We start from the raw sequence: 60948 nt of genomic DNA, 5'->3' as shown, positions 1-60948 counted from the left end.
AAAATCGCGCGATTTTTGGCCGCTAGCGGCAAAAATCGCCTCATTTTTGGCCGCTAGCGGCGAAAATCGGTCGATTTTTGGTAGGTAGCGGCGAAATTCGCGCGATTTTTGCCCGCCAGCTGCAAAAATCGCATGGTTTCTGGCCGCTAGCGTCGAAAATAACGCGGTTTTCGGCCATTAGCGGCAAAAATCGCCCGACTTTTGGTCGCTAGCGGCGAAAATCGCACGGTTTTTGGCCGCTAGCGGCGAAAATCGCGCTATTTTTGGCCGGTAGCGGCGAAAATCGCGATTTTTGCCCGCCAGCTGCGAAAATTGCATTGTTTTTGGCCGCTAGAGGCGAAAATCGCGCGGTTTTTGGCCGGTAGCGGCGAAAATCGCGCTATTTTTGCATGCCAGCTGCAAAAATCGCATAGTTTCTGGCCGCTAGCGGCGAAAATCGCGCGATTTTTGGTCGCTAGCGGCGAAAATCGCATAGTTTTTGGCCGCTAGCGGCGAAAATCACGCGATTTTTGGCCGGTAGCGGCGAAATTCGCGCGATTTCTGCCCCCCAGCTGCAAAAATTGCATGGTTTTTGGCCGCTAGCGTCGAAAATAACGCGGTTTTCGGCCGTTAGCGGCAAAAATCGCCCGATGTTTGGCCGCTAGCGGCGAAAATCGCACGGTTTTTGGCCGCTAGCGGCGAAAATCGCGCTATTTTTGGCCGGTAGCGGCGTAAATCGCGATTTTTGCCCGCCAGGTGCGAAAATCGCATGGTTTTTGGCCGCTAGCGGCGAAAATCGCGCGGTTTTTGGCCGGTAGCGGCGAAAATCGCGCTATTTTTGCCCGCCAGCTGCAAAAATCGCATAGTTTCTGGCCGCTAGCGTCAAAAATCGCGCGACTTTTGGCCGCTAGCGGCGAAATTCGCACGATTTTTGGCAACTAGCGGCGAAATTTGCACGATTTTTGGCCGGTAGCGGCGAAAATCGCCCCGTTTTTGGCCGCTAGCGTCAAAAATCGCGCGACATTTGGCCGCTAGCGTCAAAAATCGCGCGACTTTTGGCCGCTAGCGGCGAAATTCGCACGATTTGTGGCCGCTAGCGGCGAAATTTGCACGATTTTTGGCCGCTAGCGGCGAAAATCGCCCCGTTTTTGGCCGCTAGCGGCGAAAATAGCCCCTTTTTTGGCCGCTAGCGGCGAAAATCGGTCGATTTTTGGCAGGTAGCGGGAAAATTCGCGCGATTTTTGCCCGCCAGCTGCAAAAATCGCATGGTTTCTGGCCGCTAGCGTCGAAAATAGCGCGGTTTTCGGCCATTAGCGGCAAAAATCGCCCGATTTTTGACCGCTAGCGGCGAAAATCGCACGGTTTTTGGCCGCTAGCGGCGAAAATCGCGCTATTTTTGGCCGGTAGCTGCGAAAATCGCGATTTTTGCCCGCCAGCTGCGAAAATCGCATGGTTTCTGGCCGCTAGCGTCAAAAATAGCGCGGTTTTCTGCCGTTAGCGGCAAAAATCGCCCGATTTTTGGCCGCTAGCGGCGAAAATCGCGCGGTTTTTGGCCGGTAGCGGCGAAAATTGCGCTATTTTTGCCCGCCAGCTGCAAAAATCGCATAGTTTCTGGCCGCTAGCGTCAAAAATCGCGCGACTTTTGGCCGCTAGCGGCGAAATTCGCACGATTTGTGGCCGCTAGCGGCGAAATTTGCACGATTTTTGGCCGCTAGCGGCGAAAATCGCCCCGTTTTTGGCCGCTAGCGGCGAAAATAGCCCCTTTTTTGGCCGCTAGCGGCGAAAATCGGTCGATTTTTGGCAGGTAGCGGCGAAATTCGCGCGATTTTTGCTCGCCAGCTGCAAAATTCGCATGGTTTCTGGCCGCTAGCGTCGAAAATAGCGCGGTTTTCTGCCGTTAGCGGCAAAAATCGCCCGATTTTTGGCCGCTAGCGGCGAAAATCGCACGGTTTTTGGGCGCTAGCGGCGAAAATCGCGCTATTTTTGGCCGGTAGCTGCGAAAATCGCGATTTTTGCCCGCAAGCTGCGAAAATCGCATAGTTTTTGGCCGCTAGCGGCGAAAATCGCGCGGTTTTTGGCCGGTAGCGGCGAAAATCGCGCAATTTTTGCCCGCCAGCTGAAAAATCGCATAGTTTCTGGCCGCTAGCGGCGAAAATCGCGCGATTTTTGGCCGCTAGCGGCGAAATTCGCACGATTTTTGGCCGCTAGCGGTGAAATTTGCACGTTTTTGGCCGCTAGCGGCAAAAATCGCCTCATTTTTGGCCGCTAGCGGCGAAAATAGGGTCTTTTTTGGCCGCTAGCGGCCAAAATCGGTCGATTTTTGGTAGGTAGCGGCGAAATTCGCGCGATTTTCGCCGCTAGCGGCCAGAAACTATGCGATTTTTCAGCTGGCGGGCAAAAATTGCGCGATTTTCGCCGCTACCGGCCAAAAACCGCGCGATTTTCGCCGCTAGCGGCCAAAAACTATGCGATTTTCGCAGCTTGCGGGCAAAAATTCACTACACCAAGAAATTCTTGCAACTTCTTTGGAGTAGATGGGCGCGGGAATTCCTTGATTGCCTCGATTTTCTTCTCTAGTGGTTGGACCCCTGCTGCTGACACACGGTGTTCCAAGAAATCCAGTCTGGAACATGGAAAATACACTTCTCGGAGTTGAGCTGCAAGCCGAAGTTGCGCAGACGGGTGAGAAGGAGTCGGAGGTGTAGCAGATGTTCTGTTGGTGATGTACTGGCCACCAGCAGATCGTCAATGTAGGCGTAGCAAAAAGGAAGGTCCTTAACTACTTGGTCGATGAAGCGTTGGAATGTCTGGGCTGCATTCCGTAGACCAAAAGGCATCCGGACGAATTCAAACAGTCCAAAAGGTGTTGTGATCGCTGTTTTCGGAATGTCTGCCGGTTCCACAGGGATCTGGTGAAATGCCCGCACAAGGTCAATTTTCGAAAAAACGGTTGCGTTGCTCAATCCCTGTGAGAAATCCTGGATGTGTGGTATTGGGTAGCGATCCGGCAGAGTGCGAACGTTGAGAGCCCTGTAGTCTCCGCAAGGGCGCCATTCCCCTGGGGCTGTTTTCGGGACCATATGGAGAGGTGAAGCCCATGGACTGTTCGAAGGGCGGATTATTCCCGCCTCCTGTAGCTTATTGAATTCAGCACGTGCTACCGCCAGTCGTTCCGGTGCCAGGCGGCGTGGTCTGGCGAAGGTAGGTGCTCCCGTTGTAGTAATGTGATGCGTAATCGTATGTTGCACCTCTGGTCGAGGGCTGGCGGGTTGGGTCACATCTTTGAATTCATCCAGGAGTGCTTGAAGTTCCGTAGATGCGACTGGGGTGGCGATGTTAACTTGTGTAGAGGTACTAGGAGAGGCTCGAAGTACTGCACCTGCGGGATCCACCATAAGTCGATGGTGTTGCAGGAAATCCCATCCAAGAATGGGTTGTTCCACATCCGCTATGAGGAAAGTCCACGCAAAGCGACCCAGAGAGGCGAACTCGAGAACCAGGGCGCGGGTCCCATATGTACGGACGGACGTACCATTGGTGGCTCGTAAGTCCAAACCAGGAGTACGGGTTGGTTTGACCAGTGGGGGAGGCAACACGCTAGTTGCTGCACCTGTGTCAACGAGGAAACGGCGTTTGGTTATGACGTCAGATATGTAGAGCAGTGTAGTGTTTGAAATGGCGGGGTCACTGGCCGTTAACAGTCCCCGCCGAAGTAGTTTCCCGACCAGGAACAAGGAGCCCTACAGTTGCGGGCTTGGTGTCCGAACTTCTGGTGGTAAGAACAAAGCTCTCCCCGACGTTCTCGCTGTTGCCTAGAGACTGATACTGGATTCGCATGGTACGTTTTCCCTGGGTGGAAGAAATGCCGGTTCTGGAGGACGTCGAGTTGTTGGGTGTCTGTAGTCTGCTGTGTATCACTGAGGTGGGACAGCGTAACGTTATCAGACGTTGTATGAAGCCGGTCTGCCAGTGTAGCCAGCTGGGCTAATGGGGTGTCGTCAGCCATACTGAATAGGGCCGGTTGAATGTGTTTTGGACAGAGTTGTATCCACAGTGATCTCACAATCTCGCTGGGGGCTGGGCCAGTTGCAGTATGCATCACATACTGAATATGCCGCAGAAGCTGAGCTGGTGTTTTGTCTGCTAATCTTTTGTCAGTGAGGAGTTGGTCCCTTTGTTGAATGCGGCGTTTCATTGCTGCCTTTAGAAGAGCGGCCTTCAATGCAGTCTACGTCCAGGTGTCCGGTGATGGCGCGGTGATGACAGCGGAGGCAGTGTGCATAGCCTCCGAGGGAAGTGTTGGCAGGGTACAGGCATATCGGGCTTTCTCAGTCGAAATTTCGTGAAGGTCGAAAATAGCCTCCATCTGCATGAACCAAAATTCTGGCTCATCTGCGTTGTATGCTGGAAACCTGGTAGATAAATCCATGTAGACCTATAGAAGAAGATCTAGTTTGTGACTAGGTGTTCTTTTTCACTCACTGGGTCAACAATGTAACGGTTCTATTGTTACGTAAAGTATGGTGACAAACACAGACACTAAGATACTATATATATATTTGGTCGAATATACAGAAGTACACAGGTGATACTTTGGTGTGAGTTGAGCGCACTGAGCGTCGGTACAGTATCTCGCAAGTGTCTGCTCTAGACCACACTTGAAAGTAGACTAGCCAATGTTCACTACTCCGCTGCTTTTTTTTTTTTTTTTTTTTTTTTTTTTTTTGAGATATATACAAGAGTTGTTACATTCTTGTACAGCCACTAGTACGCGTAGCGTTTCGGGCAAGTCCTTAATCCTACGGTCCCTGGAATACGATCCCCTGCCGCGAAGAATCGTTTTTTCATCCAAGTACACATTTTACTGTTGCGTTAAACAGAGGCTACAGTTAAGGAATTGCGCCCAGTAAATCCTCCCCGGCCAGGATACGAACCCATGACATAGCGCTCGCGGAACGCCAGGCGAGTGTCTTACCACTACACCACGGAGACTGCTTATATGCTCGGGCAACACCTCACCGTGTTGCCCGGGCAACGCCTCGCCTCATTCATCTCCAAAGGTTGACAGGAATATTAACAATGCATTTGGAGCAAGTATATTATTGGGATAATCTACTCGCTACAATGTTATGAAACAATCAGAAAAAACAAAAACCTTTTATTACATAAAACAGACCATACATTTTGTCACCATACCAAAGACTATCTATTGTACAAGGAGATTTTATCACAGGTATCTTAGAGAAATGTGTCTCTGATTGTCAGATCTTCACCATTAAAATATAGTTTGTAAATGATTTACAAAGTTGTGTGTAAAAAGACATTATGGAATTAATTGGAATATACATGGAATGCATGAAAGCTGTGACATTGGAGAAATTATGTTGACTAAACCACACACTAGAAAGTGAAGGGACAACGACGTTTCAGTCCGTCCTGGACCATTCTCTCAAGTCGATTGTGTATCGATCACACAATCGACCTGAGAATGGTCCAGGACGAACCGAAACGTCATCGTCCCTTCAATTTCTAGTGTGTGGTTTGGTCAATATATTTCAGCTATGTTATTGTGATTCCTCGTCTGCATTGGAGAAATTAAAAATAATATCAGTGCCTGTATTTAGAGAGAGCAACACATTACTTATTAAATAGCTGATAATTTCTTTCCTTTGGTGTTGATTTTACTATAAAACATATAGTATACAAGTGCAAAAGACTCAAATGCAATACTTATTCTATTTATTGAATGATGCTCAATATTGGTATATTCATTAATATGATAATGACTGTCCTTTTATTTGTACTACAGTATATCAAATTTTGACCTGAAATACTAAAGAGAAAAAGAAAAGATGTGTCAACTAATGCTTGGTGGCATATAGGGAAAGAAATTAAAAAAAATAAAAAGAAAATGAATGAGCGTTAGAAACTCGACTAAATAATGGAGATTATAATTTTTTTATTTTACAACTTAGTTAAGATAAAACAACAAATAAGAAATAAATATATATATATTATATGACAGTGTCAGACCACGGAAGAAGAATTGAAACAGGAATTTCCTTAAGTACTTTCGTATATTAATACATCTTCAGAAGGAGATATATTCCACTCCTTCTGAAAATGTATTAATATACGAAAGTACTTTAGGAAATTCCTGTTTCAATTCTTCCTCTGTGGTCTGACACTCACATTTTTAATCACACGTTGATTTTTCATGATTTACACACATTATTATATATATATTCTTGCTTATATAACTTTTTCACTTTAACCATCATAGTTGGCATAAGCTGAATAAGCAACAAAATTTAATATATGTATACTGTATATTTAACAAGTTTGGGCATGTAATTCAAATCAAACATGATCAGAATCGGGCAGACTTGCAAGAAATATCAAGCCAACTATTAAAAAAGAATCACTGTGTTTTAATAAATAGATTACCAGGTACCTACACTGTACAATAAAATAAATGCAATTTGTTAACAAGCCAATCACTTTAAACTAAACAATAAAGATTTTACCTATTTATGAAAATCACAACAATAACCATATGAAGTCACAATATATTGTAATATATTTGTATATACTATCATCATAGCATACAACCACCTTAGTTTAATTAATTCTCGGGAGCATTTGTGATACCTATAGAAGAAGGACCACCAAAGTATGCATTTATTTCTTCCAATGTCTTGCCCTTGGTCTCGGGCACAATGGTCACGCAGAACACGAGGTTGACAACACATATACTAGCATACAGCCAATACACTCCATAGGTCCCCAAGGCCGTCTGTGGGAAGAATAAGGCAAAACATCAATGCGAGTATGAATAATAATGTTTCATAGTATTTCCCATTGCCAAAATTAATTACTAACAATGACAATTTGATCGATTATTTTATTTTGTATTTACTTTACTACAAATATTTGGTACAGTACTACATATTTATGTATCAAGTATATCACCCTTAAATAAGTGTTTATCAAGCTTACTTGGAGTGGAACAAAGGTTAAGGTGACCACAAATGCTAAACTCCAGTTGAACATAGTAGCAAAACTTCCAGCAGCCTCCTTCACATTGGGTGAAAAGAGCTCACCTAGGAAAGATAACAAGAGATTTAATTGCATTGTGAATATATTATATTGCATATGCTGCATATACATTATACATTTTCAACATTCAGTAAGTGGTGAAAAAGTGAATAATTCAATTTTCAGCACAGTAATGAGCATGCTGTGTTAGATCCAACATTATTGAGAGAAAATGGTTTAAGAAATTCCAGAAACAAATAAAAATATATTGCACATTATATAAATTTCACTCACTTAAACATTCATTACACCAGGTAAAATAAACAAGTAAACAAAATAATAAATACACTGTAATTTTGTTATTTCCAATCATTTGTAAGTTTTAAGAATTTACATACATAAATTAACCATCTTTCATGAACATACTAACCTGTCAGTATTACTGTCCAATATGACAGAAACCTTAAATACCAGCATTGGAGAAAGAAACAACAATAAAGATTCAGTGTTGATGGAAAGCTCCTTACTGTGCAAGGCTTCCTAATGTTGCTCCCTAAAGATACAAAGTAAGGTTCACCCTCCAATACCTCCAAGTCTTGATGTCAACAAACTACAATAGTGGAGGACAACGACATCAAGAAGGTAGGACTGATGCAACCTGTTAAGCACCAGATCACCCCTATGTTACAAATGTCAGAAAAAAAAGAGGCATTAAAATTAGACTGTGAATAGGATACAGCATCAAAGATGCTTCAAACAGAAACCCAGGGACCTCATTACTCTAACATCTGTAGCAAAATTTCACTCTAAACTAGTGGTAAAACAAAGACGCTGCTAACAGGAGCCTCATATTCTTCCTGGGAAGAAAAGACCACTCCCCCAACTTCATAGCTGCAAGAGCAGATAGTTCCAATTTGTGCTCAGGATTTTCTAACAAATCCTCATCAAACAGTAAAAAAACATAGACTCAGTCTTCAAAATACCCATGGCAGTTCCTGGCCACCTAAGGGGTGACTGAGTACCCCAGAAGCATGGAACTACAAGCACCCTTTCTGTACAGAAACCGAGACTTGCAAGTTTACGAGAAAACACTACCAAATGCTATAAGTAAAAGAAGGGAGTCTGCAATGAGCCAAAATCAACCCAAAACTGTGACATTTAGCCCAATAACACTCAGATTAGCTGAAACAAAATAAGCATGCTGGTAAGACTGGGGGCTCAAGTTTATTCACAGACCATCTATACCTAATAAGATGGAATACACCTATGGATGGAAGAGACCCTTACCAGGAGGACTGCTGAAGGCAGCAAGAATTCCCTTCAGGTTTAAAAAATAAAACTGAACCAGTACTCTGTAAAACTGACCCATGCAAAATAATGTAAAACTCTGTACTGTATCAAGTTGCCATGGATAAAAACACAGGTAGGCAAATACTTAGTCATAACCAGTTAAGTTTAATCTCCATATATCATACCTGCGTTATACATGGAGGTAATTTTATGAGGTTGATCTTCATATTCCTGGGTATACATGGAGGTTATTGTTGAGGTTAGTCTTTACATACCTGTATATGCATGGAAGTCAGTGTAAAGGTCAGTCTACACATATATGTGTATGCATGAAGATCATTATCGAGGTTGTTATCAAAGTGCTAACATTTCATTCAAATTTAACAAGATTCACGTGCAAGACAGTTTACAAATCCAAAATTTACCTATCATGAGCCAGGGAATGGGGCCATAGCCAATTGAGAAAGCTGTAATGAAGATGATGAGTGAGGTGAGAGGCAACCAACCCAACTTGTTTACCGCCCATGTCTTGTCTTCCATCTTTTCATAGAAGAACTCTCCAAGCGCAACTGAAAAATATAAGTGACAAATAGCAGTCTCAACTTGATAGCAAAGAAGGACTATATGTTCTTTAAATAATTAATAGCTCAAGGCAGCATAGAGGATATAGGATAGCCAAGGTGGAAACTCTTTCATCTGCATAATGCAGCAATACTGCTAGAAATAGTTTACACCCACTCTCTCATTAACAAATATAATTCCTAATTAATAAATCATTGTGTCGGGGAACAGGAAGCCAGAGTGCACCTGTATTCATAAACCTTTTATCAAGGTCATTCCTCAAGGCCAAATTACTGACCCAGTCCAGGATAAAACCCCACAACAAGCTGACTAACTCCTGAGTATCTACTCAATGCTAGGTGAACAGAAGCATTAGGTGAAAGGAAATGTGCCCAATCATTTCTGTCTCGTGTCGGGAACGAACCCGACTGTACTACCAGGACCCTCAAACAGGCATCTCCATATTATATACCTATCCTCCCAGCATAATTAGGAAGTTTTTAATAATTTTCTATCCCACACAACCAGTCTTTGAAATGCTGATTACCTTAAAATAATATTTTCACACAAGTTTGACAATATGCAAGGTAAATTCATATTTTGTTCATCAGATACTGCTTTTAATTCTTTTTACTCTTCAAAGCTCTTGTCAGGCCAATCTCATAAAAAACCAGTAAACCAGTAAAAAAGTAAACAATCATGTTTACTTTTACACCTGCTTATTCATACTTAAATTACTTTTATTTAAATTTGTCTAGTACAGCATAACTCACCTGTGAAACAAATCTTATTTTTACCCCTTTGTAGTAGAGGGACAACACATACATTCCAAAATAAATGATTTGCATTTACATGGTGGTAAAAAACCTAACCAGTTCCAATGCCTGCCCATAGGCTTAAATGTCATCATATCACTCATTTGTTTCAGCATCAGATAATGTTAATTATTTTTATCCATATCTGTTCTCTGAACCATGCTACACAACACTGAGTATCAGCATCAGATAATGTTAATTATTTTTATCCATATCTGTTCTCTGAACCATGCTACACAACACTGAGTTGATTTTTTTCATTTTGATTTTCAATGGCTGTAACTCAGTTAGAATTAAGGTTTCATTTGTCTAAAACTAAAGAGGGGCAAAAATATCCTGGTATAAATAATTAAGTATATCATACCAAAGTTGTGAAGATAAGAGGAAGTCAAGAATAGGGAGACTGTATAACGGAAAATAATTGATAATGACGTGGAAGGGAGTGGAGACTCACAAACCAATGTGAAGTACAAGAGAATAAAAACAAATTGTTGAAGCAATGTAGAAATTATGATTCATTTTGCAGACTATGATTCATTTTGTTTCCCTTAAGATTAAGTTTACTATGACTATTACAACTACTGTATTTATATTAAAAAAGGAAAATTTAATCTGAATGTGCTAAAGGCCCAAAATGGGGTATGAACTGGATTTCTGTTTACAGTCAACAGACTATTTTTTCCACAATACCTTTGTAGTTGCTCAATCAAATTAAATTAAATTTGACATGATTATTATTAACAGTCTGGACTTGATTAGTGTAGGGTGAATTAAACTTGCATATTATCAAGTAATTTTCATAATTATTTTTTTATACAAATCCATATAAGGGGTACAAAAGTCTGTTTGGGTACTCAATAACACTTGTATTGTGAAGTTTCGTGTTCATATATCCAACAGGAATGGAACATGATTATTATGTGAAGTACAGTAGATAATAAAGTATGCAAAGTAATGTACACTGACCAAGAGAGAGTGCCATGAAGGATGCTGAAACAATCAGAAGCAACCTCCTGCCAGCCTTGTCCATGAGTACAGTAGCCAGGAAAGTTGAGGCCACTTGTACGACTCCAATGATGATGGAGCTCATGTTATCAGATATAGTAGATCCTGCATCCTGGTGAAGTTAACTTCATTATTATGGATTCAAAACTAGTGAGTAACAATAAATTTGAAGTACAAATTCCACATTAGATGCAAAATTATAACTTAGTCAATTTTATGATAATAATGTACCGTGAACTTAGAATTTAGTGATGGTTTTTTGGTCATAGGCCATGCACCAAAAGTGGTTAGTTACCAGATCTAAAACTTTCTTTAAAATAAAATCTGTATTTTCTAATAATATAGTATATACTACAAAAGGCATAAGAATACTAAACATTGTTACAAAATATGATATGAGGGTGTGGCTATGTCGTATCGATCTGGTGAATTGAAGTGGCATCGATTACGTAGACTCTTTGCTTCATGTGACTAAAGTTAGCTCCAATAACAAAAGATTTATAGCTTTCTAGGAGTTCTGTTTTATTGTATTAAACCCCAATGAGGCTCCATTGAACTACAAAGATACCTGGTGGGTAAATTTAAGTTAACTAAAAAGCAATAAGCATTTCATTTGCAAATGCTGTACCTCTGAAGGGGTCCCGGTAGTACAGTCGGCTTCATTTTCGACTCACAATCGAGAATTCTGGGTTCGAATCCCGGGCGGGACAGAAATGGCTGGGTGCATTTCCGATCACCTAATGCTCCTGTTTACCAAGCAGTAAATGGGTACCCAGGAGTTTGTCAGCTTGTTGTGGGGCTGCATCCTCGGAAAGGGTCAGTAATTCAACCCTGGGGAGGACCTCGATATAAGACTAACATGTACTGCATGTATTAACTGCCTGTCTGTTCCCTGACAATGAATTATTATTATTATAATTATTAAAACCTTGGTTGCAATAAGTATATGTATGGGGCACAAAAATTCAATAATGAATGGATTATATTCAATACATTATAAGCAAATTTCGAATCTAACTGATTTTTTACTGTTACATCCAAGTACATTTAAAATATAAAAAGATATTAATATACAGTGTATACTTATTACTTTAAGTATAATTTGATCCATATTTCAGAAACAAGTTACAAGGTGGAAAGCACCCTACCAATTCAACACGAATCCAGGAATTTGTTTAGACATTGTAGTCAAATATTTAACCTATCCTCCAGAGAATATGTCTGTCCCTATAGTGACTGTGGATAGAATGTATAAAATATGGACAACTGCAGCCCTAAAAAATCCACATTTTGTACTAATGTATTCATATACCTGTACAGTACTAAAGTGCAAAACAAACATTGCATTTAAACTTGCCTGTTTTAGGCCTAATAATCAATCCAACCTAAATATACATAATCTTAAGTCAAATTTAAAACACAAATATAGTACAATACTATATTAGGCCTAGGAAAGATTAGGCTTCTTTGTTACCCTCATTCTTGGACCCTCAACAAAATTAACGTGTGGTCCAATTCATGTAATGTTTGTGTGTGTAAGAGTTCGTATTTTGTACATTCAACCTATAACTATATAGGTACTATCATATCTGGAGGCTACGTTGTAATTATTTGGATAGCATAGAAGTTCTTAAAAAACTATTACATTTAATACATAACTCACACTAAATATGGTGGTCAAGTTGAAGAGAACAGAATTAACCCCAGAGAACTGCTGGAAGAACATAAGGGCAAGCGAGATCATGAGAGGCTTGAAGATGTAAGGCTTTGCGAGGTCCTTCAGTGTTGCCTTGTTAAGCCGAGCATCTTCTAAGGACTGCCGCATCAGGTCTAATTCTGTTTGAGCATTGCAATCCTTACCTGTGAGGTAAAAGCATTGGATATCATTGTAATGAACTGAATTATACATTTCTTCATTCTTCACTGCCAGTCTCCCAATTCCATGTGATGGGGAGGCATCAGCCCAGAGGAAATAGAAGAGCAAATGGGTAAAGAACATCAAAGATAACAAAAGAAATACCTCATTCAGTTACCTTATCTTCAACACTACATATTTCATCATCATGCGGAACCAGTACTGTCACATTCCAATAACGCACACAACACAGCAACCCACCGTAAACAATGTCGTGGGTTTTATTCTATCATGCAGCCTTAGCATTTATTCATAGAATCATCATAGTCTTGAGATTTCATTGTGCATTCATTTCATTCATAGTAGTAGAAGTAGGCCTCCTGCAGTCTCGGGAGACTATGGAGTTGGGCTCTGGTTGCCTAGGCAGGAGTGTCCTCTCCAGGGCACAAAGTCTGAGTAGGTTGATATGGAGGAGAAGCTGTTACCCATGCAGCAGGTCCCCCTCCCTCTCCACGTCACTGAAATTGTCCAATGGAAAGGCAACCACCAATACGCTTGGTTCCAGCGCCATCGCAGGAGCTGCCAGAACGAGGTCGAAGTCAACAACGAACTGCCATAGACACACCAGCTCTGGATTTTTCACAGAGGATGACTCCTGAAGCCCGTCCCAAAAGTGGGTATAGCCGTGAAGCAGTGGAGGTCAAATTGATTACATCTAGTCTTGTTTCCTATTACTTCCGATACACTGTTCAGACATATTCCCAACGTCTTCTCACAATCAGTCACCATGTGTGCACCACTCGGTCAGTGAATTAAATTCTGTTAAATCTGGCTAGTAACTAGTTAGGTGGCTGAGGGTGGCTAGGGAACCTTGATGAGCCCAACAGGCATACTGTCACCAACAATGGGGAAACAGTGCATGGGAATATAAAACACAATAATGCAGAGCATAGTTTCCATTACCTCTGAAGAACTGAAGAGCTGCTGCAGCTTGCTCTTCTTTTCCTTTAGAGAGAAGGAAATATGGAGACTCTTTTGCAAAGAGCATAAGTATACAATAGAGGGCAGAAGGAATTATACACAATCCTGCAAGAAGCTGCCAAGTTGAGACAAGTGCTCCAAATGCATAGGCGTACATCACACCAATTGTTATCATCAACTGGAACCCACTACCTGTGAGGGGAAAGAAAATAAGAAGACTAATTTAATAACTTCCATGGTTATTGTTTCAATGCTCTTCAACCTATGAATACAGTATTAAATTTACACATTAAAAACATTTATCGTAGGGTTTTCACCATTTAATGATACAAAATATCGGAATTATTTCATTAAAATGTTTCACAAACCCATGTGCTTTCGGTTAAGCAAGCACATGTGCTATTAGTCAAGCAAGAGCATACCAAAAATCTCAGTGTAGCAGCAACTGTTTAGCTATAAAAAGTAACACAATAAAACAGAAGAAAGTATAATATCTAGGACAAACATATGCTCTTGCTGTTGATGAGATAAAGTTGCAGAACACCTTGTTAATGGATGAATAATTAAAATACAGGATTTCAAATAAAAGAATATTAATTTGTATATCTAATGAATATGAGTGACCAGCTTGAGAAAAAAATACTGTACTCCTCAAAAGAACAAAGTAACTCACCTAGAGTCCCTCTTACATCAGCTGAAGCAAATTCTCCAATATATGTAGGAACAACGAGGGAAGTAATACCAGCACAAAGTCCTGTTACAATGCGTCCGGTCATCAGCATTCCGAAGTTTTGTGCAAATGCTGAGAATATACGGTGTAATTAATTACTGTTGAAATAAACAAAAACCCATTCAAAGGCCTAAGGCAAACTAAGTATGGTAAATGTAGAAAAGATCAACTATAGAGATATGTCAAGTACTGTAATTGAAATGGAGGAGAGTGGAAGTAGGCAATAAGGCTTACAGATTACATGATAGAATTTTTAAACTTATCACCATACTTTATTTTGTCAAGTTTAAAGATATCCATAAAATACACAAATTCTAAAACTATTACAATATTTAAAATCCAAATCAGAACTATAGTGGAACATGCAGCTGTAGTATGAGGCCCACAACTAATGTATGAGCAAAATAGAAACCTGTAAGGTAATTATCAAGAAAAACCGTAAGTAATATGAAGACAGAAAAAGAGCCGAGATATGAGGATGGAGTGAAGGAATAGTGCCCAAATTCTTATATCATTTGGGATTCAAGATCAATACTGTAAGAAGATCATCACATTACAATCAGTCAAAGTGGATGGATAAATCCAAAGACATGTAAAACAAAATAGATGCCAGAGCTATGAGGAAAGGCTGAAGACTTTTGAATATAAAAAAATATCATGGACCTCACACAAGTCTGCCAAAGAATATGAGAGAGAAGCTTTTGAAACATGACATTTGCAAACTATTGTATAAATGGCAAAGATAAGATAATGTATTTCTTCACTAGAGTGACTGATTTTTGGACTAAATTTCAGGAGATGGTAGTGTGTATTAAAACCATTGAAAGAAAAAAAATATTATAAAATATATAAATTATAGAAAGACAGTACACCACAACAACTGGCATTTTATAACTATAAATTACACCAGAAACCAGATTACACCAGAAATTAAATTACACCATAGTATGTACAATACAGAAAATACATGCATAATACAACTTATGCTCAATAGTTAAAGAAAGATACAGAGCATATAAGTCAACAGTTGCACGTACCAATAAGAAGCCATCCAGCGACAAAGGGTACCGTGGAAGCCAGCATTGTGCCTCGTCTACCTAAAACACCAAGACACAGGCCACCAACAGGACCCCCCATCAGAGCTCCCAAGTTCATTGATGATGAGAACCACATATTTTGTTCCGTGGTCAGATGCAGCGGTCCAGTGGTTGTATTAGACATTAATTTAGGACCAGCTGGAGATGAGTAGCCCAACACAGTCCCAGCAGCCAGGGCACCCATGGTAGCTAATGACAATGTTAGTGCAGTATTAGATGGACAAGCTGAGAAAGCAATCAATTCATGCATACAATTCCAATGATGTAAAATTTACTCAATTCATTAATTACTATAATCCATTTAATTTTGCAATCCAATAAGGCATAAAGACACCCATTTCTTTTATTCTTTCTTATTCATGCTCACTACATCTCCATCTTTTAGGGCTCTTTTCCACCTGGAAAAAAACAAGGCAAATGAGGGGACCTTTGACAAGCTGCCGACTTCCAGTCCTCGTCGAGGCCACTAGGGTTACTGGCCCTCAGGTAAATCAGGTAAATCTTTTTATATAATTCAATGATGCACTCATCAACATATCCTGTTTATAATCTTTTCATTGGAAGCAATTTAATAATATTCAACTATCTCACAACCAATGCTTTAGTACCTAGCATAACCACTGCCTACTGACTTGTAATGTTCCATTAATTTTATTTCATAGGAAGAGAGGTGCCAGATGATTAGATTAAGGCCACAAACTGCTACCACATAACCTTGTACCCTACTACATAATAGAAGGTGAAGGGACGACGACGTTTCGGTCCATTCTGGGCCATTCTCAAGTCGATTGTGAGAATGACTTGAGAATGGATCAGAACCGACCGAAACGTCGTCGTCCCTTCACCTTCTAGTGTGTGGTCTGGTCAACATACTTTAGCCACGTTATTGTGACTCATCGCCTGCCTACTACATACATTCTGTGCACTCTTCACACTTAATCCATGCTTACTTACACACTTAGTATGTCTACCTAACCACTTAAGAACATGAGAACATTGGAGGCCTGTTGATTAATGCACAGCAGATCCTATAAGAACATAGGAATGAAGGTAACTGCAGAAGGCCTATTGGCCCATACGAGGCAGCTCTTACTTATATCCACCCAATCTCTATATCCATATCTAGCAGGGACTAAAGTATTTGATAAGGGTCCCAATCAACCATGTCAGTGCATTATCTTTAAGCTTTTCATTTACCACAATTTGTACACCACATCTTTCCAGGATATTAATCGTTTACTTTATTCCCCAAACACCACAGATCTCAGATTGTCTATTTCTACTGCTCTAATTCTTGATTTTTCTCATTTCTGTCACAGTAGCATCTTGCATCCATTTGTACAGGTAGGAACTACTGCATTACTTCTTTATGCAGTCCACTAGCTGCATCTCTTTCTAAATGATCCTTTCTATCCGGCCACCAAATGTACAAATTATTAAATTTACCAAGGTCCTAATGCTTTCTGATGATTCTCATCCTAATATAGTTGCTCTTATTTCTGCTAGATGATGTGAAGGTGCTGTAATTGTTAAGTAAGGAGAAAAGTAACAAACTTTCTTTTCGTGCAAATGTAAGGAGAATACTTGTTATTTTAATAATTGAGAAGTTAAGATTAAACAATGATTTTGTAGAATATAAAAAATCACGTTCAGTACATTAATTTCCATCAAATCTCACCAGAAACTTCTCTTGCTGCTACCCATATCTCAAAGCTCTAATCATGTTCCAATCACCGAGTAACTAATCAAATAACACTTCATGTTTGTATGACCAACCTGCAAAGGCAGTGAGATACTGAGCAGCATGTCCCTTTGAATGCCTTGCTACAAGTGGTATTGTTGGCCTCGTGTCATCCATTCCGCTTGCCAAATTTCTCTGAAAAGAAAAAACAAACAGAAGCGAGTAAGTTTCTATGTATGTTTCACTAATTTTGGGTTAGGTTTTTACCTTTTTGTCTCAATTATATTTTTACTGTACATTTTCTCAATTCAATCCAAAACTAATTTGTATAAAATGTTATGAATAAATTCTGATGTATAATAATGCAGTACTGTAATTCATTTTGTTGGGGACAGGCAGCCTGTGTACATACATACATAGGTTTACATAACAGTTGAATTACTGACCCGTCCCAGGAACCAATCTAAAACAATTGACTGATTACTGGGTACCTGTTTACTGTTAGGTGAAGAGACATTAGGTGAAAGGAAATGTGCCCAACCATTTCTGTCCCACCCAGAACTTGAACCCAGAATTCCTGATTGTGAGTGAAGAACGAGCCCAGCTGTACTAATGTTCTAATATGGGACATATTCCAACGTAAGAATGTGGGATATATTCCAAAAATAGTTACCTGGTGGACTCACCTGTGATGGTGAAGCAGGTGTGCCAATCAGTGGTTGCGTTGCGTGCTCTTCCTCCTCAGCTCCCCAGGGGCTCCACTCCCCTTCACTCTCACTATCAACCATATCAGTGTTATAACAATGGACTTCAGTATCTTCTAATCTGCAAATAACAATGGAGATGTGAATTACAGCTCTGAAAAATACTTGGTATTAGATGTAATATCATTGACTAATATAAAATCTGATATTTTTCTCTTAGTTATTCATGATAACTTGTTGATCTGATATACCCAATGTTTAAGATAATACAGTATATAGTACAATACGAAATGTGACTCAGAGGAGTCTTTATTTCTTGCCACAAGAATTCTTCATGTACTATTTAAAATATAATGTAAACATCAATTTGAGAGAATAAAAACTTAATTGATGAATAAAACAATGAAAAGCAACAGTAGAAGACTAAGGTATTTGAGGAGGCAAGACCTTTCAGGATAATAGTTTCCCAAGATGCAAAGCACAACAGTTTTCTAACTTTTGGGGCCTGTTTATTGCTACAGTAGGTGAACTGATACAACAGGTGTATGAAAACATGCCCATATATCTTGTCTTGCCTGGTAATCACACCTAGGATCATTCAGATATGACCCGACTGCATAGGTGTAGGGTCCTACATAAAGGTAGGGTCATTATATGCTTAATTCATTTCACAATGAAATAACTACCTTCAGAAACTTGTGTAAGGAATCATTCAGAACCTTGTATACCTCATATGTCAGATCAATACAGGAATATGTGGCTCCAGCGTGGAGTTCACACTAGTCAATCACAAGACGAATTTAGAAAACGTTCAGGGGTATGCCACCACGCTAGTCACCGAGCTGACAGGAATGAGCTATGAGGAAAGATTAGGGAATTGAACCTCACAACACTGAAAGACAGAAGAGTTAGGGGAAGACATGATCACTACCTACAAAATTCTCGGTGGAATTGACAGGGTAGATAAAGATAAATTTTTAACACGGGTGGTATGCGAACAAGAGGACATAGGTGGAAACTGATTTTCCCAAAGTAGCCACAGGGACATTAAAAAGAACTTTTTCAGTGTCAGAGTAGTTAACAGATGGAATGCATTAGGCAGTGATGTGGTGGAGGCTGACTCCATACATAGCTTCAAATGTAACTATGATAGAGCCCAGTAGGCATAGAAATCTATACACCAGTTGATTGACAGTTGAGAGGCGGAACTAAAGTGCCAGAGCTGAACCCCGCAAGCTAAAGTAGGGGAGTACCATATCACAGACCAGTGTTAACACATACTATTATCACCTATACCAGTGTCAACCGAGATCAGTATCAGTATCAGTGTCACTGGGACCAGAATAGCAACAAGCACGAGCAACGTAACTAATGGCTATTTACAGCTAACGCCTTAAACATCAAAGTTGTTGTAGGCGTTGTTAAGGGCAACACGGGAACCAGCCAGTATTGTACCCTGCCACCTCAAGACGTCAACAAAAGGGGGGCGGCTAAATATTTACGTAGGGGATACGACCTCTTAACTACAAACCTAAACTCTTTTTAACCACTTGGATAGTCGCCCCTATGGTGGTGCAAATAATAAAACTGCAATAATTCATTGGATTATTTGCAACTAGACCGAAGATGCACACATTGATTTTTTGCCGTCAAATGTGGATAGTTCAATAGCATCCCCTATTCAACCAGTGAGAGGTAGTTTATTATCACCCCGAAGCCCGACTAGTTGTGTAAGCGGACCCCAACCAGTTTTGCAACTGCAAGACTAGCATGAACGAACCGAACAAACATCACCTGAAGCACAACCATGCACGAACCAAAGCCCAAGTGACACCCCCATAGCCCAAACAGTTATGTAACCAGAGCCCGACCAGTTCTGTAACTGGAACCCAACAAGTTGTGTAACTGAAGCCCCACCAGTTGTGTAAGTGGACCCCGACCAGTTCTATAACTGGACCCCGACCAGTTGTGTAACCGCAAGCCAAGCATGAACAAACCGAACAAACATCACCTGAAGCACAACCATGCACGAACCGAAGCCCGACCATGCACAACCCGAAGCTCCAGTGACACCCCCGGAGCCCTACCAGTTAAGTAACCGGAGCCCGACCAGTTATTTAACCGGAGCCCGACCAGTTATTTAACCGGAGCCCGACCAGTTATTTAACCGGAGCCCGACCAGTTGTGTAACTGAACCCCGACCAGTTGTGTAACCAGACGCCAACCTGTTGGGTAACCGCAAGCCTGGCATGAACGAACCGAACAAACAACATCTGAAGCACAACCATGCAGATACCGAAGCCCGACCATGCACAACCCGAATCCCAAGTGACACCCCCATACCCCAAACAGTTATGTAACCAGAGCCTGACCAGTTGTGTAACTGAACCCCGACCAGTTGTGTAACCGCAAGCCAAGCATGCACAAACCGAACAAACATCACCTGAAGCACAACCATGCAGGTATCGAAGCCCGACCATGCACAACCCGAATCCTAGGTGACATTCCCATACCACGAACAGTTATGTAACCGGAGCCCGACCAGTTCTGTAACTGGACCCCGACCAGTTGTGTAACCGCAAGCCATGCATGAACAAACCGAACAAACATCACCTGAATCACAACCATGCACGAACCGAAGCCCGACCATGCACAACCCGAAGCTCCAATGACACCCCCGGAGCCCGACCAGTTAAGTAACCGGAGCCCGACCAGTTAATTAAGTAACCGGAGCCCGACCAGTTAGTTAACCGGAGCCCGACCAGTTGTGTAACCAAAGCCCGACCAGTTGTGTAGCCAGACCCCGACCAGTTGTGTAACCCTAAGCCTAGCATGAACGAACCGAACAAACAACATCTGAAGCCCGACTATGCACAACCCGAAGCCCAAGTGACACCCCATTAGCCCAAACAGTTCTATAACCGGACCCCGACCAGTTGTGTACCCTCAAGCCTAGCAAGTATACATCTCATCCTACTCCCCCCAAGCTAAACAAACAGCCCCCAGAGCCCAACCAAACTCCATTCTTAGCTCTACCAAACAAACACTTAGTCCTACCAAAAACCCTCCACTTGTCCTAAAGTCCTAAAGTCCTTGAGATCTTGTCCTTAGTCCTACCGAAAACCAACTATGGAGCCATAGCAAACAAATTGAGCTCTGTACGAAAAGAGGAACCCGGATTTCTAGCAAACATACAACCCTGGAGGCCTAGCAAACAAACCTGGAGCACTAGTACACAACCATTGGTGCACAAACATGCACGAACCGAAGCCCGACCATGCACAACCCGAATCCCAGGTGACACCCCCATACCCCGAACAGTTATGTAACCGGAGCCCGACCAGTTGTGTAACTGGACCCCGACCAGTTGTGTAACCGCAAACCAAGCATGAACAAACCGAACAAACATCACCTGAAGCACAACCATGCACGAACCGAAGCCCGACTATGCACAACCCGAAGCTCCAGTGACACCCCCGGAGCCCGACCAGTTGAGTAACCGGAGCCCGACCAGTTGTGTAACTGGACCCCGACCAGTTCTGTAACTGGACCCCGACCAGTTCTGTAACCACAAGCCAAGCATGAACAAACCGAACAAACATCACCTGAAGCACAACCATGCAGGTATCGAAGCCCGACCATGCACAACCCGAATCCTAGGTGACATTCCCATACCACGAACAGTCATGTAACCGGAGCCCGACCAGTTCTGTAACTGGACCCCGACCAGTTGTGTAACCGCAAGCCATGCATGAACAAACCGAACAAACATCACCTGAATCACAACCATGCACGAACCGAAGCCCGACCATGCACAACCCGAAGCTCCAATGACACCCCCGGAGCCCGACCAGTTAATTAAGTAACCGGAGCCCGACCAGTTAGTTAACCGGAGCCCGACCAGTTGTGTAACCAAAGCCCGACCAGTTGTGTAGCCAGACCCCGACCAGTTGTGTAACCCTAAGCCTAGCATGAACGAACCGAACAAACATCTGAAGCCCGACTATGCACAACCCGAAGCCCAAGTGACACCCCCATAGCCCAAACAGTCATGTAACCGGAACCCGACCAGTTCTATAACCGGACCCCGACCAGTTGTGTACCCTCAAGCCTAGCAAGTATACATCTCATCCTACTCCCCCGAAGCTAAACAAACAGCCCCCAGAGCCCAACCAAACTCCATTCCTAGGTCTACCAAACAAACACTTAGTCATACCAAAAACCCTCCACTGGTCCTAAAGTCCTAAAGTCCTTGAGATCTTGTCCTTAGTCCTACCAAAAACCAACTATGGAGCCATAGCAAACAAATTGAGCTCTGTACGAAAAGAGGAACCCGGATTTCTAGCAAACATACAACCCTGGAGGCCTAGCAAACAAACCTGGAGCACTAGTACACAACCATTGGTGCACAAACATGCACGAACCGAAGCCCGACCATGCACAACCCGAATCCCAGGTGACACCCCCATACCACGAACAGTTATGAAACTGGACCCCAACCAGTTCTGTAACTGGACCCCGACCAGTTCTGTAACTGGACCCCGACCAGTTCTGTAACTGGACCCCGACCAGTTCTGTAACTGGACCCCGACCAGTTCTGTAACTGGACCCCGACCAGTTCTGTAACCGCAAGCCATGCATGAACAAACCGAACAAACATCACCTGAAGCACAACCATGCACGAATCGAAGCCCGACCATGCACAACCCGAAGCTCCAATGACACCCCCGGAGCCCGACCAGTTAAGTAACCGGAGCCCGACCAGTTAAGTAACCGGAGCCCGACCAGTTAGTTAACCGGAGCCCGACCAGTTGTGTAACCAAAGCCCGACCAGTTGTGTAGCCAGACCCCGACCAGTTGTGTAACCCTAAGCCTAGCATGAACGAACCGAACAAACATCTGAAGCCCGACTATGCACAACCCGAAGCCCAAGTGACACCCCCATAGCCCAAACAGTTATGTAACCGGAACCCGACCAGTTCTATAACCGGACCCCGACCAGTTGTGTACCCTCAAGCCTAGCAAGTATACATCTCATCCTACTCCCCCGAAGCTAAACAAACAGCCCCCAGAGCCCAACCAAACTCCATTCCTAGGTCTACCAAACAAACACTTAGTCCTACCAAAAACCCTCCACTGGTCCTAAAGTCCTTAAGTCCTTGAGATCTTGTCCTTAGTCCTACCAAAAACCAACTATGGAGCCATAGCAAACAAATTGAGCTCTGTACGAAAAGAGGAACCCGGATTTCTAGCAAACATACAACCCTGGAGGCCTAGCAAACAAACCTGGAGCACTAGTACACAACCATTGGTGCACAAACATGCACGAACCGAAGCCCGACCATGCACAACCCGAATCCCAGGTGACACCCCCATACCACGAACAGTTATGAAACTGGACCCCAACCAGTTCTGTAACTGGACCCCGACCAGTTCTGTAACTGGACCCCGACCAGTTCTGTAACTGGACCCCGACCAGTTCTGTAACTGGACCCCGACCAGTTCTGTAACTGGACCCCGACCAGTTCTGTAACTGGACCCCGACCAGTTCTGCAACTGGACCCCGACCAGTTCTGTAACTGGACCCCGACCAGTTCTGTAACTGCAAACCAAGCATGAACAAACCGAACAAACATCACCTGCAGCACAACCATGCACGAATCGAAGCCCGACCATGCACAACCCGAAGCTCCAATGACACCCCCGGAGCCCGACCAGTTAAGTAACCGGAGCCCGACCAGTTAATTAAGTAACCGGAGCCCGACCAGTTAGTTAACCGGAGCCCGACCAGTTGTGTAACCAAAGCCCGACCAGTTGTGTAGCCAGACCCCGACCAGTTGTGTAACCCTAAGCCTAGCATGAACGAACCGAACAAACATCTGAAGCCCGACTATGCACAACCCGAAGCCCAAGTGACACCCCCATAGCCCAAACAGTTATGTAACCGGAACCCGACCAGTTCTATAACCGGACCCCGACCAGTTGTGTACCCTCAAGCCTAGCAAGTATACATCTCATCCTACTCCCCCGAAGCTAAACAAACAGCCCCCAGAGCCCAACCAAACTCCATTCCTAGGTCTACCAAACAAACACTTAGTCCTACCAAAAACCCTCCACTGGTCCTAAAGTCCTTAAGTCCTTGAGATCTTGTCCTTAGTCCTACCAAAAACCAACTATGGAGCCATAGCAAACAAATTGAGCTCTGTACGAAAAGAGGAACCCGGATTTCTAGCAAACATACAACCCTGGAGGCCTAGCAAACAAACCTGGAGCACTAGTACACAACCATTGGTGCACAAACATGCACGAACCGAAGCCCGACCATGCACAACCCGAATCCCAGGTGACACCCCCATACCACGAACAGTTATGAAACTGGACCCCAACCAGTTCTGTAACTGGACCCCGACCAGTTCTGTAACTGGACCCCGACCAGTTCTGTAACTGGACCCCGACCAGTTCTGTAACTGGACCCCGACCAGTTCTGTAACTGGACCCCGACCAGTTCTGCAACTGGACCCCGACCAGTTCTGTAACTGGACCCCGACCAGTTCTGTAACTGCAAACCAAGCATGAACAAACCGAACAAACATCACCTGCAGCACAACCATGCACGAATCGAAGCCCGACCATGCACAACCCGAAGCTCCAATGACACCCCCGGAGCCCGACCAGTTAAGTAACCGGAGCCCGACCAGTTAATTAAGTAACCGGAGCCCGACCAGTTAGTTAACCGGAGCCCGACCAGTTGTGTAACCAAAGCCCGACCAGTTGTGTAGCCAGACCCCGACCAGTTGTGTAACCCTAAGCCTAGCATGAACGAACCGAACAAACAACATCTGAAGCCCGACTATGCACAACCCGAAGCCCAAGTGACACCCCCATAGCCCAAACAGTTATGTAACCGGAACCCGACCAGTTCTATAACCGGACCCCGACCAGTTGTGTACCCTCAAGCCTAGCAAGTATACATCTCATCCTACTCCCCCGAAGCTAAACAAACAGCCCCCAGAGCCCAACCAAACTCCATTCCTAGCTCTACCAAACAAACACTTAGTCCTACCAAAAACCCTCCACTGGTCCTAAAGTCCTAAAGTCCTTGAGATCTTGTCCTTAGTCCTACCAAAAACCAACTATGGAGCCATAGCAAACAAATTGAGCTCTGTACGAAAAGAGGAACCCGGATTTCTAGCAAACATACAACCCTGGAGGCCTAGCAAACAAACCTGGAGCACTAGTACACAACCATTGGTGCACAAACATGCACGAACCGAAGCCCGACCATGCACAACCCGAATCCCAGGTGACACCCCCATACCACGACCAGTTCTGTAACTGGACCCCGATCAGTTCTGTAACTGGACCCCGACCAGTTCTCTAACTGGACCCCGACCAGTTCTGTAACTGGACCCCGACCAGTTCTGCAACTGGACCCCGACCAGTTCTGTAACTGGACCCCGACCAGTTCTGTAACTGGACCCCGACCAGTTCTGCAACTGGACCCCGACCAGTTCTGCAACTGGACCCCGACCAGTTCTGTAACTGGACCCCGACCAGTTCTGTAACTGGACCCCGACCAGTTCTGTAACTGCAAACCAAGCATGAACAAACCGAACAAACATCACCTGAATCACAACCATGCACGAACCGAAGCCCGACCATGCACAACCCGAAGCTCCAATGACACCCCCGGAGCCCGACCAGTTAAGTAACCGGAGCCCGACCAGTTAATTAAGTAACCGGAGCCCGACCAGTTAGTTAACCGGAGCCCGACCAGTTGTGTAACCAAAGCCCGACCAGTTGTGTAGCCAGACCCCGACCAGTTGTGTAACCCTAAGCCTAGCATGAACGAACCGAACAAACAACATCTGAAGCCCGACTATGCACAACCCGAAGCCCAAGTGACACCCCCATAGCCCAAACAGTTATGTAACCGGAACCCGACCAGTTCTATAACCGGACCCCGACCAGTTGTGTACCCTCAAGCCTAGCAAGTATACATATCATCCTACTCCCCCCAAGCTAAACAAACAGCCCCCAGAGCCCAACCAAACTCCATTCCTAGCTCTACCAAACAAACACTTAGTCCTACCAAAAACCCTCCACTTGTCCTAAAGTCCAAAAGTCCTTGAGATCTTGTCCTTAGTCCTACCAAAAACCAACTATGGAGCCATAGCAAACAAATTGAGCTCTGTACGAAAAGAGGAACCCGGATTTCTAGCAAACATACAACCCTGGAGGCCTAGCAAACAAACCTGGAACACTAGTACACAACCATTGGTGCACAAACATGCACGAACCGAAGCCCGACCATGCACAACCCGAATCCCAGGTGACACCCCCATACCACGAACAGTTATGTAACTGGACCCCGACCAGTTCTGTAACTGGACCCCGACCAGTTCTGTAACTGGACCCCGACCAGTTCTGTAACTGGACCCCGACCAGTTCTGTAACTGGACCCCGACCAGTTCTGTAACTGGACCCCGACCAGTTCTGTAACTGGACCCCGACCAGTTCTGTAACTGCAAACCAAGCATGAACAAACCGAACAAACATCACCTGAATCACAACCATGCACGAACCGAAGCCCGACCATGCACAACCCGAAGCTCCAATGACACCCCCGGAGCCCGACCAGTTAAGTAACCGGAGCCCGACCAGTTAATTAAGTAACCGGAGCCCGACCAGTTAGTTAACCGGAGCCCGACCAGTTGTGTAACCAAAGCCCGACCAGTTGTGTAGCCAGACCCCGACCAGTTGTGTAACCCTAAGCCTAGCATGAACGAACCGAACAAACAACATCTGAAGCCCGACTATGCACAACCCGAATCCCAGGTGACACCCCCATACCCCGAACAGTTATGTAACCGGAGCCCGACCAGTTGTGTAACTGGATCCCCGACCAGTTGTGTAACCGCAAACCAAGCATGAACAAACCGAACAAACATCACCTGAAGCACAACCATGCACGAACCGAAGCCCGACTATGCACAACCCGAAGCTCCAGTGACACCCCCGGAGCCCGACCAGTTGAGTAACCGGAGCCCGACCAGTTGTGTAACTGGACCCCGACCAGTTCTGTAACTGGACCCCGACCAGTTCTGTAACTGCAAACCAAGCATGAACAAACCGAACAAACATCACCTGAAGCACAACCATGCAGGTATCGAAGCCCGACCATGCACAACCCGAATCCTAGGTGACATTCCCATACCACGAGTTATGTAACCGGAGCCCGACCAGTTCTGTAACTGGACCCCGACCAGTTGTGTAACCGCAAGCCATGCATGAACAAACCGAACAAACATCACCTGAATCACAACCATGCACGAACCGAAGCCCGACCATGCACAACCCGAAGCTCCAATGACACCCCCGGAGCCCGACCAGTTAAGTAACCGGAGCCCGACCAGTTAATTAAGTAACCGGAGCCCGACCAGTTAGTTAACCGGAGCCCGACCAGTTGTGTAACCAAAGCCCGACCAGTTGTGTAGCCAGACCCCGACCAGTTGTGTAACCCTAAGCCTAGCATGAACGAACCGAACAAACAACATCTGAAGCCCGACTATGCACAACCCGAAGCCCAAGTGACACCCCCATAGCCCAAACAGTTATGTAACCGGAACCCGACCAGTTCTATAACCGGACCCCGCCCAGTTGTGTACCCTCAAGCCTAGCAAGTATACATCTCATCCTACTCCCCCCAAGCTAAACAAACAGCCCCCAGAGCCCAACCAAACTCCATTCCTAGCTCAACCAAACAAACACTTAGTCCTACCAAAAACCCTCCACTTGTCCTAAAGTCCTAAAGTCCTTGAGATCTTGTCCTTAGTCCTACCAAAAACCAACTATGGAGCCATAGCAAACAAATTGAGCTCTGTACGAAAAGAGGAACCCGGATTTCTAGCAAACATACAACCCTGGAGGCCTAGCAAACAAACCTGGAACACTAGTACACAACCATTGGTGCACAAACATGCACGAACCGAAGCCCGACCATGCACAACCCGAATCCCAGGTGACACCCCCATACCACGAACAGTTATGTAACTGGACCCCGACCAGTTCTGTAACTGGACCCCGACCAGTTCTGTAACTGGACCCCGACCAGTTCTGTAACTGGACCCCGACCAGTTCTGTAACTGGACCCCGACCAGTTCTGTAACTGCAAACCAAGCATGAACAAACCGAACAAACATCACCTGAATCACAACCATGCACGAACCGAAGCCCGACCATGCACAACCCGAAGCTCCAATGACACCCCCGGAGCCCGACCAGTTAAGTAACCGGAGCCCGACCAGTTAATTAAGTAACCGGAGCCCGACCAGTTAGTTAACCGGAGCCCGACCAGTTGTGTAACCAAAGCCCGACCAGTTGTGTAGCCAGACCCCGACCAGTTGTGTAACCCTAAGCCTAGCATGAACGAACCGAACAAACAACATCTGAAGCCCGACTATGCACAACCCGAATCCCAGGTGACACCCCCATACCCCGAACAGTTATGTAACCGGAGCCCGACCAGTTGTGTAACTGGACCCCCGACCAGTTGTGTAACCGCAAACCAAGCATGAACAAACCGAACAAACATCACCTGAAGCACAACCATGCACGAACCGAAGCCCGACTATGCACAACCCGAAGCTCCAGTGACACCCCCGGAGCCCGACCAGTTGAGTAACCGGAGCCCGACCAGTTGTGTAACTGGACCCCGACCAGTTCTGTAACTGGACCCCGACCAGTTCTGTAACCACAAGCCAAGCATGAACAAACCGAACAAACATCACCTGAAGCACAACCATGCAGGTATCGAAGCCCGACCATGCACAACCCGAATCCTAGGTGACATTCCCATACCACGAGTTTTGTAACCGGAGCCCGACCAGTTCTGTAACTGGACCCCGACCAGTTGTGTAACCGCAAGCCATGCATGAACAAACCGAACAAACATCACCTGAATCACAACCATGCACGAACCGAAGCCCGACCATGCACAACCCGAAGCTCCAATGACACCCCCGGAGCCCGACCAGTTAAGTAACCGGAGCCCGACCAGTTAATTAAGTAACCGGAGCCCGACCAGTTAGTTAACCGGAGCCCGACCAGTTGTGTAACCAAAGCCCGACCAGTTGTGTAGCCAGACCCCGACCAGTTGTGTAACCCTAAGCCTAGCATGAACGAACCGAACAAACAACATCTGAAGCCCGACTATGCACAACCCGAAGCCCAAGTGACACCCCCATAGCCCAAACAGTTATGTAACCGGAACCCGACCAGTTCTATAACCGGACCCCGCCCAGTTGTGTACCCTCAAGCCTAGCAAGTATACATCTCATCCTACTCCCCCCAAGCTAAACAAACAGCCCCCAGAGCCCAACCAAACTCCATTCCTAGGTCTACCAAACAAACACTTAGTCCTACCAAAAACCCTCCACTTGTCCTAAAATCCTAAAGTCCTTGAGATCTTGTCCTTAGTCCTACCAAAAACCAACTATGGAGCCATAGCAAACAAATTGAGCTCTGTACGAAAAGAGGAACCCGGATTTCTAGCAAACATACAACCCTGGAGGCCTAGCAAACAAACCTGGAGCACTAGTACACAACCATTGGTGCACAAACATGCACGAACCGAAGCCCGACCATGCACAACCCGAATCCCAGGTGACACCCCCATACCCCGAACAGTTATGTAACCGGAGCCCGACCAGTTGTGTAACTGGACCCCGACCAGTTGTGTAACCGCAAACCAAGCATGAACAAACCGAACAAACATCACCTGAAGCACAACCATGCACGAACCGAAGCCCGACTATGCACAACCCGAAGCTCCAGTGACACCCCCGGAGCCCGACCAGTTGAGTAACCGGAGCCCGACCAGTTCTGTAACTGGACCCCGACCAGTTCTGTAACTGGACCCCGACCAGTTCTGTAACTGGACCCCGACCAGTTCTGTAACTGGACCCCGACCAGTTCTGTAACTGGACCCCGACCAGTTGTGTAACCACAAGCCAAGCATGAACAAACCGAACAAACATCACCTGAAGCACAACCATGCAGGTATCGAAGCCCGACCATGCACAACCCGAATCCTAGGTGACATTCCCATACCACGAACAGTTATGTAACCGGAGCCCGACCAGTTCTGTAACTGGACCCCGACCAGCTGTGTAACCGCAAGCCATGCATGAACAAACCGAACAAACATCATCTGAATCACAACCATGCACGAACCGAAGCCCGACCATGCACAACCCGAAGCTCCAATGACACCCCCGGAGCCCGACCAGTTAAGTAACCGGAGCCCGACCAGTTAATTAAGTAACCGGAGCCCGACCAGTTAGTTAACCGGAGCCCGACCAGTTGTGTAACCAAAGCCCGACCAGTTGTGTAGCCAGACCCCGACCAGTTGTGTAACCCTAAGCCTAGCATGAACGAACCGAACAAACAACATCTGAAGCCCGACTATGCACAACCCGAAGCCCAAGTGACACCCCCATAGCCCAAACAGTTATGTAACCGGAACCCGACCAGTTCTATAACCGGACCCCGACCAGTTGTGTACCCTCAAGCCTAGCAAGTATACATCTCATCCTACTCCCCCGAAGCTAAACAAACAGCCCCCAGAGCCCAACCAAACTCCATTCCTAGGTCTACCAAACAAACACTTAGTCCTACCAAAAACCCTCCACTGGTCCTAAAGTCCTAAAGTCCTTGAGATCTTGTCCTTAGTCCTACCAAAAACCAACTATGGAGCCATAGCAAACAAATTGAGCTCTGTACGAAAAGAGGAACCCGGATTTCTAGCAAACATACAACCCTGGAGGCCTAGCAAACAAACCTGGAGCACTAGTACACAACCATTGGTGCACAAACATGCACGAACCGAAGCCCGACCATGCACAACCCGAATCCCAGGTGACACCCTCATACCACGAACAGTTATGTAACTGGACCCCGACCAGTTCTGTAACTGGACCCCGACCAGTTCTGTAACTGGACCCCGACCAGTTCTGTAACTGGACCCCGACCAGTTCTGTAACTGGACCCCGACCAGTTCTGTAACTGGACCCCGACCAGTTCTGTAACTGCAAACCAAGCATGAACAAACCGAACAAACATCACCTGAATCACAACTATGCACGAATCGAAGCCCGACCATGCACAACCCGAAGCTCCAATGACACCCCCGGAGCCCGACCAGTTAAGTAACCGGAGCCCGACCAGTTAATTAAGTAACCGGAGCCCGACCAGTTAGTTAACCGGAGCCCGACCAGTTGTGTAACCGGAGCCCGATCAGTTGTGTAGCCAGACCCCGACCAGTTGTGTAACCCTAAGCCTAGCATGAACGAACCGAACAAACAACATCTGAAGCCCGACTATGCACAACCCGAAGCCCAAGTGACACCCCCATAGCCCAAACAGTTATGTAACCGGAACCCGACCAGTTCTATAACCGGACCCCGACCAGTTGTGTACCCTCAAGCCTAGCAAGTATACATCTCATCCTACTCCCCCCAAGCTAAACAAACAGCCCCCAGAGCCCAACCAAACTCCATTCCTAGGTCTACCAAACAAACACTTAGTCCTACCAAAAACCCTCCACTTGTCCTAAAGTCCTAAAGTCCTTGAGATCTTGTCCTTAGTCCTACCAAAAACCAACTATGGAGCCATAGCAAACAAATTGAGCTCTGTACGAAAAGAGGAACCCGGATTTCTAGCAAACATACAACCCTGGAGGCCTAGCAAACAAACCTGGAGCACTAGTACACAACCATTGGTGCACAAACATGCACGAACCGAAGCCCGACCATGCACAACCCGAATCCCAGGTGACACCCCCATACCACGAACAGTTATGTAACTGGACCCCGACCAGTTCTGTAACTGGACCCCGACCAGTTCTGTAACTGGACCCCGACCAGTTCTGTAACTGGACCCCGACCAGTTCTGTAACTGGACCCCGACCAGTTCTGTAACTGCAAACCAAGCATGAACAAACCGAACAAACATCACCTGAAGCACAACCATGCACGAATCGAAGCCCGACCATGCACAACCCGAAGCTCCAATGACACCCCCGGAGCCCGACCAGTTAAGTAACCGGAGCCCGACCAGTTAATTAAGTAACCGGAGCCCGACCAGTTAGTTAACCGGAGCCCGACCAGTTGTGTAACCAAAGCCCGACCAGTTGTGTAGCCAGACCCCGACCAGTTGTGTAACCCTAAGCCTAGCATGAACGAACCGAACAAACAACATCTGAAGCCCGACTATGCACAACCCGAAGCCCAAGTGACACCCCCATAGCCCAAACAGTTATGTAACCGGAACCCGACCAGTTCTATAACCGGACCCCGACCAGTTGTGTACCCTCAAGCCTAGCAAGTATACATCTCATCCTACTCCCCCCAAGCTAAACAAACAGCCCCCAGAGCCCAACCAAACTCCATTCCTAGGTCTACCAAACAAACACTTAGTCCTACCAAAAACCCTCCACTGGTCCTAAAGTCCTAAAGTCCTTGAGATCTTGTCCTTAGTCCTACCAAAAACCAACTATGGAGCCATAGCAAACAAATTGAGTTCTGTACGAAAAGAGGAACCCGGATTTCTAGCAAACATACAACCCTGGAGGCCTAGCAAACAAACCTGGAGCACTAGTACACAACCATTGGTGCACAAACATGCACGAACCGAAGCCCGACCATGCACAACCCGAATCCCAGGTGACACCCCCATACCACGAACAGTTATGTAACTGGACCCCGACCAGTTCTGTAACTGGACCCCGACCAGTTCTGTAACTGGACCCCGACCAGTTCTGTAACTGGACCCCGACCAGTTCTGTAACTGGACCCCGACCAGTTCTGTAACTGCAAACCAAGCATGAACAAACCGAACAAACATCACCTGAAGCACAACCATGCACGAATCGAAGCCCGACCATGCACAACCCGAAGCTCCAATGACACCCCCGGAGCCCGACCAGTTAAGTAACCGGAGCCCGACCAGTTAATTAAGTAACCGGAGCCCGACCAGTTAGTTAACCGGAGCCCGACCAGTTGTGTAACCAAAGCCCGACCAGTTGTGTAGCCAGACCCCGACCAGTTGTGTAGCCCTAAGCCTAGCATGAACGAACCGAACAAACAACATCTGAAGCCCGACTATGCACAACCCGAAGCCCAAGTGACACCCCCATAGCCCAAACAGTTATGTAACCGGAGCCCGACCAGTTCTATAACCGGACCCCGACCAGTTGTGTACCCTCAAGCCTAGCAAGTATACATCTCATCCTACTCCCCCCAAGCTAAACACACAGCCCCCAGAGTCCAACCAAACTCCATTCCTAGTTCTACCAAACAAACACTTAGTCCTACCAAAAACCCTCCACTTGTCCTAAAGTCCTAAAGTCCTTGAGATCTTGTCCTTAGTCCTACCAAAAACCAACTATGGAGCCATAGCAAACAAATTGAGCTCTGTACGAAAAGAGGAACCCGGATTTCTAGCAAACATACAACCCTGGAGGCCTAGCAAACAAACCTGGAGCACTAGTACACAACCATTGGTGCACAAACATGCACGAACCGAAGCCCGACCATGCACAACCCGAATCCCAGGTGACACCCCCATACCACGAACAGTTATGTAACTGGACCCCGACCAGTTCTGTAACTGGACCCCGACCAGTTCTGTAACTGGACCCCGACCAGTTCTGTAACTGGACCCCGACCAGTTCTGTAACTGGACCCCGACCAGTTCTGTAACTGGACCCCGACCAGTTCTGTAACTGGACCCCGACCAGTTCTGTAACTGCAAACCAAGCATGAACAAACCGAACAAACATCACCTGCAGCACAACCATGCACGAATCGAAGCCCGACCATGCACAACCCGAAGCTCCAATGACACCCCCGGAGCCCGACCAGTTAAGTAACCGGAGCCCGACCAGTTAATTAAGTAACCGGAGCCCGACCAGTTAGTTAACCGGAGCCCGACCAGTTGTGTAACCAAAGCCCGACCAGTTGTGTAGCCAGACCCCGACCAGTTGTGTAACCCTAAGCCTAGCATGAACGAACCGAACAAACAACATCTGAAGCCCGACTATGCACAACCCGAAGCCCAAGTGACACCCCCATAGCCCAAACAGTTATGTAACCGGAACCCGACCAGTTCTATAACCGGACCCCGACCAGTTGTGTACCCTCAAGCCTAGCAAGTATACATCTCATCCTACTCCCCCCCAAGCTAAACAAACAGCCCCCAGAGTCCAACCAAACTCCATTCTTAGCTCTACCAAACAAACACTTAGTCCTACCAAAAACCCTCCACTTGTCCTAAAGTCCTAAAGTCCTTGAGATCTTGTCCTTAGTCCTACCAAAAACCAACTATGGAGCCATAGCAAACAAATTGAGCTCTGCACGAAAAGAGGAACCCGGATTTCTAGCAAACATACAACCCTGGAGGCCTAGCAAACAAACCTGGAGCACTAGTACACAACCATTGGTGCACAAACATGCACGAACCGAAGCCCGACCATGCACAACCCGAATCCCAGGTGACACCCCCATACCCCGAACAGTTATGTAACCGGAGCCCGACCAGTTGTGTAACTGGATCCCCGACCAGTTGTGTAACCGCAAACCAAGCATGAACAAACCGAACAAACATCACCTGAAGCACAACCATGCACGAACCGAAGCCCGACTATGCACAACCCGAAGCTCCAGTGACACCCCCGGAGCCCGACCAGTTGAGTAACCGGAGCCCGACCAGTTGTGTAACTGGACCCCGACCAGTTCTGTAACTGGACCCCGACCAGTTCTGTAACTGGACCCCGACCAGTTGTGTAACCACAAGCCAAGCATGAACAAACCGAACAAACATCACCTGAAGCACAACCATGCAGGTATCGAAGCCCGACCATGCACAACCCGAATCCTAGGTGACATTCCCATACCACGAACAGTTATGTAACCGGAGCCCGACCAGTTCTGTAACTGGACCCCGACCAGTTGTGTAACCGCAAGCCATGCATGAACAAACCGAACAAACATCACCTGAATCACAACCATGCACGAACCGAAGCCCGACCATGCACAACCCGAAGCTCCAATGACACCCCCGGAGCCCGACCAGTTAAGTAACCGGAGCCCGACCAGTTAATTAAGTAACCGGAGCCCGACCAGTTAGTTAACCGGAGCCCGACCAGTTGTGTAACCAAAGCCCGACCAGTTGTGTAGCCAGACCCCGACCAGTTGTGTAACCCTAAGCCTAGCATGAACGAACCGAACAAACAACATCTGAAGCCCGACTATGCACAACCCGAAGCCCAAGTGACACCCCCATAGCCCAAACAGTTATGTAACCGGAACCCGACCAGTTCTATAACCGGACCCCGACCAGTTGTGTACCCTCAAGCCTAGCAAGTATACATCTCATCCTACTCCCCCCAAGCTAAACAAACAGCCCCCAGAGCCCAACCAAACTCCATTCCTAGGTCTACCAAACAAACACTTAGTCCTACCAAAAACCCTCCACTGGTCCTAAAGTCCTAAAGTCCTTGAAATCTTGTCCTTAGTCCTACCAAAAACCAACTATGGAGCCATAGCAAACAAATTGAGCTTTGTACGAAAAGAGGAACCCGGATTTCTAGCAAACATACAACCCTGGAGGCCTAGCAAACAAACCTGGAGCACTAGTACACAACCATTGGTGCACAAACATGCACGAACCGAAGCCCGACCATGCACAACCCGAATCCCAGGTGACACCCCCATACCACGAACAGTTATGTAACTGGACCCCGACCAGTTCTGTAACTGGACCCCGACCAGTTCTGTAACTGGACCCCGACCAGTTCTGTAACTGGACCCCGACCAGTTCTGTAACTGGACCCCGACCAGTTCTGTAACTGGACCCCGACCAGTTCTGTAACTGGACCCCGACCAGTTCTGTAACTGGACCCCGACCAGTTCTGTAACTGGACCCCGACCAGTTCTGTAACTGGACCCCGACCAGTTCTGTAACTGGACCCCGACCAGTTCTGTAACTGGACCCCGACCAGTTCTGTAACTGGACCCCGACCAGTTCTGTAACTGGACCCCGACCAGTTCTGTAACTGGACCCCGACCAGTTCTGTAACTGGACCCCGACCAGTTCTGTAACTGGACCCCGCCCAGTTCTGTAACTGGACCCCGCCCAGTTCTGTAACTGGACCCCGCCCAGTTCTGTAACTGGACCCCGACCAGTTCTGTAACTGGACCCCGACCAGTTCTGTAACTGGACCCCGACCAGTTCTGTAACTGGACCCCGACCAGTTCTGTAACTGGACCCCGACCAGTTCTGTAACTGGACCCCGACCAGTTCTGTAACTGGACCCCGACCAGTTCTGTAACTGCAAACCAAGCATGAACAAACTGAACAAACATCACCTGCAGCACAACCATGCACGAATCGAAGCCCGACCATGCACAACCCGAAGCTCCAATGACACCCCCGGAGCCCGACCAGTTAAGTAACCGGAGCCCGACCAGTTAATTAAGTAACCGGAGCCCGACCAGTTAGTTAACCGGAGCCCGACCAGTTGTGTAACCAAAGCCCGACCAGTTGTGTAGCCAGACCCCGACCAGTTGTGTAACCCTAAGCCTAGCATGAACGAACCGAACAAACAACATCTGAAGCCCGACTATGCACAACCCGAAGCCCAAGTGACACCCCCATTGCCCAAACAGTTATGTAACCGGACCCCGACCTGTTGTGTAACCGGACCCCTACCAGTTGTGTAACCTCAAGCCTAGCAAGTATATACATCTCATCCTACTCCCACCAAGCTAAACAAACAGCCCCCAGAGCCCAACCAAACTCCATTCTTAGGTCTACCAAACAAACACTTAGTCCTACCAAAAACCCTCCACTTGTCCTAAAGTCCTTGAGATCTTGTCCTTAGTCCTACGAAAAACCCTCCACTTGTCCTAAAAACCAACTATGGAGCCATAGCAAACAAAAATTGAGCTCTGTACGAAAAGAAGAACCCGGATTGTAGCAAACATACAACCTTGGAGGCGTAGCAAACAAACCTGGAGCACTAGTACACAACCACTGATGCACAACCATGCACGAACCGGAGCCCGACCATGAACAACTATAAGCCGAACAAGTCACACCCCGGAGCCCGACCAGTTGTGTAATCGCAAGCCTAGCAAGCAAATATCTCATCCACCCAAAGTAGGGTGCCACAGAGGTCCATTTTGGGGCCAACCCTTTTTGGTCATATATATATCAATGACATAGATGATAATATTATTATTATTTTACAAACCAAATCAAATTTGCAGATGCCACTATAATCTATGGTAAAGTGGGAAGTGAAAGCCATATAGAAACCTTACAAAGAGATCTACATGAACTCCACAAATGGTCAGATGACTTTTAATGTCGATAAATGCAATACCTTGCATGTGGGGCATAACAATCCACGTCACAGCTACCAAATCAACATTATCTTGGAGTCAGAATCCACCAATCACTGATAGTTGTACAAGTGGGAGCGGCAGTAAAAAAGCAAACCAAACCCTGGGAATAATCATGCGTACCTTTACCTTTAAGGAAAAGAAAGTAGACCTTTAATTGTATAAGTTTCTTGTGCGCCCCCGCATGAATTATTGCATCCAGGCATGGAGACCTCATCTTCAGAGACATGGCTGCTCTGGAGCCATGTCTTACCAGAGCTATGTCTTACGACAAAAATCATACCAGAGCTTAGTCATCTCTCGTATCAGGAACGGTTGAGGGCCACAGGGCTAACAACACAAACCAGGCATGACAGGGCGGATTTCATAGAAACCTTTAAAATACTAAAGAATTTAGAGGATGTCGATCAGGACAATGTCTTCAAAAGGTCAGATGTTACACGAACAAGGAGCAATGGGTTCAAAATCAACAAGCCAGAGTGTTGAACAGGAAACAGGAGATGCTGTTTTACCCATAGGGTTATAAACCCGTGGAACCGCCTACCAGCCGAAGCCGTAAGCGCCGAAACTCTTCTGGGTTTTTAAATACAGCTGGAAAAGATCATCAGGACAAATGGGGGGACCTTTGACAAGCCGCCGGCTTACTGTCCTCATCGAGGCCACTAGTATTAGTGGCCCTCGGGTAAATTCAGTTCCTGGAGGGGTCTCCCCGCTCCTTCCCGTTGAGAAGTTGTTCATCTATTACAGTATTTGTACACTGGACTGTAACTAAACTTTGTTTTTAAAACTATTAACTTTATGAAATAATATTACCTTACCTTGAGGTTACCTTGAGGTGATTCCGGGGCTCAGCGACCCCGCGGCCCGGTCGTCGACCAGGCATACGCGAGAATAATTCTGAATACGCACTGCGATAAAATTGACGAACGCGGATTGGGCGGCGGCGTAGGCGAGCCTGGCCTGAGGACAGGCAACTGTAAATGCTTCACCCTCCATATACTTGAAGTGCAAATAATTGCCAACAGAACCTAAATACCGAACCTACTATGCGCCTAATTAAACACTGAATATAAAATTAGGCGTCGATTAGGGAAAGTCGATTTATTATCGACTTTCATGTACTGTGTATTAAAAATAGTTTTTATCGTGTATAAATGCGTCTTGGGAGGGTGGTGGGGGGCTCGACCGCCGCGTTAACGAGTCTAGCCTGACGACGGAGTGGTTTAACACTGGGGAAGTGTATTCTAGATAATATGCTACCCATATAATGTTGGCAAATCATGATCCTCAAAATCTTCCACAATATCCGAGAGGCGACAGACTATTTAGCATTAGTGGAATACAATTTGAATACTACAGAACCCGAATGTATAATGCATTAAGCATTGTAGGTGGAGGTAGACTATATATTCATGTGTACCTCCCAACTGCTCAGACAGCCAAAAAAAATTATCAGCCTTACCTACACGGGAGCGACATACTCACGTCGCCGCTGCTTCCTGACAACTGACTGGGTCGCCGTCAGTGACCCGTAGCGACCGACCGACTCAGAGACCCTCTGCCTAAAATTATTTGAACGCCATATTGAAATTCCTAGCGTAATTGCACCAGGACTGTGTAAATTAATATTTATATATGCATTATAGACCTTTCTAAAGTAATTTATAGATCTGAATATCATATATTGTCTAACAAACGAATTATTTAAGTCAATATTTTAATTATGCCAGACACTAGTCTCATCGTATACAAGCAGATTCATCAGCGGATTTTTATTATTTTTTTTTATTTATATATAAAAAGAGTTCTTAAATTCTTGTAAAGCCACTATAGCATGCATAGTGTTTCAGGAAGGTTCTTAATCCTATATTTTCCCCCGGAATACGACCCGCCAAATTGGCCAAACAACCAATTCCCTGCTGGGTGAATAGTTAAGGATTGTCGTTCGGTCAGTCCTTCCCGGCCAGCAGGTCAAAGCGCTGGCGAAGAGCCGGGCGCGCGCTGGCAATGGGGGGGGGGGTAGAAATAGCCTAAGCTACTCTATCCCTTTGAGATGTATTTATTGCTTATCTCAATAAACATACTTGAACTTGAACTTGGGCGCGCGCTTTACCACTGCGCCACACTACGCTACGCTCCGTGGCGTAGTGGAATTTTGAATTTTGAATGCTGACTAACCTAGCTCAACCCAACCTAACGTAACCCAAATCAAACCAATCTAATCCAACCGAGCCTAATGCAGCCTAACCCTAATAACATAACCTAATACAGCCTAGCATAACAATACATCCGGTTTTAAGACAGAAAATGAGTTTAGCCTGTAACGTAGCCATGTTACGTTGTTGAGTAGATTAGATACATAGTGTTTAGTGAGTTTTCATATTTATTTAGTAGTCCTGGATACAGCAGTGCCGTAGACGTTGAGACGGAGCTTAGAGCAGAGCAGAGAGCTGAGTGTGGCCGGAGTCGCGGAGCTCTATGTGGGAGAGCGTTGTAGCTCGATGCGGTCCTAGTCTGCTGTCTGTTCTGTGTCGAAACTGTAGCGTCTTGTAGACGATTAGGACTGTACACGTTGTTGTTATAGATTCAGCTATTCGGAACAAGTTCCAAGTAGCACGAGCTATGGTGAGCCCGTAACTTACCTGGCACAGGAGAGGCCAGGGTATAAGTAGCACGGGCCATGGTGAGCCAGTACACCATCTGGTCGCCACTTGGTCCGGGAGACATCTCCCGTCACGCAGGGTGCAGTCGCGCCTCCACAGATCTCCAGTATCAGCTCTTGATACTGGTAATGGCTCAAAAGGGCCACCACTTACGGGCTATTCATGCCCGTGCCACCTCTTGGGTGGCTTAATCTTCATCAATCAATCAATCAGTGAGCCAGTAGTGGACTTACTTGGCACAGGAGCCTCGTTCTTCGATTGATGAAGATTAAGCCACTCAAGAGGTGGCACGGGCATGAATAGCCCGTAAGTGGTGGCCCTTTCGAGCCATTACCAGCATCAAAAGATGATACTGGATATGTGAAGGTGCGACTGCACCCTGCGTGACGGGAGATGTCTCCCGTGCTCGCTCTTCGATTGATTGATTGATTGATAAAGATTAAGCCACCCAAGAGGTGGCACGGGCATGAATAGCCCGTAAGTGGAAGATTTTTTGTTGGATTGAATGTGATCTGTGGTCGTGAAAGGATATACTGCGTGTTGTGCTCGCATTTAAATCGTCAGTCTGTGGTTGCTATCGCGGGGTGCTTGCTTGTGTTGCATCTGATCCTAAATAATCATCATTGAGTTTCTTAACATTAATAGTCCAAATTAGCGTATCTTGCTTTTAAATTTGCCCAAAAAGTAGCAAGTAGCGAAATTAAAAATTTGGGAGCGCGGGGCTCTCAAAAGTAGCCCAATTCGCTATTTGTAGCCCAATCTGGCAACACTGCCCACAAGATGGGTATGGGGTGTATAATAAATGAACTAAACTAACTAACTAAACGGTAGAGGGATGGTCTTGCTTTATGCAAGTCGACGTTTAATCCCAGACCGTCCAAGTGGTTGGGCACCATTCCTTCCTCTCATTCCCCTCCAATTTCGCATCCTGATCCTGATTGATTGATCGATGAAGATTAAGCCACCCAAAATGTGGCACGGGCATGAATAGCCCGTAAGTGGTGGCCCTTTTGAGCCATTACCAGTATCAAGAGATGATACTGGAGATCTGTGGAGGTGTGACTGCACCCTGCGTGACGGGAGATGTCTCCCGTGGACTACTGTAGCATTCCACATTATTTCTAATGTGCCAGCAACTTAGCACCTTTATCACTAATGACTCCTGCAATCATATTAACTATTAATGACATTAACAATTACATCAATGACGTGTAATTATATGAATATAGCAAAATATAGCAGGCACATTTTCTTTGAAACGGTCTCAAGAATTTGGTTTTCTGTAAATTTTCTATGGGACACTAAAATAGTTTTCGAATTTCATATTTCACATGTTTGAATATACTAAGGGGAAGCGAAGGGGGAGCCGTGGCAACTATTTCTCTAGTGGCCTCGACAAGGACAGAAAGCCGACGACTTGTCTAAGGTCCCCCATTTGTCCTGATGATTTTGTCGAGCTGGATTGTTAAATTCAGCAGTTTTGGCATTTACGGCTTCGGCGGGTAGGCGGACCTTATCTGTGAAAAAGCATCTCCTGTTTTCTATCCTACATTGTGGCTCGTTGAACTTGAACCGTTTCTTCTTGTCTGTGGTACATTTGACCTTTTAAAGAAGCTGTCTGTAAACTTCAACGCCCGATTTCCAACAGTCCTTGGGCTAAATACTCTCTCTCAGACTGTGTTCCGAATCTTCCTTTTTACCCTCTTTCTAAGCACCAGCAAGAACTTCTTGGACTTGGTCTTTCTTTTGCTACTTCCCCTGGCCCGCGCTGTGGCATTGACCTCATTAGTTTCTTTGACAGGTTTGTCAATTCTAACTCTAGTACTCTTTCGGACCTGTCTGCCTTTAGAGGGGCCCTTATCCCAGTTCTTGACAGCTTGTTTTCTAAAAATTATCACCTTCCTCAACGCTTCCAGTTGCCCTTGCCTCCTTGAAATCTAACAATTCTATTTTTATCCTTCCTTCCGACAAAGGCAATTCGGTGATTGTCCTTGACCGTGAGGACTACCTCCAGAAAGCAGATGTCTTGTTCTCCGAGTCTCGCACTTATGCTCCTCTGACTTCTAACCCTTTGGATCGCCTCAAAACTTCCTTTAACCGCAAACTAAGACAGCTCTCTAATCTTTGTCCTCTTGACTTCGATCTCATTAATTAAACGTTTCCGTGTCATCTGCCTTTCTCTTCCTTATTTCTATTGTAGCGAGTAAATATTATACTCACTCCAGTCTCTCATTATCTTAATGGCATAACTAATTAGCACTAATTACAGAAGCTACAATCCTTTCGCCAATTACAGGTAATACTCTTGTCATCCTGTTGGAGGGAGCGGAGTATTACCTGCAATTGGGAAAGGATTGTAGCTTCTGTAATTAGTGCTAATTAGTTATGCCATTAAGATAATGGGAGACTGGAGTGAGTACAATGTTTACTCACAAAACTATGATCTACTAAAGACTCATAAACCTGGTGTTCCTCTTCGTCCTATCATTTCTTCACGGAACTCTGTCAGCTATCTGTTGACTCTAACTGTTTCTCTTTCAACGGCATATATTACACTCAAACTTTCGGTGTCGCTATGGGTTTCCCTCTCTCCCTGTTCTTGCCAATTTCTACATGGAATACTTCGAAACTGTTCTTCTTCCTACTATTGATACTCGTCCCTCTCTTTGGCTTCACTATGTTGATGACATTTTTGCTTTATGGCCTCATGACTAGTCTTTTCCAGCCTTTCCTCTCCTCTCTTAACAATCTGGCTCCTATCCATTTCAAAGTTGAATGGGAAACTAACTCCCTCCTTCCTTTTCTTGGCGTTCACGTTCATAGCTCTGTGTCCGGGTTCTCTTTCTCTGTCTACCGCAAACCCATGCATAGTGTCATGTACATTCACTTCTTTTCCTACCATCCTCCTTCTGTTAAGAAAAGTGTCCTCGTCTCTCTCTTCCTCCGTGCTCTAAGCATCAGCGACCCTCAGTTTTTTTATTCTGAAATTGCCTTTATCTACAAATCCTTCTCTCGCCTTGGTTACCCTTTGCATTTTATCAACTGTGCCCACTCTCAAGTTAAACAAAATTTTGTTCATCCTAAACCTGTTTTCAACACTAGTAGCACTGTACTATGCCTTCCCTTCATGTCTGAACTCAGAACTTTTACTAATACCTTTCGTCCTCTTGACATAAAGTTCGCATTTCGACAAACTAACACACTTCGTAGCAATCTAGTTCACACTGCTTGATAGTTCACACTATTAAAGTTGTGCAACTGATCGAGGAAATTAAAGTAAAATCATTTACATTAAAGTAATTTCCTCTAGAATGTTTAATATCAACTAAATAAGGGAGTTCCAGTAAGTAGTAGTATACTACGAAATTAAACTTATTAGTAAGTAACTATTTTTAGTAAAGGAAATGATTTAATTTATCTCTCTTTTTCTTCTCATTTTTCTTTCTTTTTCTTTCCATTGTTTTCTCTTACGATTTCCTTCTTATTCCTACTATTTCCCTCTCTTATTCCTTTTACTATCTTATTGGGTGGAATAAAAAGGAGCTGCCTCGTATGGGCCTTCTGCAATTATCTTCGTTCTTGTGTTGTTATGCAGGCGACGAGTCACAATAATGTGGCTGAAGTATGTTGACCAGACCACACACTAGAAAGTGAAGGGACGATGATGTTTCGGTCCGTCCTGGACCATTCTCAAGTCGATGAGAATGGTCCAGGACGGACCGAAACGTCGTCGTCCCTTCACTTTCTTGTGTTCTTGTTTTCTCATTCTTACTATCCTCTTTATTACACCTTACCTTCCCAACCTTCGCCTAATTGCCTTCTCTTCCTCTAAGATTTTCTTCTCACCTCTCTTCTGCCTATTTATTGCCTTCTTCAATCATCGCACACCATCTGGTCACCATTTGGTCCGGGAGACATCTCCCGTCACGCAGTGTGCAGTCGCACCTCCACAGATCTCCAGTATCATCTATTGATACTGGTGATGGCTCAAAAGGGCCACCACTTACGAGCTATTCATGCCTGTGCCACCTTTTGGGTGGCTTCATCTTCATCTTAACACATTCACAAGGGAGACATCTCCCGTCATGCAGGGTGCATTCGCACCTCCACAGATCTCCAGTATCAGCTCTTGATACTGGTAATGGCTTAAAAGGGCCACCACTTACGGGCTATTCATGCCCGTGCCACCTTTTGGGTGGCTTAATCTTCATCAATCAATCAATCATCGCAATCGACTTGAGAACAGGACGGACCGAAACGTCGTCGTCCCTTCACTTTCTAGTGTGTGGTCTGGTCAACATACTTCAGCCCGTTATTGTGATTCATCGCCTGCAAGTGGTCTGTATATCAGTATACTCCAAATTGTTTAGAACTGTAAGTTTTGAAGAGGTCATGCTTACTAGAACATTAACTGTACTGCAAAACCTATACATATAGTTCTTTAACCAATTGAAAACAAGTAAATTTAATTTATAGTAAAATATTTATACATATTTATTATTTATTCTCTTTTCTTTTAATATTATTTATAAAAAAGTAAGATGAATGTGGCGTCATGACTTATATCGAGACGTCACATCTTCATCGCTCACGAACGGTACATTTTAACAACATTGACTCTCAAGCTGGTGATGGTTTCACGAGCTTGAACTTTTATTATTAGCCTCTGAATAGTATAATTACGTTAGTGGAATACTGCTCATTAATCTGGTGAGACATTGTTGTGTTTTAACTTTAAATTTGCAGTTAATTTACGATGGTAATGTGTAGCGGTAATGAGGCAGAGAATTTCGTTGCCGTGTCTAGTTTGATATAGGTATATTCATTTCAATTTCTTTCTATATTATGCACCCAATACCTATTCCGTGGGCCGTGGTGGAAAGGGGTTACAGAGGCACATAATCGGTTCAGGAACTGAACTCATAGATCGTTTAGCTAAGCAAGTAACAATCCTGTATCAATCAAAAATCAATTTTCCTGCCCGAAACGCTTTGCGTAATAGTGGCTTTAGGCATTGTATGTACTAGCTCTATCTATAAAGCCAACAAACTTTGTAAAATCTCTTTATGTATGTACCTTTACCTAAATAAATAAAAGATTGGTATAGGTCACCATACAAAAGATGTTTATTTTATTTATATATTTAATAAATAGTAGTAGTAGGGTTTTAGGGACGTGAGTCTCATTTTTCTCAATGTCATCATCTTTTTTTTATATTCTGAACCATCTGAAATGAATGTTTACCAGCGCTTTGGCCTGGGTTCGTATCCTGGCCGGGGAGGATTGACCGGGACCCAATCCTTAACTGTTGCCTCTGATTACCCAGCAGTCAATGGGTACCTGATTCTTAAACGATTTGGCGGGTCGTATTCCAGGGAAAAATTAGTATTAAGGACCTGCCCGAAATGCTATTCGTGCTAGCGGCTTTAGAAACACTATAAAAACTCTAAAATAAAGAAGAAACTAAAAAAATCTGATGTACTGTGTTACCATGTGACCTGTGTTGCAGCAATATTATACGTACAACATTGTAGTATAATAATATAATTATACTTATTATACTGCAACACTATCTTAGGCTGTGACCCTGGATTTTTTGTTTAAATTCCCTATGATGGCAGTGCCTGTGACTTTTCACAACCCTGATTGACAGACTCTGTGAATCTTTACTTAGAGGGTCTTCTGAATAATGTAAAGTAATCTAGAAACATTGTACTGTATCTATTTTTTTTTGGGTGTTAGTGCTACATAATGAATTTATTTAAATTCTGGAGCAGCAATGTAACAGATAACTAAGCTATGCACTACCTTTGGGTAGTGGCATTGGTATCTTTTTGTTGATTTGAAAACTGTAATTTATTTAAGATCCTTAAACCATTTTAACTTCAACTGTAACATTTTGAAGTATTTTCTTCAATAGTCAAATTCCCTTTCAGTTGACAGACACGCAAAATGTGCAGTGACTATGTTGGGTGCGTGGTGTCTGTGCAGGTGGGGGGTGGCCTGGGGTGGTACCAAGGCCGGGTAGTGAGCATCAACATCGAGAGGCAGACCATTACAGTTACTCGAGTTCTTCACAATGGTCGCCCAGCTGCCCTCTCTGAAGTTACCATCAAGTAAGTTCTTTTATGTTCAAACAGGGCCTCCCAAAAACTTATAATCTAAGTGCCTATAATTGTTTCATTATTTATTTTTAATATTTTAATAAAAGTTGCAGCACCAGGTTGATTAATGTTGATCAATTGGAAATACATTTTGTGTTGGTAAGATCCATAATGCTGGTGTTTCATGTAATGCAAAAATTGTTGCATGCATAGTTTCAGTTTTGTAATAACTGTGTAACAAAAGAACATGTGCTTCCAGAAGTGTTGATCTATCATATCTAGAGATGATTTCGGGGCTTAGTGTCCCCGCGGCCTGGTCGAAGACCAGGCCGCGTCGAAGGCCTGGTCTTCGACCAGGCCTTCTATACTCCCGATGAACCACAAGTCGGTACAGAGGCATTAAACAGTAATATTAAGCTCCGAAACCATTTTCAGTGTGACACTTTTAGAAAAGGGGTGGGTATTAGTTTTGTTAAACTTATTTTGCTTATTGACTAATGATTTCAGTGCTGGTGACATCATAGATCTTCAGATCCTCTCACGTCCAACTATTGGTAGTGAGGATGACCACAAGCAAAAAATAAATTCAAAGCAGGGACAGCACGTGCAGCAGACTGTCCAGCCTCAGACACCATCTCGTCAACAACAGCCTCAAAAACCGAAAGATGGCACAGAACAGCAATGTACTTCTCACCAGAAAGTGTTGAAGAATTCTCCACAACAGCAGGCAATAGCTGCAGCAGAGGTGGTTCAACCAGCAAGTTCAGTGAATGAAGTGCAGCAAATTAGACGTAAACCTCGTACGTCTGTCGGAGAGACTCTTGCACATGGGCCGCATTCTTCAAGTACCAGGTCCGTTCCAAATTATATAATTTTATGAAAGATACTCTCTCAAAACTAAAGTTTTGCTTTTCAGTCATGGCCGAAGCATCTAGCTATCTTGAACTTCCTCTTAAGCTACCTTAACAGCTGCTAATTCACTCTGCAAATTATGATTTTTCTTCCTTATTTCATAATTCCTTTCTATCACCTGATTTGCTACCAGCCATTTCATCCTTACCAGGAATCTCCGCCAGATTTACCTATTGGTGGTAAAACTGATACTTGATTTATTTCTCGTTACTGCACTTTAATCCCTTGGTCATTATGTAAATAATGTTGGTCATCTCAATTTATATGAATTTTCTTTTTTTCTTTCGTTTTGTTATTTGTACATGCATCGATATGGTTGCTATAGGGTCAGCCCCCTTTTCTTTACAGAATCTGATCTTGAAGCAGTTGGTGTTTTCTACTGGTTCCGAGTTTGCTCCTCCATTTCCTTCCTCAGGGTTAGCTGGTTTATTTAATGGGCCCCAGGCCCTCCTCCTATGATCCCAGTTCCAAAACGTCTGAGAGTTTTGGAGTCTGGGGGTGTTGATACTTTAGGTATGTTTGGGCCTTCTCTGGGAACCGTCCCTTTTTCTTTGATGGTGCAGCAACTACCTGCACCATCAAAGAAAAAGGGACGGTTGCTGCTTCCCTCTAAAAATCCATTGATTTTTATTTCTCAGGATAGTTATAAGGCCATGGATAGAGTTGTTTTTCTGTCTTCTATGTCTAAAGTGGATCCCAGCTTTGTTCCAGTGCCTGTTCTTCCTGGGGTATCTGAGGCTCAGGGGCACCCAGAGTTTGGTAAATGAGTGCCTTTTCATCCTGATTGTTGATTTACCCATGTGCGCTTGCAGGTTAGAATGACCAATGGCTTCATATGTGTTAAGTTTTCCAAATACGTTCATCCTCAGTGGCAAGATAAGCCCTGGTTGGCTTATATTTAACTTGCAAGGGTCTGGCATGGATTGAATTGGGTGGAGTTTGCCTGGTAGTAAGCACCAAGGAGCCATCAAGGACCCACCAGAAAGAAGCATAAGCACTGAACAAAATATATTTGATCAACAATTTTTTATGATGGCTTCAGCCAGCCATTGACAGATCTTAAGCATATTATTATTATTATTTTTCTTTTATAGAGAATCTGCTGGTGATTGGCAACGAATGAACCAAGCTTCAGCAGGACAGGAATACAGCTCTCCTCGACGTATTGACAGATACAGCAATGATCTCTCGAAAACTCCTGGGAAAAAGGAAAGAATGAGGCGTGCTCGGGATGAAACCACTTTTGGTACCCCTGTTGATGAGGATCTGCTCGCTACTGAATTTGATTTTGAAAAGAATCTTGCTCTATTTGACAAACAGGTAACTGGGTTCCCTACATTCATAAATTACGGTATATAATATATGCTCTAGTAACTTTATTAGCAAACTAGTATATTAGGATGACTAGTAACTAATCTTGATCAGATTTGAACTAGTCACTCACTAAGGAATGCTAAATATTTTTATTTAATTTATCTAAAAAACAGGACCATCTAATTATGTGCACTTGTTCAAACTTTCACCAATACTGTACAGTTAAATGTGTCTAATGTTGTAATTAAAATGTTCAAATGACTAAAAGAGAATCATGACCCACAGGAATTAATTTATTAGTGAAAAATTGAATGGATTTATAAGTTTTTACATGGGAGGGCCGGTCGGGCAAGTGGACAGCACGCTGGACACGTGGTCCTGGGTTCGATCCCGGGCGCCGGCGAGAAGCAATGGGCAGAGTTTCTTTCATCCTATGCCTCTGTTACCTAGCAGTAACATAGGTACCTGGGTGTTAGTCATCTGTCACGGGCTGCTTCCTGGGGGTCGAGGACCGGGCCGCGGGGACACTAAAGCCCCGAAAATTATCTCAAGATAACCTCAAGATATGGGATATCTTACTGGGTAAATTTAGGATTTGACTGTACAGTATATGCATTATATGTACACAGTTAACCCATGATATATGATGATTTGTTGTATTGTACATATAGGCTGTTATTGAGGAAATCCAGAGTTTGAAGCCAGATGTGGTACGCCAGGCTGACCGCTACACGGAGAAAAAATATAGGTGTGACGAGAATGTATTGCCTTCTAAACCACCAGTAAAAAGGCAAATTATTGTTCCCACGTCTGGAGCTGCTGAAGTTATATATGCTAATGGTTAGAAATTTGTTTGTGTATTATTGTTGTGTAAGACTGATGTCACAAACTAAATAATTAATCATAATAATTCATAAACAAAAAAATGAATATACAGTACTTGTTATATAGAGCACAACTTTTATATTATTCTTGCAGCATATTTCAGATTTGTATAGGTGCTGTATTTTGTATATACAGTATCTTTTATTTAAACAAAATTGCTTCTGTTTTTAGATACTGGATTACTTGTGCCCTCTGTAAGCAGTGAGCTCCGTGCTGCCCTGCTATCCACAGCCAATCAGCATGGTCTTACAAATTCTCGGCTGCTGGAAATGATTGGACGTGCTACCACAGAGCTCATACTTTCACTAAGCGGGGGTAGTCACAGGTAAATCATTAATTAGATTTAGTTAGGCACTACTAATCTCTCAGTATTTATACTCTCAGTTTCTACTTTTGATATTTCTGTGTACCATGTACACTATATATATTGTATACACAATATGATATATATTGTGTACACAGTGATATTCACTGTGTACATTTCACACATGTTTTGTATGTGTGAAATATATAATTTCTTGTGAAAACTTTCGACTGCAAGATAATGCCATATAAAACAGTAAATACGTACCTTAATTTTATTATTTATTTAAGCTTTGTCCTCTACTGTTGTTGTCTTTATGATGAATTCCCTTCTGAGGACATTTATTAATGTTTTTATTTATAATGAATTTTTATTCATGTGTTTGATAAAATTTTCTGTCGAATTTGTTGGAAATAGAATAATCTAAGCAGATTGGTATATATAGATAAATAATGGGCCATATTTCTTTTTTTACAGGTTGGGGACAGGAAATAGTCAACAGCAACCAATTGTAGTTTTGCTGTGTGGATGCCATTTGCAGGGTGCTGCAGGAGTTAATGCAGCTAGACAATTGGAGTCTCATGGTGTACAGACTATTGTAGTCACTCATCAGGTGCTGGTTTCACCTCCACCTCCTCTGCTGCTCACTCATGAGCTGCAGCTTTATGCCCTTACTAATGGCCGCACAACATCTGATCCTAGAGGCATCGTGTCTGCTATTGATCTCATAGTTGATGCTCGTTTGGATCACTGTGGACGAGCAGGAGAAGGCGGATCTGGTCAGGCCTGGCTGAATTCGACCACTGCTTGGGCCTCAAGCTGCCGTGCACCTATTCTTGCACTAGACCCACCTAGTGACCTGGCAGCCATTCCTTCGACTCTGCCACCATTGCCTGCTCGTGTTCTTCTATGTCCTTCTCTTCCCTTAGCTTACACTCCTGCTCGTGGAAAAGTGTACCTCATAAACTTGCCTATACCACAACAAACATTTAGTGCTGTAGGCATAACCTATGTATCCCCGTTTGGGGCCAAATTGGTTATTCCACTTCATCCCTGTGAATAATATGGAATGCAGTATAATTTTAATGCCCTTCAAATCTCATTTGTTATTTTTTCCTTGCTGTATACAGTTTATAAATTAAATGATATCAACCTATATTTTTACAAGGAATGATGTTATAGTATAAAAGAGTATCATTATTATTATTATTATAATATTATAGCATTATTATTATTGTAATAAGTATCAGTTTATGAAAATACTGAAGAAAGCATGCTTTTAACTTGATATCTTGGAAATAGATGAAATGAATTACTTATGTACAATGAGCAAGCATTTAAAGTACATTACTCAGATTTATTGATACATGAACTTGGAATTTCTCAATAAAATGTCTCTTGTGATTTTTGCACAGGAAAAAAAAAGAATCGTGCTCAACTTTTTCATATGCTGGGATATACATTGAAATATTTGTGTATTTCACTGGATTATTTGTTGTTGTAAAATGTATATACTGTAATGTATAAACATGTTAAATATCTTGTGTAATAAATACATATATAAAAGTTTCTCATATATTAATTGTATGGAAAATGTTGAAAATGATTGTAGCAAGTACTTTACTACATTGTATCCCCCTAAATGCTTTGATAAACTATTTATAAAAACGGAAAAATGTAGTACAGTAGTTTCCTTTCTCGTGTAGTAGTAGTAATCTGTAATCATCCTTAGCTGCTATGTACAATGGTAATAATTATGATATACTATGTCAGAAGTCACTCATTTAAGTTGCAGGTAACTGAAGAACAAACTGTATATGCACTTGTAAATTGCAGAGAGTAATTAAAGTAATTATTTTAATTGTTATTTAATTTCACATACTGTACTAGTTTTTGCAACCTGTACCATTCCAAAATAGCATATGATCAATTTGAGTCCTTTATGTCTTTTTTGCAATCCCAGTCCAGACTCCAAAGTTGACTGTTATAGTGAGAGAGGTGTTCTGAAAAATTCTATTAATAATATCTTAAACCTATCTTTCAGTGCAACGATACTTTCAGTTTGTTGGCAAACAAATGACAACGTAGCCCAACAGACATAAATAAATTTTGGACAGATCAAGAAAATGTGATCAATATGTATAGTAATTTGCTTGTGCAGTTGTCTGTGAAGTCACTTGGAAGCAACTTTCGTGATATGGAGAATTGCATCACCTTGATGCATCCAGCATTGTATTTATTTTGAACATATTAATCCTGCCATAATTTCTACCTCAACCCTAAAGGGTCAATGAACACTTTTTACTTTAGCAGAGTGCAAAAGTTGTGATCAAATCCACTGGTTTCAGAGGTCCTAAACAAAATACAGTTTAATATTAGGGCTGTAAGTGAAAGCATCTCGGACACATGCATCATCACTCGCACAGCTTTGATGTTTATCATAGATTCGTTGCTTTTTTTGTGATTTTTCGTAGAACAATGCAGTAGTTTAGGCAACTATCCTACTCATTTGGAAAGGAGTTTCATCTCAGAGCCACAAACTGTTAATCTATTTGCTATCTTCTAATTGTGCCATCTGCACATTGTGTTTGAAGTTTTATCATTTACGCAAATCTCCTAAAGCACCTGAACTTTATATGGAAACATTTTTAGATTAGGCTTCAGAACAATAGTAAGTAATATTGCATTATTAATGTATTGCCCGAGGCTCCCTTACACTCATGATTCCTACTGACTGCAAGGTAGGATGTTACTGTTTTCATTCAATACTTAAAAATACATAGTTGATTGTGAACAAATTTTCAAGAAAACCAATGCAGAGTAAGGTTTCATAAAGCACATGCTAATAGTATGGTGGACAGGACATGCTAGACAAACTATTTCCTCAATAGTCTAGTCACCAATGATCAAGTAGTTCTGCTAATTCTCTTCTAAGAATCCTTGTTAAAATTTTTATAAACAAAGAAAGCTGATTCTCTACATCATAGTCCATGTGTTATCCATTGACAACCACATTGTTCATAATAAAGGTAGTTCGATTCTATATACCCAATAACTTGCCTATTTTTAAATTTTACCCTGAGGAGCGAGTTTATTGGGCGCCTGTGAGTGGACACACTGCCATAGCAGCATGTACAACACTCCCCAATAGGAAGAAAATCCGCTGGGTTGTTCATCCTGTCACTTGTACCCAGTCACAGCTGGGACTTGCTTATCGATATAAGCCTAATGAGTATGAATACACGCTGGCTTCCAACATAATGAATTATATATGTTTTGCAGTATGTGTCTAGGATACTTCTTTCAGTTTTTTGCTGTTTGCTTTACAAACTTCCACCGATAATTGCCCAGTTGTTTGAGTGTGTAGATATGTGGAAAGGAAGGAAAGTAAAAGTAACATTGCCTATTTAATTAACAATATTTGCTTGCCCTCTATAGAATGGTATAGGTATTTTGTTTACATTTCTAATAACGAACAATACTACATACTGTATTTGCCAATAATTTTACAGCATATACCTAGTTCCCAAAATCCATTTGCATCACTGGTTACAGCCATTGGTCAGTGTCGCCATACCTTCAGTAGTGCGTGCTACAGCCATGGGTACCTGTCACATACTTAGTGGCCAATGGAAGTACCCTACATGCCACAGTCACGATACTATGTGGTGTGTGAAGTTCATCAATGGGTCACTTTTTGCCATATCTTATGTGCTATGGGTCACTGTCACCACACCTAATGCACGCAGGTGTGTGTGTTTGTTTTACATCCATTGGTCACTGTTGCCATATATCATGTGTGTAGGGTACAGCCATGGATTATTATAGCCAGACCTCGTCTGATGGGTGTTACAAACAAGTGTTACAGTTGCCATATCTCGTGTATGTGTTACAGGCATGCGACACTTTTGCCATACCTTGTGCATATGGGTATTACAGTCATGGGTCACTGTTGCCATGCCTTGTAAATATGGGGTACAGCTAGGGGTTACAGTTGCCATACCTCGTGTGCTACATCTACCAGTTACTTCCAACTCCTGCATGGCACCCCAGGTACTTAGCTACACATACTTGGGACCCAGGCACTGCTAAACCTGCATGTCACCCAGGCACTTGGCTGTACTGGCGTGGGACCCAGGCACAATGCAACACTCTCTTGGAATCCAGACACTTATCTAAGCCCTCATGGGCTCCAGATACCCATCTATGCCCTCGTGGGACCCAGGCATGTCTCATTGCCTGCATGTGACCCAGGCTTTTGGCCATGCCAGCACAGGACTCGGACACCTATGTACGCCCTAATAGGACCCAGACACTAGGCTATGCCCACATGGTATCCAGGCACTTGTCTATGCCCTGATGGTACCCAGACACTCGGCAACGCCTACATAGGACTCTGGTACTCTGGAACAGCCCGTGCACCGCAGACATACACCATTTGTACTCGTTGATGTCAAAAATATTGACAAGTCAAAGCCAGGGGTCTTATTAATGGGCGCGGGCTGGCGGGCGATAGAGACAGACAAATGCTTCCCTTGGGGGCTCCACCGGGCAGACCCGCTCAATAATTTTGATGAAGTGTACAGTCGAGTGGTTCAAGAATGCTGCGCTTTTGCGTCGAGTGGAGTGGAAGCCTGTAAAATGACCCCAGACTCTATATTGGCGGCTCTATTAAACCAGAGAACAAATAACCACCCGGACATTGGATCATCCGGTCCAGGGAGACTCAACCGTGATTCTCCATCTTTATTGTCCGATTATGACCCCGTGATGACTGCCTGATTCCTCCATTCATCAGATGATAACATTGTCTCACTGACAACCTCTGCTCTGGTAGCGGTGCCATCAGTAAAGAATTCAACTCACAAGGGATGTTCAATTTTTGCGTGGGCAAAAATACAGAAGCTACACTGAAAATTCGGTAAATTAATTCAATATTGCTGTATTTTTAACTTGATGTTCTTCGTAACTCATAATCCTGCTCTTACTCTGTCCTCATATCTCGGCTCCTACTCTGAGACTGCGAAATTCAGCACCGCTCCTGTGCCAGGTAAGTCCACTACGGGCTCACTATAGCCCGTGCTACTTGCCCTGCTCCTGTGCCAGGTAAGTTACGGGCTCACTATATCCCGTGCTACTTGGAACTTGTTCCGAGTAGCTGAATCTATAACAACAACAACATCTGAGACTGCGCGCGTGCGTGCATATGCGTCTGTGCGTGCATGTGCGTTCTTGCGTGCTGGAGATCCTTTACAACAAAGGCCGATGATTCAAGGTCAATTTTGCGGCAATAATACGCAAAACCTACAAAACATCATTCAAATTTCCTTCAGAAAATTTCAATTTAATTTCCCTTGAGGTGCATTGGCTCTTGATGTACATCGAGACAGGACGCAAGTGCTTTCATTTGCAGTTTATTGTTAATCTTGAAAAAACTGATCCTTGGGCTTGAAAAATTGAGTCTGGGAGCTTAAATATTGAGAGAGATTCGTGGGGTTCAGCCCCACGAATCTCTGTACTCAGACTACTCGCCCCACACGGTCTTGCCTTACAGGCTCTACACACGTCCACAGCCACCACACATCCGTTACCTTGAGGTTACCTTGAGGTGCTTCCGGGGCTTAGCGTCCCCGCGGCCCGGTCGTCGACCAAGCCTCCTGTGCCCAGAGCCCCCACACATCTAGTCCACAGTCCCCCACACGTCTAATCCACAGCCGCTCCCCCCAAACTCATCCTACACGTAATCTCTGAAACGGAGCCACGGGACCCGAGCAAATCCTGTCTTATGAGTTGCAGTAGTGGAGTGATGAACCCTGGGGATAATTACGATCCTCGTTATACTCTCGTGACCAGGAGTCGTAGCTTGGGTGCAAGCGACGCAGTGGACTACTTGGTCTAAAACAGCCCCCCAACCCGTCCTCCTAATAGTACGTCGCATTTTGACGTATACGTTACTTAAGGGCAAAAATTGTCGAACTAGAAAGTGATAGCGGCTCGCGAAATTGACATAATGTCCCCGTTTTCTGTTCGTTTTGTTTTCTGGTAGGTCAGGACAAGGGGCCAGATTCAGGAAGCAGTAACGCAAGCACTTACGAACCTGTCCATCTTTTCTCAATCTTCGGCGGCTTTGTTTACAATTATTAAACAGTTAATGAGCTCCGAAGCACCAGGAGGCTGTTTATAACAATAACAACAGTTGATTGGCAAGTTTTCATGCTTGTAAACTGTTTAATAAATGTAACCAAAGCCGTCGAAGATTGAGGAACGATGTGCACGTTCGTAAGTGCTTGCGTAACTGCTTCGTGAATCTGACCCAAGGCACTTTAGTACGACAGTTTCTTGACGTTGGGAACGCTCGCTAGAAGGCGCTGCATGGTCTTTCAGAGTAAGTTCTAAGACCTGATGAGAGCATGTAACCCATTACATCATCGCCACTATATACAAACCCAGCCTTAACCAGCTTAACCAATCCCAATCTATCTTATCCTAATCTAACCTAACTTAAGCTAACCTAACTAGCTTAACCAATCCCAATCTATCTTATCTTATCCTTACCTAACCGAACCTAACGAAATTAACAATAAAATGTGTTTTATATACGATATACACGAGGTGTGTGACGCCACCTAGACAGCATACCTGGTTGATGGGGTTCTGGGAGTTCTTCTACTCCCCAAGCCCGAGGCCAGGCTTGACTTGTGAGAGTTTGGTCCACTAAGCTGTTGCTTGGAGCGGCCCGGAGGCCCACTCCAAGCAACTGCATAGTAGGAGCATAATGTTCATACCAGTGCAGGTAATAGATGATGCTGCTCCCAACACGGACACGTGACACGCGCTTCGTTCGTAATTAATATTAACAGATGTAAACAAGAGGACGAACGAGGTGACAGAGAGAGGAGCTGGATACACAAAATGAGACACATTAAGGTGCCAGGAAGAACTTTACTGTAAAAGTAATAAGTAAATATAATGAATTTGATGAAGACGGTGTTGGCGTGAACTCATTAATCAATTCTAAATGTAAATATGATAAGAAAAACAAGTGAATTCTGTTAGTAAAATGTATGTGCAAAAAACTGGCGTCGAAAGGCGATGCTAAGATCCGATGTTCACCTTGTGAGCACATCTAGGTAATTACACTCATAAATCCAAGGCACAGGGGGTATAAAGTACAATGTACTCGGTGTACATTCACGGAGTACAGGAAAATGCTTAATAAAAATACCGTTTGCTACAAGTCCTTAAAATAGGCGTAGGAGAAAACCCCTATTTTAAGGAGACAAAAAAATCCCTTACACTCAAACATTCTCCGTCTACTTGGTAAATCCCCTCTTTAATATTGTGTATGTCGTTATCATGTCTGCCCTGTTCCTTCTCCCCTCTAAAATAATGAGGTACAGGTCCCCCTCACACTTTCTTCATAGTAAAGAGTCCCTTGTTCAGGAGCGAACCTTGTGTAATTGTTATTGTATAAGTGAGGGGAGGGTTTCGTGTCAAGACAGCACTCCCAGCGGCCAGAGTATCCAAGAGCAACGCCAAATCAACGTCTATCAAAGTTGATCCAACGTCGATGACGTTGATTTAAACGCCGAATGAAAGCCGCTGTTGGATATTTGTGCCCGCTGCGCTCAGGAGTTATTTATATATATTGAATACAACGTTCAGAAGGATCCTTTGTCCACAATTCTGCACAGGCTCTCAGAACGTTGGCGAGTTTGGCTTATGCAACTGTTTTGATACGGCCTCACATAGCCAGAAACCGGGTTCTTTATTTATCAAACTTTACGTGGGGCGTTAGTGCCTCTTATTCGATACCACCCCGAGTCATATGCAAGTTAATAAGAACTGGCGGTATTAATTAATCTAAAAGAGAAGGTGGTAAACAACACTAAACAGAATCCTCACCAAGTGCACTTCTTAACTTTATATACATACACACACATATATACATGACATAGCACTGCAGGTGTCACCTTCTCACAGAGCATTGTAAAACGTCAGCAGTCTTCTTTCCCGGCGAGTCCACTTCTATCTTCTAACGTACACCACTCAAGGTTCCCTTCCTGAGATAGTTTTCTATGGTCCTGACGCCGGGGAGGTCACCTTTCTCAGTAAATCATGGGCCACAGTATCGTCACGGTGCCAAAACATCACTCCTACTCGCAAGCAACGCCCTGGCAGGGGTCCTCCAGCAACACACTGGTAGAGGCCTCCAGCAACACACTGGCAAGCTTCCACACAGGCTTCAGTTATTACAAGTTATAACAGGCGAACAGTACTTTCTTCTCGTAACTCAACTTGGCCATCCCGAGTTACGTCGGCCCCAATCACCAATACCTCACTAACTATCACAGAAAAATCCCAGTCTGCACCGATTCTGCCACTTGTTCCCACAGGAACATGTCTTGAGTTCAGGACTACCCTAAGTGAACTGATTCCTGTTAACCAAGAAACCACCCACATCACTTCTGAGGTGATTAATAACAAAGAAACTACACAGGTGTTAGTAAGACCAAAGATATCCACTGGGGAACAGAAAATGGAGTCGGGTGCGCTCAACAGATGGCGTCGACATCGTCACAATGATGCATGTGCAATGTATGTGCTTCTGTATGTGAAGGTGGGTCCCTCGGACCCACCTTCAAATGGTAGATGGTCACCATACACATCAGGACCGGTGCCCATCTTCCTGAGTGCTACCGTACGAAACAACTAGCGTTCAGGGCCTCGTACCATACAGTTAACAGATGAACCGACAACCTCTTCAAATAAAAACGCACTTCCAAAACCGTGCAAGCAGTAGGATGCTGTTGGTCCATCTCATCTGGCGCGAGTTCTTGCAGGAACACTGGCTCCGGATGAGGAATACCCGCCCGCTAATGCAAGGACGCTCACCGGCTTTCCCCTGGACTGTTTTGCAGGTTCCTGGACACAGAAACAGAAGCATCATAAACTGTAGCACCGTCAGCTTCACCACCGGCGTCAGAAGCAGTAACAGAGAGAGCAGCAGAAGCAGCAGCTGCAGTAGACTGGTTTAGAACTCATTGAACCCTTGTTTCATCCTTCAACGTTCACTTCATATATTTCAGATAAGCGACGCAGGTTCCGTTCACTTGGTGGCTTGCTCTTCGTCGGAATTTTGTTATAGGCTCCAGTTGATCAACTTTACATGCTTGATTATAGTTGTAACTAAATAAATAATTTAAGAGTTTTTTGTAAGCATCATTTGGCATGTTTAGTGTAATGTCGGGGCTCTGTACAGAGCGAAGGCACTGAGAAGACATTTCTGAGGGATTCAGAAATCCCTAATTTTTTAGGAGAATACCATCTTCCGACTTTAATACCGTGTCTATAACTACAAGATGTCCATTAAGATGAAATGAGGATTATAGTGAGAGATGGGCAAGCTCCCAGCACTATATGTGGGATGATATCTGTTGGTTCTATAATGGAAATTGTGACATACAGACACACCTATACAATTCTCAGAGGAATTGACAGGATAGTTAAAGATAAACTATTTAGCACGGGTGGTACGCGAACAAGGGGACACAGGTGGAAACTGAGTACCCAAATGAGCCACAGGGACATTAGAAAGAACGTTTTCAGTGTCAGAATAGTTAACAAATGGAATACATTAGGCAGTTATGTGGTGGAGGCTGACCCCATACACAGTTTCAAATGTAGATATGATAGAGCCCAGTAGGCTCAGGAATCTGTACACCAGTTGATTGACAGTTGAGAGGCGGAACCAAAGAGCCAGAGCTCAAACCCCAGCAAGCACAACTCGGTGAATACATGTACACATACACCCTCCCCCGCCGTTCATCCTCATGGCAATGGAATATCTGTTTCCTCATTGTGTGTCTCATCCCCGTCTTGACAGAGTCCTCATTATGTCGTTGAATATGCTTCACGCTAATTAGTTCCTGAATGCACTGAGTATTGTCGCGACCGGACTGCCCGTACACAGTGATGGAGAGGGGCAGAAACAACACATGTCTATATATATATATATATATATATATATATATATATATATATATATATATATATATATATATATATATATATATATATATATATATTATTCATATTGCCATATGGTAAAGCGTAGCTGAAGTTAAATCCTTGGTAAGGATTAACGTTTTTGTAACTGTGTACGAGACTGTCAATCATGGAAGAGATGGGAGATTGATTCAGTGACAAGGGAAGGTACTCATAGGTTCCTCTTTCCGGTCCCCGGGAAATTGAAATTGATTCATTGGGTTTTTTAATAATTTTTTGGGGTTTCTGCAAGCCATATATATATATATATATAGGCTAACGTTAACTAAAGTCTTAGTTTTTTTAGGTAGTATTAAGCTTGCGTATTCGCTTTAATCTCAGTTCAATGCTTAAAGGTGAATGATAGAGAGAGAACGACTGGTTAATGGGTAACTCGAGTATATCGCATGATGAAACATATTTGTATTATTGTGATATTTTTATGGAAATTTGTCTAAATTAATAAGTATTTAAATAAGTCGTCGTCGCTGGCAAAGACTCAGGAATATGCAAAAAGATTTGGGACCTAAGTCGTGACTGTGTGTGTGTGTGTGTGTGTGTGTGTGTGTGTGTGTGTGTGTGTGTGTGTGTGTGTGTGTGTGTGTGTGTGTGTGTGTGTATGTGTGTGTGTGAGCTCACATCAACTCGGCCTTGTTCCACTAATATCGTTGAGATCAGTGAAGTAAACGTAATGCAATTAAGAATGGTGATTATAAGGAACAAACTTCAGACCAGATTAGAGTTTGGTGAGTCTGGCTCTAACATTATCAGGTGATTTGAGGTTAAAAATGTCCTACAATTCCACACGTCAATGCGCTTCATCTCAACTCTCTCTCTCTCTCTCTCTCTCTCTCTCTCTCTCTCTCTCTCTCTCTCTCTCTCTCTCTCTCTCTCTCTCTCTCTCTCTCTCTCTCTCTCTCTGTCCTTTCTTAAACTTAGTCAATTGATGAACTCATACTCTCGACCTGGCTAAGAGAAGCGTGACCCGTGCCTTGAGACTTCGTTGTGGCCTCCGGGTGGTGGTAGGTCATGCGAGGCAATGACAAGAAGGGCCTCAGAGCGTCGCAGAAAATGAGGTCTGGGTAGTTACTGGGACTTCAGGTGCCGGAAAATGTCAGAAGGAAAATGAAAGTCTATAAAGTACTGGAGCACGTCGGGCTGAGATGGAAAATATGTGGGTTTGGGGACAGTGGGCGGGTGGATGGGTAGAGAGGGATGGGTGAGTGGAGGGTAGAATTTTGGGTTAGTTGAAAGTGGAATGGGAGAAGACGTGGAATGGGTTGGGAAAAGATTGGGGTTGTTGAGGTAAGAAAGTATGATGGGGGGAGGGGGGGAATATTGGAATGGGTACTGGGGAGAAGTGGAATGGATGTGGAAGAGTGGGTGGACGGGTGGGAGGAGAGGGATGGGTTAGGGAGGAATAGAACGGATAGGAAGGAAAACTGAGGCCGGAGAAAAGGTAGACATAGAAACAGAACATGGAAAATAACATCACCAGAAATCTATACGGCCTATAC

At 44.2% G+C, this 60948-nt stretch overlaps 2 protein-coding genes across 9 annotated transcripts; one reads left to right on the top strand and one right to left on the bottom strand.

Moving 5' to 3' along the window:
• Positions 1-5122: 5122 nt before the first annotated feature.
• Positions 5123-38710, bottom strand: LOC123768993 (facilitated trehalose transporter Tret1). 7 transcript variants are annotated; one of them, XM_045759918.2, is made up of 11 exons: positions 38665-38710; positions 17719-17857; positions 17128-17227; positions 15292-15540; positions 14198-14326; positions 13507-13716; positions 12352-12548; positions 10650-10800; positions 8733-8876; positions 6979-7082; positions 5123-6775 (listed from the first exon to the last, which is right to left on the bottom strand). In XM_045759918.2, exons 1-11 carry the CDS (start codon positions 38679-38681, stop codon positions 6605-6607), a joined length of 1611 nt encoding a protein of 536 aa, XP_045615874.1. In that variant the 5' UTR covers positions 38682-38710; the 3' UTR covers positions 5123-6604. The 7 variants fall into 7 exon arrangements, with proteins under 7 accessions (XP_045615874.1, XP_045615875.1, XP_045615876.1 ...); XM_045759919.2 differs by lacking the exon at positions 38665-38710 and adding an exon at positions 19120-19278; XM_045759920.2 differs by lacking the exon at positions 38665-38710 and adding an exon at positions 19106-19224.
• A 5741-nt stretch (positions 38711-44451) lies between these two features.
• Edc3 (Enhancer of mRNA-decapping protein 3) lies at positions 44452-51245 on the top strand. Of its 2 annotated transcripts, none has more exons than XM_045759917.2 (7): positions 44452-44575; positions 45809-45981; positions 46477-46821; positions 47976-48201; positions 48867-49035; positions 49252-49405; positions 49862-51245. In XM_045759917.2, exons 2-7 carry the CDS (start codon positions 45818-45820, stop codon positions 50445-50447), a joined length of 1644 nt encoding a protein of 547 aa, XP_045615873.1. In that variant the 5' UTR covers positions 44452-44575; positions 45809-45817; the 3' UTR covers positions 50448-51245. The 2 variants fall into 2 exon arrangements, with proteins under 2 accessions (XP_045615873.1, XP_045615872.1); XM_045759916.2 differs by having other exon boundaries at positions 45802-45981.
• The last annotated feature ends 9703 nt before the right edge of the window (positions 51246-60948 follow it).

This window comes from Procambarus clarkii, chromosome 64, assembly GCF_040958095.1.
Source record: "Procambarus clarkii isolate CNS0578487 chromosome 64, FALCON_Pclarkii_2.0, whole genome shotgun sequence".
In the NCBI taxonomy this organism is placed as follows: domain Eukaryota; kingdom Metazoa; phylum Arthropoda; class Malacostraca; order Decapoda; family Cambaridae; genus Procambarus; species Procambarus clarkii.
Note: the sequence above shows the minus strand (reverse complement) of the source record. Positions and strands in the feature narration are given on the sequence as shown.

Coding starts and splice junctions, on each gene's coding strand:
- LOC123768993 (XM_045759918.2), bottom strand. Junction 13,717..14,197: donor TGATGTAAGAGGGACTCTAG/GTGAGTTACTTT, acceptor TTCCCCTCACAG/GTAGTGGGTTCCAGTTGATG. Junction 7,083..8,732: donor CATTCCCTGGCTCATGATAG/GTAAATTTTGGA, acceptor TATCTTTCCTAG/GTGAGCTCTTTTCACCCAAT.
- Edc3 (XM_045759917.2), top strand. CDS start 45,818: ATGTGCAGTGACTATGTTGGGTGCGTGGTGTCTGTGCAGGTGGGGGGT. Junction 46,822..47,975: donor CCGCATTCTTCAAGTACCAG/GTCCGTTCCAAA, acceptor TTTCTTTTATAG/AGAATCTGCTGGTGATTGGC. Junction 48,202..48,866: donor TTGCTCTATTTGACAAACAG/GTAACTGGGTTC, acceptor TTGTACATATAG/GCTGTTATTGAGGAAATCCA.